Genomic DNA, 72,089 nt, shown 5'->3' on the forward strand with positions numbered 1-72,089 from the left:
ATATGAATATATATTATACTTTGTTCCATACCTACCACCGTTGATGGGGTTCGTGACAATAGCAAAACTGTTTAAACTTAAAATGCATCGTTATTAATTACCACCCTTCTTTGAGCTCAGGTTGTCCATTCAGAAAACCTATGCCACACTGTATTTCTTATTGCTATATTTCTGTTTGTTTTATTGGTTTATCGCTGTGGTAGATGATCAGTCCCAGAAAGGAGGTACATTGAAGTGCAGTACTTTGCGTGCGTATTATTGTGTGCGGCGTCAGTCACTCACCCCACCCACTGATGACACACCCAACACTCGCTCACTCACTCATTCACTCAAGCATACACACTCACTCACGGGCGTCTTTATCACAGGAACCTTTTCCATACAGCCTGAACCCGAGTGACAACAGTATGAAAACCTTTTTTTCTGATGTGTACGCAGTGTTTGGATGAAACAAGATACGCTATAGCTTCTAACTATGCATAGGTTACTGTGAAATGACTAGACAATGATGACGAATAGAAATACATTAAGTTTCGTGCTTGTGCACAAACACAAGACCAGCTGTAAAAAAACGTTCTCTATCTAAACCCATAATGCGCTTCGATTCATACAATATCAGTCGTGGGCCTTTGTATTGTTACAAGTTGCGACATAGTTGTGAAGTCGCTGGCGACACCATGGAGTAAAACTACTAATGTTGAAACTATATTGTTGAACTGTGCATACGGAAGACGGTTGTTATATAAATCTACGACAATCAATGACTGTTAAACATGACATGTGGTGGAAGTAGATTCCTTGAAGCTTAATGCTGGTAATATTGATTGACAGAATGTAAGTGCCCTAAGTGAAGTAAGCTTATATCAACTTGACATGTACTAATCGAATTTTTAAGGATCTCTGTCTCAGTGGTACTGCTTTTCGTATCGTTTTTTGAAAAGAAATGCATTTGTATGGATAACAATTTTTATGCAATGTTAATTCATATGCGCCTTGATCAAGCTGCAGTTGAATGAACCTGCAGTGCAAAACGTCATTAAATGTAATAAACAGGTTGTTAGAAATCCATGCATTAAGCAGTTGTGTTTGTTTCAAACCAACTATTTGAAAGTCAAACAGAAACTATATTTGTTATCGCTTTGTGTTCCATTTGTTTGATCGTGCATGTTATTCGTCTCGGAGGACCACACCAATATGGTTTGGAGTCGTTTCTGCGTCGCTTTCAGTTTGACATTTGGGTTAAGGGTTTTACACCAGTTGTGTATTTTGCATGCAAAATATGGTAGTCGATAGCAGGTACCCAACGTTCAAGAGGGTGATGGTTGCCGTTGTCGCTTTGGACAGACCAACATATATCTAAACTTCCTTGTATAATATGTGAATTGTATCCTGATCCGACTACAAGATGTGCAGTCATTCTTTGTGATTATCTCTAGCGTGCTAGCTTTCAACCATTCTTGAGAGAAAAATTACTAGACATATCGGATAAGCATTGTCAATTTGTTTGGTAATTATAGTGATACTAAATGATCCAACATAATGGATTAAATACCACACCGACAACATGGTCATAGAATCCCTGATCCTATATTACCACGGATAGCTTAAACCCGGGGTAGAGTTCCTTACGGACCCCACCAAAGTTTTGAAACAATACAAAAGTGTAGAAGTAATGAAAAGTACCTTGTAAAATGGGCGGTGGAGTGCGTGGGGAACTCTCTAACGACTTATTGAGGTGCTAGAACGTTTAGTAACATGACTTATCCACGGGTACCCTTTTTTCTGCTGGGTGAACAAAAGCAATTTTGAATATATACTCTTACCTGGTTTTGTGTATTATTACTTTGTTAATATCATGTACCAGAATAAAGGCCAATCATCAAACATTATAAGCAATTTTACTTTCGTTAGATTTGTTCACAAGTTACAGGCAAATGTTCAACAATATGACCAGGAATACCTTCGTTTTAGTTCAAAGATACATGCGACCTTATATTATTGTAAGTGTTCAGATTAAATCAACTATCAATTTTAACCCCTAAACAACTACCCACCGTTGTATGTCAACTTGAAAAGGAATTCTTCTAGTGGCATAACCCTCCTCCTTACTCTGTTGAATCTCAACTATCATACAGATGCTTTTTGCAACACTTGATAATAATAGGAATGGCTTCTATTTGGTTATTGAGTCAAATATGATTGTTGGAAATCTTGGCACACGACATTATTAAAAATAATTTCTAATTGTTACCACATTCATAACATTTTTGTCAGGTCTTGTTTTCCTCCAATCAATTATAAACAATGATATTTTGAGATACTTTAACTCTCTTTTAACAGGGTCACCCATAACGTAAGGTATTTGTCAAGTGTCAGGTGTCACAGGTGTCAAATCTCACTGACAGCTAACGTAGCGCGCGTGACATCTGTGCTTTTCTTAGTGACAAACCCGACGAGCAGAGTTAATGAACGTACTATCGGTTAATCACTTGAATTAGTTTGTTGGTTTTATAGGGTAAGGTGTGAGTGTATTGCGTCACTCAACCTAAGTTTCTTCTTTATGTACGTTCAGGTTGGAGTCCCTGATTTCCGAAACTGCGTTATCGACCGTAGTGGATGGGTCGCCCTGACCTGCACGTGTTTCACGGATGCAATTGACATGGGCAGTCACTGAGTCTGTGTTGAGATGTGACAGGACCACGTCGGATCACCATCACTAACAAACTGATTTGTTTCATCCTAAAGAAATGTATGGGATATTATTATTGACAAAGAAATACAGTTTCCGCGTGAGCTTAGTTCAAATTACTTCACTTTCCAATACGAAGTAGCTTCCAAAGCCACCATCCGTAACGTGAGGCTTGAATTTGCTTTCACTCTGATCATAGATCCAGTCAAAGGGTAGAAAACATATCCGAGCAAAAACACCGCTGCAGACGTTGTCTTTGATGTTCATGACTCCAGAGTGGACGTCCGATGACCCTTACCGGGACCGGAAACCAACAGCATTGAGGCGGTTTGGCACGGTCGTAGTTAACTTGTAACGGGTCAGATGGCGATCTTCCGCTGCTACGGTCTTCCTGGGTTGCCCTGGCCTTGGTTGATCAGGACCCTAGATTTTCGAAGCTCTCTTAGTGTTAAGATGGTACGTAAGTGCCATACATTAACATTAACTTACGAATATCTTAGCTGTAGAGAGCTTTGAAAATATAGACCCTGGAGCTGTATTTGGTTGTTTTTCCCAGATACACCTACTGATGAATGAGTAGTGAGTGAGTGAGTTAGTATTTATCGTCAATTCGTCAATATTTCAGCCTTTTCTTGACGGGAACTATTTATGTATCGAAGATAAATAAATTTGGAACATAAAAACAGTCGTCGATGGACGATGATGAATTTCCCCAGAGTATCAGAGATTCTGTATGGTCCAAGCATGTTGTCCTAAATGGAGTAATCATTAAAGAGCAGATTATACAATATGCAAACTGACAAAAGATCGCCAACAACTGAAGGTAGATGCTACCTTCATGGATTTACACCATCCCCTCAGTCGCTGGCGACAATGGATGAGTCTAGCCACAATAAACAATAACAATTGAAATATACTGCATTTAAAATTCTGACATACGTATACATACTTTCGATGATGTGGAACGTATATACTCTCTTTGGGGGAAATGTATAAGTCTACTGATGACAATGGCAGTTACCGAGCTGACGCCTTGGATGACATGCTAGCTGCATGAATACCCACTATCTGCCATCTCAGTCCCGAACCGTGAAGATTGGGGTTAGAATTGGTCTTCAGTAACCTATGCCTGACCAATAAGCGACGACGACGAACGGGATCAATTGGTCGGGAGGCTCGCTGACTTGAGTTGACAAATGTCATCGTATCCCAATTGCTCGATCGCTGCTCCATGCTGTTTGATAACCGGATCGTCTAGTTCCAGACTTATCACTTTCAATTAACAATATCAGTCAGTGATACAACACTATATGAAAGAACTTTGGATCAAATAATAGCCTTACACGGGGATTTGAGGTTTATAACTTTGATATAAAATGTAAAAGATATATCGCAAAACACACAAACTGTTGATGACATTTTCAATACCTTATATTTAAAAAAGCCAATATGTATGGCTTTACATGACAGTAGTCATTCGGTTGCAAATTCATATCCTAACACAATCACCCTTTAAAAACGTTTGTATTTAAAACAAAATTACCCGACCAGATCACCTTTTTTGACTATCGCAGGGAAACAAATTAACAAGGACACAAAAACTTGACATACTTTCTTTTTGAACGTCAGTATATTCAGCTGGTCTGTCGTAGGAAAGTCTAACTCAACTTAAATGTCTCTATGTATGGTCGCAGTATTCAAGTGTTCCATGTGCGTTCATGCTGAACATTTTGATCGGGCCCATGCACGAACTTGCAACAAAGGTGTGGCGCTTTTCATACAAGTCATTCTCCTAAATATAACTGAAAATATTATTGCCATATGTGTCGATTAAATGTGTCCAACACTCACTGTTTACGTATTAACAATGACGAAAACCAATTCAAACACTACATAGTCAAATGTTTGACATGGCAGCGATCCTACTTTACACATATGTCTATGGGTGTTGATTTCGAAATGTCCACAGTTGTTTTCTTTCATTGTTCCATTTGAATGTAGTCTTCTGAATTTCACGAATACTGATTGACCTACGCGTTGTGCATGATTTTGCGTTAGTCGTGTCGTCAAATCTAAACAAGCTATGTTTAAACCATAACAAGTTTGCTGTTGAGCCGAAAGCTGACTGACTTATTCAATCGCAATTGGGTTAACAATCCAAGGGTGATGTGGTGTATGCATTAGCTCAATTTAGCTGTTATGAAATATTGACTTATACATTTCTCTAACAAGATAACTGCATAATATTACAATACGTGTAATGTTTATCGGTTGTAAAAAGGTTTTGTTTGTATTCATTTGCTGTATCAAAAACGCGAATGGCCAAAACATTCAAACTAATAGATCAAATCGTTGAATTCGTAAAAGTATCCTGCAGTAGCAGTCAGTTGTACTAAACTGCTGTTTGGAGAAATTCTTTTGTGAGCATATACATTAAAAGCTGTAACGAAAAGCAACTAAGTTCCTTTCATATTTATATTAGTTGCAGTTACAATTCTAATGATCACGAATAAAAATCCTAGAAGTAATACTATTGTGTGTTTTTTGCCGAATCACCGACAGATTGGTAGAAAGGTGCGTACAGCCGATTTATATTTCCACCTTAGCTTGCGGGAAACTGCATATATATATATTGTAAATACTCAACAAAGCAGAAAATATACTGCATCGTGATGTTCTATTAGGGCGCACGCCCAGTCACCGTTGGTGGGACATATAAGGCGGCATCATTGATTCAAACAGAACCAATACTAACACTGAAGAAATAATGCCAAGAATAACATCGGTTCAATGCAATAATCGTTTGGAAGATTGCAAGTAGGGACAACGCTATGGCAAGGCACTTTGTCGTTTCCAGACAGACCAACTCTGCTTTTTGGGCGCGGTACAACACTATTCAAAGTTCAACGCAAGGCCAAGATCAGGTCCCGAAGTAATCACCGTGGCTCAAGATCGATACATCAGGGGGCGTCATCCATAAATTCGATCCACAGGGTAGACAAAAACAGCGACACAAATCTCTGGAATGCGCAGAATTTCTTCTGATCAGAATGTTGTAATCATCTGAGGGAGGCAGGACGTTTCGCTAGAATACCTGTCCAACAAAACATGCTGACCACCACGAGCTTCTGCGGTGCTTGTCAGTAGAGGGTGAGGTCGAGGCGCCAGGTGAAAGTTAGTTTTGTTCTCAAGAGTTCGGGGTTTTTTCCTGACAAGTACAGATAGACGCACATGTGTGATTAGGCGTATATGGGAACCTTTCTGTTCCCAAGTGCATTGGGCACATCGATCGTCTTGGTGTTGACAGTGTAACGGTCTAGGCAGAAATCTGTCATGGACGTAGTCCTTTTGCATGTCTCAGGAGCACTGACGCACGAGATGTCGAGACATGATCCTACAACATCACGTCATTTCGTACGAAAGCCTAATGCTACCACTTTTGTAGCACAAATATTTTTTCTCCACAATTCTTGATGCTTCGATTATTTACTCGTTACTTCTAGTATTTTCTCGTTATTTCAATAATTTTCTCGTTACTTCAAGTTTTTCCTCGTTGCTTCGAGTATTTTCTCGTTACTTCAAGTATCTTTCAAAACTTGAAATTTCAAGTATTTACTCGTTGCTTCGAGTATTTTCTCGTAACTTCAATTATTTTTTCGTTGCTTAGATTAATTTACTCGTTGCTTCAAGTTCCTTTCAAAAAACTTGAAATTTCCAGTAGTTTTCGCTCAAGTTCAAAAGCTTGAAATTTCAGTATTTACTCGTTGTCTTCGAGTATTGCTCGTTACTTCGATGAAATTCCATTAACTTCCTCGTTGGGAGTAACTTCTAAAGCTCGGACCAAGAAAAGTCGGGCCGGGCCGGGCCGTCTCTACTACTAAAATGGATTGCACAATATTAAAACGAAAACCTGAACATCTGGGAGACACACTTTCTGCCTTTACAAATGTATAGTTTGATTGAAAATATATATTTAACGATGAAGTAAAAAGAAAACTATGACTACGTACCGAGAGTCCCATAGTAAAGACACCGTCTTCTTGTTATGTGTTTGCCTTCATGTGTCAATGTTAGTTACTTACTTCTTACTTCGAGACCTGACGTGTGACGCCCTGAGCAGGAAGTGACATGGTTTTAACTTCATTTCTGACTATATTTTAAATACTGAGGTTCCCTAATTAACCATTATTACCTCATGCTGAATCAGTACAGGCCATTATGTTAATCCAAAGTGGATATTGGCTACTGTCAGTGGGTAAATGTGACATGTTTATATATGGGTTAACGCTCTTACAGCTATGTTAATTTTTCTAGAGTTACTGCTTGGTGTTTTGAAGCAAACACGTTGCGTAAAAAAAGTGATGCCCTCTAATCTATGTATATCCTCACTCAAAATAAAGTTGCTATATTATATGTATTCGGTCTTGCCTGGGCTCCCAAAGCACCTTAAACCTCACACACATGTATCCAGCATTAATTTATTTATATCTATAGAGATCGAGTATTGTATCTGCCTAAATATCAATTTGTATTGTTACAAAATGCCAGCATGTAAAGATGATTGGTCCGTTAAAATGCTTATTTTCTTCCCTCTCCATTGCTGTTCTCTGACTATTTTATTCAATAGGAATGAGGAACAAGTTATCAACTTAATCATGAACCATCTCCCGACTATTTACAACATGATAAATATACAACAACATACATTTAATATATAGAAGAAATATAGTACAGAAATGGTAGAGACCTATGTACGAGATAGTTATTAAGACTTATGAAGTCAGATTATTTACAGCATTCAAGAGCCCGAAACGCTTGCTATTTGACTCTTATAATGCTGAACTACTTTAAATATTGCATGATTTGAGAGTATATATATTAAGTTCTTGCTGCCATTTAATAGATAAATCTAAATTTAAAAGCATCATCATGTACTTGTAATAATTTTATAAGGTTAAACATTTTCGTTCTGCAATGACGTTATATAGAACACACAAACATTTTCTCGTAAATTCCCACATTCACATTTGGAGATCTGACCTAATGCCAACATAAATAAATCGTAATTCAATTCCTTACATGATATCTTAGAAACGAAATTATGCAGGCAATATTTTGTTTGCGGAAACCTGTGCAAAAACGTGCTGGTGCCATGCCAATAGAGTTTTCTCCCAGAAGCTATGATTTAAAAGTCTCTGGTGATAAACCATAAGTAACATTCGCATTCGCTGAACTGGGATTAGAGTAGAATTCCATAGCCAATAGATCCTGGTTGATGGGATAAAGATTGACATGAAGAACACTGTTAAGCTATGTGATTTGGTCTTACAAAGAATTTTCCGGCGTGGCTTTCTAAGGTCATATATTGTAGAGGAGTCACGAACAGTCTGAAGAAAGTAAATCTATCCGGACAAGAAGGTGCACCAACCACATGTCATTTTATGATATAATGTTAACTTTCTTTGCTTTCCCTGTGACTTACTGATATATCAAACATATGTTCCCTGAAAAGACCTAAGATGCAATGATTTAAGTGGTGTATATTTTGAGTACATATCACTGAAGTGACTAACATCGCCAACAAGACAGGCTGCTTCCAGTTGTAGTTGTTCTACCCAGTCTCACACCTGTCACCGTATTTCAGGAATTATACCCATCCCATCAATCTCGCAGGCATGTATTCAAAATGTGTGTCGAGGGTCCCTGATAAACAAAATATAAAATCTTATTCAAATTGCAAAACTGTTTTTAAGTCTAGTAAAGTCTTTAATGTTAAAAATCACCATGGAGGTTTATCACAGCGTGGCTTAAAACACTGATTTGGTCAATACTTATTCCATTATCGGGTCTGCCGAAAACGTTAGACCTAGAATGTTTATGTTTGTTTTACATGTACTATTCTTTCACCATTCATCAAAGTATAAGTTATGAATATACTCTGTTTCTTTAAAGGGTAAAAATAGTAAGCTTCTGTTTATCTGTGGAATATGTTTGCTAATCCATACCAGCGTTATTTGTCCCCAAAGCAGCTCAACTTCGGTAGGTTGGTGATTTTATAGTAGATATCAAGCGATCTCTATGATCCCCGTAATGGCAGGGGAAAATCAGAATCCTGAGTGAGTCATATGATGTATCGTCAGCAAACTGGCAACCTTGCAGTCAAACACTTTAGTTCATCATGTTTGAGCAATGGTCATTTATTGAAAACGGGTTTATATACAAACCCGTCACAAACAGGAAACAAGAATGGCCCAGTTCAGTCTGATCACCGCGGAACGCCAGCTGTATCCTGAATATACCGGCTTAAGCAAGATAGTATATGCTCCATTCACAAAGACAGATTGCCTACGATTGCTTACATAACTTGAGTAACCACTGGAGCGAGTTAATTCCTTTTTAGTATCCATACATTTCCAATTTACCATTAGTCCATATAGCCCTGTGTCAAATCCACACGATCAAGAGGCTTTGGAAACATCACAAAACACCATGCTCAAAATATGTTGATTATACAATCTCACGGTTATTATTGATGTACAGTTGAGTGGCCTAAAGTGAAAAAGTCAACGATCACGTCACCAAACGCATAGTAAATTATTACCAATTAAAATAATTATACAAATGTTTATAGACTACTCTCTCAAATACTTTTCCCACACAACATATGAGGGATATTGGTCTGTAATTTGAAAAAAATGGAGTGGTCACATTTTTTAAATAATGGCAAAACATGTGCTACTTTCCAATTACTGCGATAAGTAGGGGATTGCAGTGAATAATTCCCAACAAAGAGTCAATCAAAAGTGGCTAGTCTCTGAAATACCCCCCATTTCCCCTTGGGAGATGTTGATTTGTTCTTTAAAACCTTATCTTCTTCTTTCCTGTCCCAACTGACAGCTTCTTTATCTGACACCACTAAGGAGTCGGTGAAGGTAAGATACTTGCAACACAGAAGGTAGCAACATTCTCAAACTGTGTTGCATCACTGACAAATGGTGCACGTTGCACGTTCAGTCCTATTTAGACTTGTACCACACGTTACCTAATCGTTCCTAGGTGAACAATTCCCTAGGATGTCCATATGGTGGGACAGGATACGCATACCTTTTCGAGAACACCCGGTATCTAGTGATTCAGAAACATATGCTCTGTCATTATGTCCACCCATGGATTGTCTGGTCTAGGCTCGATATGTACAGTCATATTGCAGGTATATTGCTGAAAGCGGCGTTAAACAACAAACAAAACCACACACTTGAAACAACCTTTCAGGTTGTTCGCCTGTGTTTCTGGCATACTTTTTAAATGGTAACATTCGATGGGTATCAGTTTGATATTTGCCATGGGACGCTACAGACCAAACAACTATGAGAACAAGGATTCATGTGACTGTGGTCCGATGACTTGTGACATGTTGAGGATGAGGCAAAGGGCCCCGCTTTGAGCAACGTGTTCGTTCAAATTACTTCAATCAGAGACTTCATAAAGAGGTTTTAGGTAGATATAACTAGATATGTGTACAATTCAGGATATATGTGTGATGTTTAAGTTGTTATTGATGGCCCGGGACATGTCAGAGACTTAATACCTTTGATAGAGGCTGGATATGTTGGGAATGGAGAGGGAAACGGGCTTCACTTTAACGGACCAGTTATCTTTACATGTGGCATTTTGTAACATTGAAAATGATATTTAGGTAGATATAATACTAATCTATGGATTTAAACAAAATTGTGTGAGATCTATGCTGATTTTGACGGCCCAGGCCAAACAGAACCGAACAATTGTCACAGTGTGGGGCAAAGATCGTATCATTTACCTGTGGGCATGCTCTAAATACGAAGAACAGTGAACTTCTGAGGTAGTATTTGTAAAAATCTTTCCGGGCCGACAGATATGTATATCGGGATTGACTTAAGTATTTATACGTTTTGAATCATGTTTCGTTTAACGAGTTCTCTTTTAGACATAACCTTGCTTAGTCACTTTCACAGGCCAGTCGTCTTCCTGAGTTTTAAGCGATTTACTCGTAATAAGGTTATTATGACACACGTGTGTTGCTTCTTGCTGCCAATATTGTCATGGGTGTAAGCTGGATTAATTAATTGTAGACATGGTTTTCGATAATCAATGTAGTAGCCAATTATATACTTGGCCCACCTTGACCCGGCTCGGCCCGGCCCGAGTTTAAGCACATCCCCTTCTCGTTGTTTCGAGTAATTTTCTCGTTCCTTTTTCAGAAACATTAAGTAACGAGAAAATACTCGAAGCAACGAGTAAATACCTGAAATTTCAAGTTTTGGAACGAAACTTGAAGTAATGAGAAAATGTTTGATATTTCAAGTTTTTGAAATATATTTGAAGCAACGAGAAATTAATCGAAGCAACGAAAAAATAATCGAAGCAACGAGTAAATACTCGAAATTTCAAGTTTTTGATAGAAACTTGAAGTAAGGAGGAAATACTCGAAGTAACGAGTAAATATTCGAAGCAAGGAGAATTGTAGCAGAAAAAAATATTTATGCTACAAATGTGGCGGCATTAGGCTTTCGTAATTTCGCACATGAACATCAACTGTAGACTGTTCCAGCATCAGGAGTTTCTACAACGTCACAACGCCCATACATTATCTTGGCCCACTGTTTCCGCTAAGCGATGGAATGGATCGTTGTGTGCGCTGAAGGAATCCACTGGTCTGCTGCTGGTCTGAGGTTGTGTCGTCCTTTCCCTTCATCCCTTCCCCACATAAAGGCACTGGTAGGAACGTCTGGGACAGGCTCCGAGAAAACACTTACTTGGCATGATGTGGGTTCACTGGTCTGACAGAAAGTCGTTGCTGTCTTTCATACCTTACCTGCTGCCGTTGTCGCGAAAGGAGACAGATCTGTGCAGCTGGATCCGTTGTGGTGGCGCACAGTGATGGTTTTGGGTTGTGTTTCGTATGACTGCAAGCTGAATCTCTTTATATACAAAGCGCCTTTGAGCAGCTGAGCTTGATAACGGCGCTATACAAATGTTAGCATTATATATATACCCTGGAATACTCAGTGGTCAACGTAATCAATATGAAGTACAGGATATAACCGTTGTGCCACATTTCCCCTTGTCTTCCGATAATCATATTCACCGCATCACCCATTTGCAGACCAACATTACCAGGACCTGCAAGGGGCCTCGATATGTACGCAATTAACCTTTGGGACCATATTGCACAGCAAATACAAATGTACCTCCTGTTCAAATCTGCAGGAATTAACGCCCGCGCCCATCTGAAAAGTCACAGAATTCAGATACTGAGAATTCGACGCTTGATTGCCAGTATGAGGAGACTGGCAGGTGCTATTCGTGCGCGAGGTGGCTACAGTGGGTACTAATGTGGTCGCCAGAGGTAGTTCATATACACACAAGCATCATGATTTGGGAACTGTGAAAGATCATGGTGAAATTTAGCCATGGTGACTTTCTAGCATTGTTGATATTCACGTTTTTGTGTATTCCTCTTATATTGGAAGTTAATCGTTAGCACATTTCAGTTGTAGTTTTGTTGTTGTTTTAGTCAAAGTAAAATATGTTATAATTTTAATCGGAATTCGAATTTTCAGCAACAACGTACTGTATTTTTATGCTCTTTCGCCATTGGTTTATCCACATAATATCTATACAGTAAAGAGCTGTAGCCGAAGTGTTTATATATAAACGAGACAAAAATACACACACACAATAAAGCATTACAGCATAATAGAGACGATCTTTGGGCAGGAATGATGAAACAAACCAATGAGGAAAAGTTGTTCTACTTTGTAACAGAAGTAACCATAGAACGCATCGACATATAATTGCTGAACCACACTCAGACAAGGATTTTTTTTTTTAAACAGAATTTTGACTGTTCTTCCAAAAATATGATATAAGTCATAACATTCACAAGATGTAATGAACACTATATTGATCAGTCAGAAAATTTAAGAGCCCGGGGTCGCTCTAGAAAGTTGTAGAGCCCTATTGTGACGTCATGAAATATATATATATATATATATATATATATATATATATATATATATATATATTATTGTGACGTCACAATATATATATATGTAATAAGTGTTATACCTTTGTAACTGCTACAATCTCCCTGAAGACTAAACAACGACACATGTTGGAGAAAAAGGCATTCTGTTTTTATTTGTCTGATAATTATATATTGTCTTGTTGTCTTGTTGATTAATATGTACACATCTGAAAAGGGTAAAACTATGGGTGAACATAACATAACTGAACCGATTAGAGAATTCAGCTATCAGATCCCTGGTGATCGATCCACACTTGGTTATCAAAACATGTGATTTACCCGTTAAAAGGAATTCCGCGTGTATTTTCGTGTAGTTGACGTCGGAAATAATAGTCAGCCGGACACGCACTCAATCCATCGCCGGACAATCCATCTTTCTGAGACTTGGTTAGATATATCAAATTATATAACTTGAAAGACTTGTGATGCAATGATCAGGAAGAACTAGTGTTTTATCACCACGAATCAATTCAATATCGCCAGTCACATTATATTTTGGGTATGTTGTAGCAGGGACAGTTCATACACTCAAACGCATTGTGAATGTTACGTGTCATTGAAATGTGTGTGCTGGATGTGTGTCCCAATTGTCCATTTACTCAAAAAACTGTTTTTAGTTCCAAACCTCGATTCGGGCAACTGTCACTCCAGTATTGGTTACAGCGTGGCTGTCATTTTGCGTGATGATTGCATTGCGGTTGTGATCTTCTCAATGCATCTTACACATGTCTTCTTTTTTACTGCTTTTAACATAGGATGATTTTTAAAATATGGTGAAATTTCTGTTCTGTTATCTGTTGTTCAGTTGTTAATCCGATAGCAAGTTATTTCAGTTGCAGGTAAAATTTGAAAAATTGAAAATATCTGTAAAATCCCTGCATGATATGGGAACTGTATCCTGAGTGAGTCAGTTATTATTTAACGTCACATCGGCAATATTGCAGCCATATCGTGACGAGAACATGTTTGACATTGAAATGGAACATACGTATATTATAAAAAACCTGTCGACACAAACAGGAAAACAAGAATTAAAACCAGTCTGGATCACCATGAACTGTATCCTGAACCGACTACAAGATATGTAGTAATTCTTCTGTGACTAGACATTTCGGATAGGCGTAGCTAATTTGTTTGGTAATTATAATTATAATACTAATTAGTCCATATATAATACGCCAAATCCACACCGACAGCATGCTCATGGAATCTGATTATTATTATTCCGGATAACCCCAGCTGCCTGTGAGGCGCTAAAGTGTAAATAGTCACATGACTTATCTCACCGGGTACCCATATTTTGCTGGGTGAACGGAAGCAATTTCGAGCAAGCTCACTTACCTAATTTAGTATTATTACTTTTTTAATTATTATATCAGAATAGGGCCTATCAACAACCATTATAATGTATTTTACTTTGGTAAGATTATTTTTAAAATTTGCAGGCAAGTGTTCAACAATATAACCAGAAACTCTATCGTTTAATTTAAATATACATTTGACCTGACACAATAATATTTTAACTGTTCAGATTAAATCCAACCTTTATCGATTTAACCCTAAACAACCACAGTGTTCATGTATGTGAACTTATAAAGGAATTACTTAAGTGGCATCACCCTCCCCTCCTTACTCTGTTGAATTTCAACTGCCACGTAGTTGCATTTTGCATCACTTGACCAGTAGTTAATGTATAGAATACTGTTAATTGTTTAGGCAAACTATGATTGTTGGAAATCTGGGCACACAACGTATTCAAAATGATTTGTAATTGTTACCACATTCATAACGAGGGGCGGTGGGGTAGCCTAGTGGTTAAAGCGTTGGCTCGTCACGCCGAAGACCCGGGTTCGATTCCCCACATGGCCACAATATGTTAAGCCTATTTCTGGTGTCCCCCGCCGTGATATTGCTGGAATATTGCTAAAAGCGGCGTAAAACTAAACTCAGTCAGTCATAACGATTTTGTCAAGTCATATTTTCCTCCAATTATAAACATTGATATTTAGGGGTACTTTAACTGTCATTTAATTGTCAAGTAAGGACACTGATCACGTAAGGAATTTGTCAGGTGTCAGGTTTCATAGGTGTCACATCTCACTGACAGCTTATGTAGCATGTGACATCTGTGTTTATGATTTTCGCGGTTTAGTTATATAACCACGAGCAATAGTATTAATGAACGTACTATCGGTTAATCACTTGAATTAGTTAGTTTGTTTTATACGGCAAACATTTGTATTTAAACAAAATAACCCAAACAGATTTCCATTTGGAATGGGAATACGCAATTTGAAATTAACAAGGACACAAAAACAACAACTCGATATACATTCTTTTGAACGTCAGTTTATTGATCTGGTCTGTCGTAGGAAACTCTGTCCAATTCAACTTGAATGTCAATAGGCATGTCTTTATGCATGGTCGCAATATTCAGGTGTTTCCACGTGCGTTCGTGTACAGTTGGTCGGGCATGAAATTGCAATAAAGTTGGGGCGCTCTCCATACAAGCCATTTCAAATGTAACTGTCGTATAGAAATCGTTTCAAGCATTATATTCAAGTCAGTTTGTGTCACAGGGATACATTATTTGTCTTGACAAAGGAAAGGACATCGAAGAACCTCCGTGAATGTTCACTCTTTGAAGTGTAGCGTCGTTATAACTTTACATATGCTAATGTTATTCAAATGATTCCTAATAGCTCATATTATTGCCACATGTCAATTAAATGTTTCCAGCCCTCACTGTTTACATGTGCTGTGACAACCAATTCAAACACCACAGTCAAATGTTACACATGGCAACGAACCTTACCTTACACATATTTCTATGGGTGTTGATCTCGAAATATCCACAGTTGTTTTCTTTCATTGTTACATTTGAATGTAGTCTTCTGAATTTCACGAATACTGATTGACCTGCGTGTTGTGCATGATTTTGCGAAAGTCGGATCGTCAAATCTAAACAAGTTTATTTTTAAACTATAACATGCTTGCCGTTGAGCCGAAAGATGACTGGGACATTTTAATCACTCATTATTTCAACTATTTGTCGTTTTTCGAGATTTCGTATCAAACCATACAGCACTGAAAATTCTTGCGCACATTTTGCGAATTGCTCTTCTGTGGTGTTGACAAATGCACAATATCCAGTAGTTTAGCATTTTTCTCGTGTCTAGCTGTAATTATTCAATCACGATTGAGTTTGCAATCCAGGGGCGATGTGGTGAATGCAATAGCTGTTGTGGAATATTGAATTATACATTTCTCAAACAATATAACTGCGTAATATTACGATACGTGTAACATTTATTGGTCGTAAGAAGGTTTTGTTTGTATTCATTAGCTGTATCAAAAACGCGGGAGGCCTAAACAGTTCAAACTGGTGAAATTGTTGAAAAGTAATAGAGTAATAAAAACAATTCTTGAATTCGTAGAAGTATATCCGGTAATAGCAGTCAGTTGTTCTAAATTGCTGTTCTTCTGGAGAAATTCTTTTGTAAACATATACATTAAAAGCTGTAACGAAAAAGAACTAGATTTTAGAGTATAATAGGTTTCTTTCATATTCATAATAGTTGCAGTTAAAATTCTTGTGATCAAGCATTCAATCCTAGAAGTAATATTATTGGATATTTTTCACCGAATCACCGTCAGATTGATAGAAATGTGCGTACAGACGATTTATATTTCCAGCTTAGATTGCGGGAAACTGCACATATAAATTGTAAAACAATACTCAACAAAGCAGAAAATACACTGCATCATGATGTTCTGTTAGAGCCACGGGCAACACTCCGTTGGTGGGACATAGAAGGCCACATCAAACAGAACCATTAATATCACTGAAGACGACGCAATCATGCCAAGAATAACATCGGTTCAAAGCAATAATCATTTGGAAGATTGCAAGAAGAGGCAACACTCTGCCACGGCACTTTGTCGTTTTCAGACAGACCAACTCTGCTTTTATTGGCTCGGTACAACACTACTCAAAGTTTAATGCAAGACCAAGGTCACGTCCCGAAATAATCACCGTGGCTCAAGATCAATATCGATACATCCGAGGGCGTCATCCATCAATTCGATTCACAGGATCCACAGGGCACACAAAAACAGCGTCACAAATCTGAGGAATGCGCAGAATTTCTTCTGACCAGAATGTTGTAATCGGCCAAGTGAGGCAGGACATTTCGTTAGAAGACCTGTGCAAACAACCGTGGTGGCCCCACGACAATTTGCGGAGCTTCTGCGGTTGTTGTTAGCATAGGGTGAAGGTCTGTTTTGTTCTCACGTGAGTGTCGTCTTCTCCTGATAAGTGTTGATAAACGCACACTAGTGTTTAGACGTATATGGGAACCTTTTCGCTGCCTAGTGCATGCGACACATCGATCGTCTTGGTGTTGGCTGTGTAATGGTTTAGGCCATACTTTTGCATGTCTGTTCCATGTCTGTGCAGACTGTTCCAGCACCGGGAGTTTCTACAACATCAAGACACCTGCACATTATCTTGGCCCACTTTTTCCGCTGAGCAATGCACTGTGCGCCGGAGGAATCTGCTCCCCTGGTCTGTTGCTGGTCTGAGGTTGCGTTGTCCTTTCATAAAGGCATTGGCAGGAACGTCTGGTGCAGGCTTCGAGAAAACAGTTACTTGGCATGACGTGGGTTCATTGGTCTGACAGAAAGCCGTTGTAGTCTTACATACATTACCTACGGCTGTTGTCGCGTAAGGATACAGATATGTGCAGCTGGATTCTTTGGTGGTGGCACAGTGATGGTTTGAGGTTATGTTCCGTATGACTGAAAGCTGGATCGCATTATATCCCCTGGTATACTTAGTGGTCAACATTATCACTGACAAGTCGCCTGATAATCATATTCACCGCATCACCCATTTGTAGAACAACATACCATGACCTGCAAGGGGCCTCGATATGAACCCAATGAACCTTTGGGACCACATTGCACAGCAAGTAGCAGCTAGTGACCCTCCTGTTCAAAATCTGCAGGAATTAACGCCCCCACTCATCTGAAACGTCGGATACTGACAATTTGATGCTTGATTGCCAGTATGAGGAGGAGACTGGCAGGTGTTATTCGTGCGCGGGGTGGCTACACTGGGTACTAATGTTGTGGCCAGCGGTGCTTCATATCTCCCACGTGACCTCTTTTCGAGCCGTCAATATACACGTGATGATTTCTGGCAGTCATGTTTTAGCATTAAGATATAAACGGAATTGGAATTTTAGAGTTTGTAAGAAGATGTCGGATTTAGAACTGGATCATTTTAAGGGTATCAACGTTATGTATTCTTAGTCTCAAAAGTTACAGAGATAGTGTTTTAGCGATTTCGTTTATAAATGGAACAGGACCTTTTACAAGCTGGTAGTTTAACTGGTAGGGGAAGTAATAAGTTTCGCACGTACTGTACTTTTAAGTTGGATTTTGGCAGTGAATTTTATGTTATTTGTTATATGTCTCGTTCTATAAGAAAACCACTAGCTTTGTTGAGATGTGGGGTAGCGCTGCTTAGAATCGAAACTGGTCGTTACGTTGGTTAACCTTTAACTGAAAGAATTTGCTTTTACTGCAAAGATTTTATTGAAGATGAGTGTCATGATTATTGCATTGTCCTGTGTATACTGATGACCCACTGCAACTTTTTATCTAACTGTACAAGTCTTACGGAATGGCTCAATGTTTTACCGTGATATAGTGTTTATGTACTTATCTGTTTTTGCACTATGTTGAGGCGAGACGTGAATCAATATCTATTTATCTATCTATCTGTTATTCGTGCGCGGGGTGGCTACAATGGGCACTAATGTGGTCGCCAGTGGTGGTTCCTATATACACTAGCATCATGGTTTGATAACTGTGAAACACTAATGGTGAAATTTAGTCTTACAAGTGACTTTTCAGCATTGCTGATATACACGTTTTTGTGTATTCCTCTTATATTAGAAGTTTCTTGTTACAACATTTCAGTTTTAGCTTTGTTTTTCTTTTAGTCAAAGTAAACTATGTAATAGTTCCCGTTTTATTCGCGGAATTCGGATTTTCAGTAACACAAGTACTGTGTTTTGTACTCTTACGCCATTGGTGCAAGGTTAATCCTTATATGTATACAATAAAGAGCTGTGGCTCACCCATAGTTTTACCCTTTTGAGATGTGTACTGCGTCGAGCTCGGATAGTCCTTGAATGAGTGACCGCGTGTGGCAGCTTGACTCCTGAAAGTTTCTTGGACTTCAGTCCTTCTTTGAGTGGCAGTTTAGAAGTTGGGAAGTACAATATAGAACAAACTTTATGGATAACAACTTCTTTTTATTCGTTCGTAACTCTGCTATATAAACATCTCATTATCATTTGTACATCATCGGCTTCCACGCCTTTCCTTTGTCTACTCTCTGGCTTCATCAGCTTTCTGCCTAGCCAATTATGTTAATTATGTTGTTTTCTTTGTTACATTGTTACATCCAGTATCTATACACTTCCCCCTTCTTCATGTTCCATTATGCTTGACAACGGTACAAGAATCTGTATCGAAACGTCGCACTCACGAATAAAAAGAAGTTGTTATCAATAAAGTTTGTTCTATATTGACTTCAGACCTGCCCCACACCGAAGCACATGTGATACATGTGGTCTCACCTTAGGCAAGTAAGTTTGTTCAAAATTGCCTTTCTTCACCCAGCAGAAAATGGGTACCCGGTTGGATAAAGTCATGTGACTATAACCTTATTGCGTCTAACAGGCAGCTTGGGTTATCTGGGGTAATAATAATCAGATTCTGATTAAGCGCCATGGGCAATCACTTGGTGTTTGGAGACTGTATGCTATAGAAGGTGACTTATTATTGCTGTTATTATTATTTTAAGTGGTCAGATTACTTCCAACGTTTACCGTTTTAACCCTAAACAACCACAGTGTTCGTGTAAAACGTAAAAAGAAATTCTTTTAGTAGCATCACCCTTCCCTCCTTACTCAATCTGGGCACACAACGTATTGAGATTATTTTCTAATTAAGAAAAACAGTTCGCTCAACCACCATGTATGTGCAGGATATAACATGACCTGCGGGCATTATTGAAAAGTAAGCCCGCTTCCCGAGGCTTACTTTTCAATAATGCCGATAGGTCATGTTATATCCAACTTATAAACCGACCGAAGATATAATTTCAATATTTGGTATTTACTTTTGAAATCAACTGTGATGAGACTGGCAGCCGACAACTTGCCTTGCACGCGCAATGCACGTGTCCTGCACGTGCGCTGCCCGCACTACCCGTCTTGTGAGGAACACACGGTCCCACTGGTAGGGAACTTGGTCACAGTGAGAGTGGAGTCTTTGTGATTTTTGCGACAGAAACTTTGCGAAATGTCAGAGTCTTTGTGATTTTAGCATCAGCAAGGGAAGGGTAAAGTACGGTAAATGGCCTGTATGCCCACAAAATGAATATTACAAGAGAGTTGAATTCACATTTACTTACATAAGTTTTCCATCAGTAACAAGTAAATGTTATGAAGTTCAGAAAGCGACTGATAATCATGTAAAACCATTAATGGTCACGAAAATAATCCTTTCTTATAAATAATCGGAATATTATGACAAGTGACCCCATAAAGAAGTGTAAAATTAACACAATGGATACCGAATAGTGTTTATCCCCTTTCATCATAAAGCATGTGCTGTTTTATCAGCGCAAAATATCAAACTCCATGCATTGGTCTTATGTCACGGAAACTTTGTGATTACGAAATTGATGTAACGGAAAATTCACTCTTTGGACATGGTATGATTCGTCCAATCTGGACAGTGAATCGGTGATCAAGTCAACACCTGGTGTTTCTACCCCTCACACGGATAACATCTGCCAGTCTCCTCATACCGCCAATCAAGCGTCGAATTCTCTGCATTGGAATCCTGCAGATTTTAACAGGAGGATCTCTAACTCACACTTGGCGTCCCCAAAATATTTGATGGGGTTCATATCGGGACTCCTTGCGGGCCATGGTAATGTTTCAATGGCGGTGATGTTTCAAATATGTTCAAAGACACATCCAAATCCGGTTCGCTGTCCAGATTGGACGAATCATTCCCCGTCTACTGCCCCCTTGCAAGAACAATAGAGTGACGTCACTGGAGGTTTATCAAGTGTAATAATGCACACTTTCGCCCTGAACTATTATAGTTAAAGCACGAGGACGCTTGCGGTAGAGCTAACTGTATTTCTTTTCTAAGATGCCAAATTTAATACTTTCTAAGGATAGTTTCGATTAATTTTTTAATTAATCGAAACTATCCTTAGAAAGTTGTAAACAATACATACACGCCAAAAAAGAATTTCGGAACTTGTGTCGTGAAAAGAAAAATGAATATGAAGAAAGTATTGCGAATGAAATAGTTGATGCTGCCAAAAGAAAGATTGTCGATATTTTTGAAAATCCATTAAAACATATTGTTTTCGTACCGAAAAACGCTGACCAAAACATAACAGCTGACGAATGGTATAACTATTTTAAGGAACTTCTTGATAATGAAACCGTAAATGGAGATGACTATTTTGGCAAACAGTTTGGTTTTTTTTGGGTTTTTTTAAATCTTTATTTCCACATTTTACATAGTACATGAAGAATGCATTCACATAAGTATATTCATACAAATATTCACATACAATATATCAGGTATATTCGATACACACTCACAAATCTCCTTCATACAATGAATAAACGTCTTTGAATATCTATCTCAGTGTTCCAATACTAATAATAGTAATTAAATACATTTATTATGTGTTTTCTGACCTAGTATTTTCTGTAAATAGATTGTGGGAGAGATGACCAGAAGGTATATTTTGGCAAACATGTTGCAGATTACTTTAGCTCTCATAATGCCCATAAAAGTGATGACTGTACTAATGCCGATGAATTACTTTGTAGTAGTATTACTGATAATGAGATTCTTTGTGCAATTAATAGTCTGAATAATGGGAAATCTCCAGGTGAAGATGGTGTTCCCGTAGAAGTATTCAAAGAGGTTAGTACATTACTTTTGCCTTATATAAGCTGTTTGTTTAAAATTTATTGCTTATTTGTGGATTTCCGCAAGGCATTCAATTCTGTGAATAGATCCAAACTTATTTATGTCATGATGCAATCTGGTATACAGGGGAAACTTCAACGTTTATTAAGGAAAATGTACAATAACGTAAAAGCTTCGGTCAGAACTAGTAAATATGAGATGACAGATATATTTGATACGTATTCTGGTGTTCGACAAGGTTGCGTTTTGTCACCAATACTATTCTTGCAATATATAGAAGAACTTGTAAAAGGAATATTAGCTAATGACACATTTTAGCAGACAGGCAATTTCAAGTTCGTGTTGGATCAACCAACCGTGTCTAACCATTATAATCAGGATCAGAGGGTCCCACAAGGCAGTATTTTGTCCGTTACTTTGTTTAGCATAAAAATCAACAGTCTCTCAAAAGTATTAAATGACTCAATAGATGGGTCATTGTTTGTGAATGATTTTCACGTTTGATGTCGTGGTAAAAATATGTATACCATCGAGAGACAATTATTACGTATGTGTTTATATAAAATTCATAAATGGTCACTTTAGAATGGCTTTAACCCCCTTGATGCCACAGGGACATATATGTCCTTCCCCTTCAACCCTCAATTTGAAGTCGAATAAAAATCAAAATATCCCACGCACACAAATACACTTCACAGTTTCGAATTCTGCGGGAAATTTCCTGTTTCTTGATACCATCCAGTATTATTTTAGACAAAGCTCAAGTGCTGAAAATGACCTTTTAAAATAGGCTTCATCGAAAATGGCGACATTTTTGACACAGTATGAAATCGCGATTCACAGCGTTATTTGCTGTATGTTTAGAAATGTGAAAATCGGATAATTCCTGGGAGTATTGAATTTAAAAAATAACCTATTCATGATCACTGATATCACTTTTACATGAAATCGCTAATTATAATTCTGAAACGTTGCCGATGAATCTAGAATCGGTTGGGATGTTTTCGAAAATGCACTTACACGAACACCGTAGAGCGCTTTCCGCCATATTGGATAGTGTTTACAAAATCACGTTTTAGCGTTAAGGCCGGTATTGAGACGCCTATTACATCACGTATATTTCATATTCAGCTTCGAAAAATGCATCACTGAATTCCCCATACATTTTAGAATCAATTTGAAACTGGTCTGTGTCACCAATAATAATTGTCTAGATAAAATGAGACGAAACATATTGGGTGTGAAAACGAACGCTGTGCTTGAAAGACTGCGTTTGTGTGAAATGTAAACAAAGACAAATTCCGATTTTACACTGCGTAGCATTTTCTGAATTTTTTCAACATTCATCCGTCTATTCATTGCTTGCAATGACTCGATACCTTTAGAATATACATGGAAAGAGTATCGTAGCAAGAAATAGGAAATTATAAATAGATACAATGCAATGATTTGATAATTCATAAGAAATTGTCAAAGTTTCCGTGCAGCGTGACGCCATGACTGACGCCAAATCACGCAGAACGACAACGGTAATTATCTGCATTTCTGTCCTTTTCTCTTACGTATAGTGAAAACGATAAAAACATATAACAATACACAGATAGTCAGAATCATTCTGATTACTTACATCTCATATTTATGTACAAACGATCCCTGAATCAGTGGAAGGGTCCTCGCAAAATCCTGTGTACCCTTGTCAGCAAAGCCGCCATTTTGTAAGAAATCGGTCAGCGGTAGTGATGTCATACGTCAACATTGTTCTACATATTAGGCAATTTCTTTGAGGTGAAGGTCGGTCGAACAAGAGTAAACACAATCGCCATATCCTTCCGATTACACTGTCAGTATTATGATGTATATTTTGCGGATAGTTCGGATGCTTTTTCATGAAACTGACTTCAGTATCTACATTTAGCCTTGTTCAATATCATATCATACGTGCATATGGGGTTTACGGTGTTTTATTCTTTGAAAGTTTTTGATTGTTTGAATCATATTTACATAAGAAATTGACATATTTATTGCAATACACCATATTCTAAACCTTTACACAAGTGTTAGAAGATCAAACGTAGCCATAACTGCATCTACTTTAGTTCCTATGATGTACAATATTCAATTTATTTGGACTAATATTGCAATTTCATATGAACAGGTTAATGAACGGTGATATAATTCAACCTTATATGCAAAACTGATAATATTAATGACAATGATTTATATATGGTATGAAATGTATATGCACACATATTTAAAGGAATTGTCTTGTTAATTGCATAATTTTGTGTCGTTTTATAGACAAAAGAATGATGCATATAGATCGGCAAGGTGCGCGTTTGTTGGAAACGTTTTATGATTCTCTATCATTGTTTTCAATAATATATTCAATTCATATTCGATTAAATAATATTGTGATGACAGGATATCAAACTCTAACTACTTATAGGAAAATTGTTGAAAAATATATATACCATCTCGTGTTAATTCGGACAAATCTTATATCCATATTCTAATATATAGTTCCATATATAAAAAGCTATCTTTATGCATCTTTCATTGCATACGTATGAAGAGAAATAGCTTCATAATCATAAACAAACAAAATTCTTATCCCCAACAAAATATTCGGGTGTTGGGAAATATTATTTTTATTTACGTTAAATTGATGCCAAACAGGTGCGCGTGTTGTTCACAATAAGATATGCTGTCAAACTGTCTAATTGTTGATATATTCAGGACACTATTTAAATGGAAAAATCAGTCATTTTATGTTTTGTCTAAAGAGTGTTAAATTCTGACATAGAAGTCTGGACCTTTTATACAATTAATCGAAATTAAGCGAGATATATACTAATCAGCATACCAATGTTGTCTTTTTCTGATGTCGCAAAATGCATAAAACAAGGGATGACGTCAACTAAAATGTTGTATTATTTTCAGCAATTTCGTTACATTTGAAGATATGGCTAGTACTCTGGTAATAACGATGCAAAATTAGTCAAATTACATCTACACAAACAGGAGAATATGGGAATCTAAGAACTAACTTATATATCGGATAGGGCCATTCAAATCGCTATTACGTGCTTTCACATGTAATACGTTGTCATCTTTTCTTATAAATTGTGAAACTACCAAAGCGCATCCGTTCACATTGGGAACTTTCAGTTGGAATAGTGTGGTTCACCATGAATATAAAATAACGAAAATATAGCGTCCGTATCCACAACAAATTCTCTCCCAAGTGATCTGAGTTACATTGACCTAGTGTTACGCATAACGGAGTTATGCCCCCTTATCATTATACGTGTATGACCTCTCTGTCGTCGTTTGACGTCATAGAAGAAAATACATTTTTGACATTTATTGCGAGTCATTTTTAATGTTGAGCGTATAACGTTATGCACAAGCACAGACACCCAATTCATATACGGTTATGTCGTTCAGATATCAGGCTGTATTTTCTTCGCTCACACTTTCCGTAAAGATGCCCCATTAAAAAATTCGTAGCACATTGCTTTTATCGGTGCGCGATAAAAAGCGGAGAAATTTACTGCTTTTTTATCGCATAACAAAAATTTGGACAAAATTTAGCAAGGTCTATTTCTCAAACCGCCAAGGTAGTTGCACTTATATTTATACCAACGGATAGGAAATTTAATATTCTACATTTCTGTGTAATTTTATAGCCTTACGTAGATCCAGGACCACGCGAGAGCAATTCTCGCACAACGTTCACTTTTCAAAGCGTATGAAAATGTGCGCCTGAAAAAAAACTCGGCAGCCAGGGGGTTAAATTTTCCTAAATAACGTCCAAATGTATACATTTCTGTCGGAAATATGAGTCTCATAAAGATCCCGAACTGTACTTGAATGACTCTCCGATTAGCGTTGTAAAGGAAGCCAAGTTTCTGGGACTGATTTCAGACAAACATTTGACCTTTTTACCACATATTAAGTATTTGAAGACTAAATGCCTGAAGGCATTAGAACTATTAAAAGTATATTAGAGAACTACCCTCCCTCATTTGTACAGATCACTCATCCGGTCAAAACTTGATTATGGCTCAATTGTATATGGTGGAGCCTGTAAAAGCAATTTGAAACTACTTGATTCTGTTCATCACCAAGTTCTAAGACTTTGTCTTGGATCTTTCCGAACTTCTCCTATTGATAGTATTGATAGCCTCCTCTAAACCAACGCCGTATCAAATTATCTTGGCAGTATAATACTAAACTATATTCTAATCAGTCGAACCCTGCATATAACTGTGTCTTTCATCACCTCTATGAGGATCTGTACAGCAAAAAATCTGCTCTTGTTCCGCCTCTTGGGCTAAGAATTAAACCTTTCATTTCTGCTGCCGGCATTGAGCTAGAAAATACATCTTCTTCCCGTCTTCTTTCTTCTCCTCCTTGGCAAATGGTCAGGCCTGAAGTTGACCTAACTCTGACAAAGTTTAAGAAATCTGAAACTAATGAATTATAATATAAACAACAATATAATCAATTAAAACATTAATATGATACATACAAATCCTTATTACAGATGGGTCCAAGGATGGTGGCGCGATGGCATGTGTCACTGTCACTGGATCCAGAACATATCTTCTTGACTACCAAATAATAGCTCTATTTTCACAGCAGAAGCTAACGACATATTAACAGCTCTTAAATATATTACTAAACACCGTAAATATAAACAATACATAATCTTTTTGATTCTCTTTCGTGTCATCAGGCTATTAAAAATCTTTCTTGTAAACATCCACTTTTATTAGAAATTCTTGAATTGTATAATGAGCTTGCTACTGGACAATGCGACATCGTCTATTGTTGGTTACCCAGCCACGTTGGCATTTCTGGGAATACAATGGCTGATCTTGCTGCCAAGGCAGCACTCAACAAGTCTGTGACACCACTTCTTCTTCCTTACTCTGATTACAAATCTTGCATTAGAACCTACATCCGTGATCTGATGCAAAAGAAGTGGGACACCCAAGTAGGTATTAACATATTGCCAGAAATAAAACCCTATATTGGTTACACCTACTTGGGTTGTCAGTCCAGACTTCAGGACGTCATCATGCGACGATGTCGCATTGGCCACACACGTTATACTCACAAATACTTGTTAAAAGGTGAAGATCCTCAGTTCTTTATCCCTTGTGATGAGAGAGTCACCGTCAAGCATATCCTGCTTGACTGTGTTGAATTATCCATCATAAGGGATACATTTTTCAATGTGAAAACAGTTCAGGATCTTTTTAACACTGTTAATTTTCATTTGATTTTTTTTTTTTTTTTAATAAATTGATTTAATAGATGATTTTTGAATAATATGTTCTGTAGATAGCTGTATTTGAATGATTTGTAGTTTAGGTTAGTAACTTAGATTGTTAGTGGCTGTACCCTCAAAGGGGGTTAAAGTATCGTAAAATTATTGTCCTGCTGAGAGGGTACGTAAGTCCCGAAACATTTAAAGTCAATCTCAACTTACCAGATTCTTTAAACGTAGTATTTTCATGTGCTTTTAACTCATGGCTAAATTCGACTACAATTCCCTGGAGCTGAAGGGATGGTGTAAATCCAGCTAGGGTCCACGCAGGTAGCAAAAGTCATGTAAGTCCCCATGGTCCCTAATATGGTGATCAACCTTCTCTTGTTGGCGATCTGTAGCCTGTTTTTATCTTGTATTGTCCTAATAGTGTTTTAAGTTTTAACTTTCCCCACTAGTTTGAATTCTAATTGTGATATTCTAGTTGGTTTACTGTACTTCGTCGACAGGGTTTTATAATAATACATATATTCCATTTCAATGTCAGATATGTTCTCGTCACGATATGGCCGCAATATTGCCGATGTGACGTTAAATAAACTCACTCACTCACTCTAATCTTTCAAATAGTTTCATTCCACTCGTATTCAAAAGTTGTTTGCTCTGGAGTAGCGCATTCAAGGCAGTAAAGCTTTTAAAAGGTATGAGGTAGACATGTGGAGGACATTTCCAGATTTAACAAACCAATGACATACATGATTACATACAATTTACTGTTTTGACTTGTTATCACGATGTTGTTCTCAAGACACCAGGTTGCCATTAAACAAGAATAAAGTAATAACTGATAACGTGGTAAAAGTTCACTTTTTTATAACTTCAGCTGATTGTATCCACAGCCGAGACTATCCCATTTTACGCTGATGATGATCACTGAATAATCAGAATAACACACAATCTTATGAGCTATCAACTGTATTACAGTAATAAACAGAGACTAGCTTATTTCATACTTTGACATGGTCGTGACAATATGCATAGGCAGCAAATTACGTCATCTGCGACCTATTAACCCACGATGGTTTATGAACTGAACACTTATGTGTGAATGACCCGTTCAATAGCGGGAAATAAACAAAGAGGGGCAATAAAACCGACGAAAAACTCCTGAATAGCAAACTAACCCTCCCCTGGAACAAATATTCATCAATGCGTGGTTTGTTTTAAGAATAACATAAAATACAATTTACCCACTGAGGATCCCTTCTGATCCATTGATAACATTTGTCTACGAAAATTAATTTAACATTGGATTTTAACCAAGGTATGATATTAAGTGAAAATCCCAAGCTGTACAGAAACGGGCAGTATTAGTGAATAACATGCAAAGATATGATCATTTGTTTACAATATCCAAATTGATATTCTAAAAAGTAAAGTTTGAGTGTTTTTAATGGTGTGTCGAAAAGATGAGTACTTTAGTTTTGGACATATTCACCGTATCGTTCTATAAATTACAATATTCAACAAAAGAATGACTTCAATGCTTTCAGCAAATTCCCTGGCGATTCTACAAGCATTACAATGTTCTCGGCATATAATAAAACAAGAGGTATTAACTGGCTTTCAAACACTGGTGTCAAGAATCAGATTTCAAAAGCATATACACATACACTATTTTTCAAATCGTTAACAGGTGCAGGTAGGATCTTCACACTACAGCCAACCAGCCTTACAATGTAGATCTACGTGTATATTCACACCTTGGTTTGACTGTTGTGAAGACTATTAAAGCATTGATTCAATTCAATGGTATTGTGATGATTGCATTTCACAAACGATAATACTCCTTTCGAACTAGATGATATGGGGACTTACTCTCACAGAAAACTCTCTTCAGAACCACCTGGAAAGAAAGGCTTAGGTTTGACAGACACAAAAAGCATTTGGGGAACCTGTCGCCTGAATTTTAAACTAGAGTTTGTAATATGCAGAAATAAAATGACCTGGCTTCTTACTATATGCACAAACAGGATCAGAACCACTGGAAGTCTTATACATACACTAAACGCCCCAAAAAACCGTTACCCTCCTACCTTTATGAATTACTGAAAAACTATCAAAGATATATTAAAATGCATTAGTTTACAAGAAAGCTGAACAACACAGCTTCATGGAAATCACGAAAAAAATTTATCAAATGCATTCATATTTAGGTGAAATGCATCTTTTTCAGAAGATTTAAATTGTCCTATTTTCGACCATGCCGAAATAAGCCAGTAACAGCGATTTAGATGTCCAAAAGAAAAGTTGAAATACAATTCTGCTTTGTGACAAAGATAAACCATTTAAAGTCACAATTTTCCTAATTATTAAAAGACAAAACAACTGTTGTAGAGTGTGTAAAATTGTAAAAGAGTCATTTCTATGATTACAGTCTAATAAAACATTTACTGCTGATTTCTGTTGGTGAAAACAAGTAAAACGTATCTTTGATATTGTGAAAAAGTGTTCAGGAACGTCTAAAATTATCTTTGTTAACATTTTTGCTGGCAAAATAACACTTTTCTATTATCTGTTTATACATTGCAATATCAATCGCCAAAACGGAGCAATATTCAAGCAGTATTTGCAACCATCAAGTACGAGAAATATGCCACGATTAAAAGCTGAAGCGAGAGAAATAGCTATTGGGATGGTAGCAGATGGGGTCGACATACGATGCTGTTGCCAACGCCCTTGGATGCCACCATATCAGGGTTATAAGACGTATTCAGCGCCACAGAGAGACTGGGGTCACCGTCGACAGACAAGAAGTGGACGTCTGGACGTGTACAACAATAGCGGAAGATAAGTACCTCCGTCACTAAGGAAGGAGCGTAACGTTTCTTTTGGCTTTTTGTCAAAAGAATTTAAGCTTGTTTTAACACCATTGAAACGTGCATGTCCTGAAGTCTTACCCGGCGAAAAGCCTTTTTGTCCAGAAAACGTGGTATTACACAGAAACTGAAAAGAACTCTTGTGAGTCAAACAATAGTCATCTGCCAACATCGCTGCCTCAGTTAAGATGTCTATGTTTGGTTCATCTAAATAAGTCTTGAGATCAGAATGAACACTGCTTGAAATCCTCCATCAAAACTAACTGCCTCAAACCATCAAAATCTGTGCAAACACTACAGAAGCCTCATTGTTCCATTTATGGGCATTGTTAAATTTCTGACGATAAGCTTCGGGCACTGATTCCTAAGCTTTTTGAAGGGTCCTCTTAACAAGATCATAATCTGAAATTTGCTCGATCGATAAGTCCAAATGTGCATCCTGAACGTTGCCCTTCTAAACAGTTTGCAGTAGCATAGTCCTCTCTTGAGGTTTTCAGCAACTTTTTCAAAATGTAGAAAATATTTATCTACTACATTTTCATTGAAAGGGGGTACCAGTCTGGCGTGCCTTGCAATGTCTAATGGGGTTGTGAGGGAGGAAACGGATTTTCGAGGTTTACAGCTCAATTTCTTTGTCATTTTCCATTTTTCTTAATTCTATTTCTTTTCTGAATTCCATTTCTTTCTCCATTTCAAACTTTTTCGATTCCCTTTTTGTTCTTTTCCTTTTTCTATTTCAAGCCTGTTTAGTTTTTCTTGTTTTCTATTTTCTTCTTTTCGAATTTGTAATTGAAGTGCAAGTCTTTTTTTCTGTTTTTTCATTTCCAAAAACTCCCTCATCAATATACTGATGCAACATAACTTTCAAAATCTGAAATTTTCTCATAGGAGGTTTGGCTTCAATTTCGAAATGTGCAGTAATTTGCAATAAATCTGATTTGCGAAAGTCACTGATGGTCTCAGGGGTACCGGACTTAAGAAAATCCTCAAGGTCAAACACCATTTTGATAGTGTCAGAATTACCTCGTTTGCATAATTGCAGTAATTGAAAAGTAAAATCACAAGTCTCTAATGTCAAATGAATTCTATACCGGACGAGAACTCAAATTTTGTTACGGTTTAGAAATTACTGAGATAAAAGGCTTGTGAGTCCCCGTTAAACCAGCAAAATAAAACACAAACAAATATATAATATTCAATAATATATTGAATAAACAAGGTTGAATACTATTGGATCACAAATCTAAAATATTGGGTCACAAAGCTAAAATATTATCTCTCCAAACTATTTATATTCCAAGTAAAACAGATGTACTCATTAAAGGTTGTTGACAGCTGTTAAAAGTTCAATCTAGTCGAGGCCAATTGGGTAATCGGTCTTGAAACGTTGATCTCAGCAGGCAGATGAGCGTAGATCCAAAGTAGCACTCCCTTCATACATCTCAACAACACTCCCTTATATGCTTGTATACAGTTCCAGAGAATTCTAACAACACCCATGCCACACTAAGACCATCTAGAAATTACTCACAGCTTTCACAATCCGCAAGTTGCGATTCAAATCCACACTCAGCGCCTCAAATCCCTGCGACCCACAAAGGTCAACCAATGTGACACAATCAACAAAAACACATTCTTATAACACTAGTAACACTAGAAAATAGTCCCATACATAACATATGTTATAATGCCTAACGATAATTGAAATGCTAACACATCCTGTAAAGTCAGGGTGTTTATAGTCCCAAAATACACACAAAAAAGGGAATAACCCTTTCTTAAATTACATTTGTGACGTCAATCCATTGTCTGCTGGCTCCATTACTTACTCTTCAGCAATGGGGTGATGTGTACCAGTTTCAAATTTAAGGCTTCATTTTGTCAATTTGACATTTAGTTTTAATAACAGAAATATTCCCAATACTTTGAATGCAATTTATTTAGGGTTATATCATCGTAACTCTCCATTCCGTAAACATAATGTGCCTCGGCCCGTTCCGGGGCCTCGGCTGCATTATTTTGAAGGAATGGAGAGTTACTCGGACATCACCCTCTACCAATTTGGCACTATGAAAGTCCTATTAAACCCTTAACTTCTCTTGAGTAGTTTATATAAAATTATCCTTCACTAGTTTATCTTTGTACAGTTTATCTGTGTACAGTCGTTGGGGCATACCATAATCCCAAACAAAGGATTCAGCGGATGCCTTATCTTTTCTCTTCCTTGTGGGTGTTGCCATGGTATATTTAGTATGGTAATTGGTGGTAGCCAAACTGCCGCCATATCCTCGCGATTATTCTAGATATAAAATGTCCATACCATGCACACTAACTCAAGTCTGGGCCGTCTGTATGCTTGCAGAGGAAGCTCCGATATTTGAAGTAGAAATGTTCCTCATATATTTTTCTCATAATGTTCTGTAACTTGCACAGGAAAATATATAGTTCAATATTTTATTGTCACTATGGACTAAAGCCTTTGATTAACAATACACTAGCTGTATTTAGTGTTCACACATTCAAGACCAGTTCCAATAGTAAGTTTAAAATTGCAACATCTAAACTGTTTAGAAACTGTTACTAATTGGCAATTAGTATCATTAGATGGATACTTTTCAACATTTAGAATTGACTGAAAATGTTTAAAAGAAGACATTTCCCAGAGTCATTTACAGACGACCGTAGTGACTTTAGCAAAGTACTAGACAGCCTTTGTTTAAACAGATGGATAAACATATTTACATAGTGACTTTACTAAACGAACCCCAAACCACGGAAAACACAACATTTGTAACCCATGTTGTGCGTCCACTGCTGTCTAGAGTTTTGAGTGAGTGAGTGAGTGAGTTAAGATTTATAGTCACATCGGCAATATTTCAGCCATATCGTGATTAAAACAAGTTTTGAATTCACCATAAATACATGTCAATTGTAAAAACCTGCCAACGAAGGATAGTAAAACCAACCAGAATATCACAGTATCAAGAAATTTAACTAGCATTTCTAGAGTTTTGAGCATATTGTCAATCTTTAACCAAAAGTGGACATCATGTATCATCAAGATCAACTGTAATGGGAATCTGGCGCATTTGCCCAATGCATTAGACAAGACACTGGTCATACTTCGAAAAGACCGATCAAAGAAACAGGCAGTCGGGTTCTCAATACAGGTGTTAACATGTTCTTTAAACATCTATAACTTCCTTTTTCTCGGGTGTCACTACAGTGACAGTGACGTATTTCATATCAGTAAACAAAAGGGTAAACATGAAGACCTCGCCTCCCGCCTTTTATGGCCCGCAGTAGAACGCCTAGATATAAATTGTCATATAAATGAGGACGACAGGTATGATTCTTCACTAATGGCAACTTCTATAATATATTCATGATATTCATCAACTTCTAAAATGACAATCAAACAGATCGTGATATAAGTGGTAATAATCAGATTGACTTACTTTCAAGGATTTAAATTCTAGAATTAAAATCTTAAAAAATGAATTTTTCTCTGGAATCCTGTGATGTTTGTTCAAGCGTGTGGCCTGATTTCTCTTGAAAGTATTTGATGTGATCTAAAATAAATACTGTATTTAAAACATTCAGTCACTTACTCAATGTTGATTAGTTACACTATAATTTTATTAAGAAGACATATATTTATTTATTTACTTGCCTCGGCCTGTGTTTGGAAACCATAACCTAACATTTAGTAACAAGTTCATGAATGCCAAAGAACACAAACATCACAGGACCAAACGAAATAGTATGTTTAATTATATTTCGTGATTATAAGAAGTCCTTGTGCTCAAACTCTACTTCCATTGAGACAGGTATTAATTAGAAAATGTATTCTCTTACAATAGCCCTATTACGTCCTGCAATTAGCAATGGCAGGCAGTGGGCCTGGTAAATATATTATCTAACCCATATATCATAGCTGTGCATATTTGTATTTGTACTAGGAACAAAATTGAACATAGTATTTGGTAAAATGCTAGCCATACTGACAGAAAATGTCATATCATGCTGCTACACAGACTCAAAGAACACCTGGGCATTCACGGGACACTTCTATTTACTTTATACATCCTGCTCATCGGCGACGTTACCAAGGAACATTCTTTGAACTTCCTGAATAACCTCAAACTGAAACACGAGAAGACAGAACTCGGGTCCATTTGCATTCGAATTGCCAAATGCCAGCGCTCATAATATTGTAGTCACTTTTGATTCAGCAATGACTATGGACACTCACCTCTCACTCGTAGGTGTTTTCATTGCATATGACTACAGCCAAGTTACAGCGATTTCAGAAGCTTGATGCATCGCAAAGATTCATAGAACTGAACACACCACTCCTGCTGTCAAAACCGTGCACTTGCTTCCCGCCAAGATCTTTAAGTTCTGTATCATCACCAATTACTTCATCGAGAATGATGAACCCGTGAAGATCCGGGTTACAATTGGTCTTTAGCAACTCAGGCTGCTCGACTAACTATCTTAGAGGCGACTAGGGATAGGGTGGTCAGACTCGCTGACTTGGTTGACACATCTCATTGTATTCAAGTTGCGTAGAATGAATGCTCATGCAGTTGATCACTTGATTGTCTGGTCCAGGCTCGATTATTTTGAGACCGCCGCCAATATTGCTGAGTGCAGCGTTCAATAACAGCCAAACCAAAACTCAACAATGATAACTACCCTTCATACCTTAAAAACTTGATCTCCTTGTAATCATTTGAACCTGCACTTCGATCCTGGTGCAGTACTTAATCGACCCGTGAAGATCAAGGTTAGAATTGGACTTCGGCAACCCATGCTTGTCGTAAGGGGAGACCAACGAGATCGGGTGGTCAAACTCGATCGCCTCCGGATTGCTCATGTTGTTGATCACTGGATTGTCTGGTCCAGACTCCATTATTTACAAACAACCAAAGTATAGCTGGAATATCGTTGAACCGTCCAATCAACCAAACCCTTCTTACCCAGCCTTTGTCTACTTCTACGATGTCTGTGTCTCCTCAGTTTGCAGTCCCCACTTATGCAACTCACTGCCAAATACCATTTCAAGTCTCTCCTTAAAACATCACTTCCGCTCAGCATTTGACCTTGACTTTCAGGATTGTGTGTTTATTTTGTGCATAGATTTAACTTTGAATGTCATTGCGCCAATGAGAACCACGATGGATACTTGGCGCTTAAGAAATCAATTATTATATATTATAGAACATTGTTCTTATCATAGTTGATATCAGTTTTGAAACAGAACAGGAAGAATGTAGATTGAGTAAAGATATACTTATTTAGAGAACTCGTTTCTAGTTGATCACACAGAACTGCACACAGAAAAAATATAGGTGCAGTCAACGATGAGGGCTCCTCGGCTTCAATTCTATCTGTTTGTATCTGAGGGCTAGAATTCATCGTACAAAACGGAGCAGATTTTGACAGGCGAGCGGATATTCCAAATACAGCAGGGGTCGCAGGGGTGATGTACCTTTTAAGAAGTTTCGGAGAAGAAATAGTTCCCTCTTTAAAAGGCTGTATCTCAGTTGTTCGTGGGTCTACGGTCAAAATGTATCGGCCATAAAATGTCCGAGTCCCGTGCTGGGATTCGAACCACGGACGCCTTGTCCACATGACCAAAGAGGTTAACCCCGTCAGCAAGCTGACAAGGTAAGGATGTCATCTGTGGGATGACTCCACGCCCTGCTACATACTCCCCCGTCAACAGAAGGCACGTCTCGAGACGCATAGTTGTGTTCTGAGACTTATTTTGCTCAAATTTGATATGATATTGGGCGCCAATGTAGCGGCCATACAATTGCCGAGTCCCGTGCTGGGATTCGAACCACGGACCTTCTGATCCGAAGTCGGACGCCTTGTCCACATGACCAAAGAGGTTAACCCAGTCCGCAAGCTGACAAGGTAAGGATGTCATCTGTGGGATGCTACAAAAACAATTAGTGTTCTGGAATCACCAAGCCTTCATCTACCATAAGGGCACTTTTTGTGCTGAATTTGCACATTTTGGGAGCAAACTACTCAGAAAACTGCTGAAAAACATGGCCCAAAACTGAAAACAAAAATAACTGCCAAACGGTATGTTTTAGCGACTTGACCCGTTCAGGGAAAATGTGTTGGGAATTCGATTGTGCATATGTACAAGAGATTTGGAAGTGTTGGAACAATTAGTTATTGAGATATTTGCTGTCAAACTTTGAAATTTTGGAATTAATTTTGAATTATCTCCCTTTTGCAATTGGGCCTGGAGCCTAGAAATTTTTAAGGGGAATATCTACACCTCGGTGCACATCTGTGGTTTTTGTAAGCGATTTGGAGCATTGGTTTAGGAGTTGTTTGGTAGAAAAATCGGCGGAATAATAAATAATAATAATAATAATCCGAACGAGGCAAGGAGACCTAATTATCCTCACTTTTAAAATGTTATTGGGGACAACATTTACGCTATTTCTTATTGCGTCAGGTGCAGCTATATTATCATAACACAAAAATGGATTATATTTAAAAGCAGCTTGTTCCTCCAGTTATTCTCGTGTATACATTTCTCACATGCAAGAAGCCGTATGTATTCCTATATAATAATATAATATGAGCTCGGTTCTGTGTGGTCACTAAAATAGAACAAGAGATGATTGAAAGAGTTTAGTCAATATACTCTTCCTGACATAGATATCGGGTAGATATTAAAACTAGGATCCATAGGAATAGGAAAAGGCAAAAGAGAAACTGAAAGGAGTCCTAAATCTATAAAGATTACTCACTTTCAAAAGGCTTCCTGATGACAATTTATAAATCTGTGTAAATATGATCGTGAAATTTGAAGTGTAGTAAATCTTTGATATTTTTTTTCTTATGTCTGCCACACATCCCACCGTGAAAATAAGATATCACGTCATATGCTTATATTTCTTTCTTTGCATGTTTTCAGGATTTAGAGTGATTGACCGGTTAACGTTACACAAGTGGATCATTGATGTCCTCAGTATGATGATGATGTCATGTCATCCTGTAGTTCAGAACCCGCTAAGACGTATACAGGTAATAATATTAGTTTCTACTTAATATTCGGTATCATATAAATACGATTTGGTTTCACAGGTTAAAGATAATGGTTTGAATTAACGTGTTCGTCTTTCCAAATTAGTCAGGCTTTAGCAATAAGGGTACACTGTGTGTCACATAAATAATATCTGGTGCGTAATAACCAATTTGACACTTCTGACCAGGATTTCCATAACTAAACATGTACTGTTTTAAAGATTGCATTTGTAATGCATGTTTTAGTATGCTATGTATTCTTCCAAATATGTTCCCGGTCATTTATACATTTCCAGATGGGTGCCCAAAATGTGAGGCAGCTGGACAATATTACACGTCAGAATACAACAATGTCAACATAATTATTCTTCACACAACGCGAACAATCATTTGTGCTGGAAAGAAATCTGGGCAACTTTTAGAAAAAAAGAAGAAAACTCTTGACAGACTCGGGAAGATAGTCTCAGCTTGGAGGAACAGCGGAGGAGGCCAAGTTCTGATTCATGTAGAGGGTCAACTGTCCGAGGACAGGTGTCTGGAACAGTTTGATGAGTTCATTACCAAGATTCTGTCTGATCTCCTTGATGACGGAGAATTATACGTGGACGCATACAGGCGGGAGTGGCTCTCGGCAATTCATGAGTTTCAAGGCAATACTGACTTCATTCTAGTAAACGTGAAAGAAACGAATGGTGTAGCTACTGTGGATTTTAACACGAAAGCAAAGAATGACATTGAAAACCTGCCAGTAACTTCCGCCAGTTTGGCTAAGTGCATGAGTAATAGGGAGACTTACAAAGATACACAGAAACCCAAAACAAACGGTTTATGTGAAAATATTCAAAATCTCCATGAAAGCAGAAATACTGAGGTCAAAAGTTTCCATGTTGACAAATTAAAAAATCAAAGAGCAAGGGAAGTATCGAAAAGTCCGTCAGATTTAGTGCACTTTATATGGCATGATCTCAAACTTAAAGATAACCTGACCTCTATGTCAAAGGTTGAGGGAGGAGGATCATACTATGTTGGGATAAGTGAATATGCTCTGGAGTTTGAAGGTTATAGAACCAAACTTCTTAATATTGACGGGTTTCCCATCAATTTCCCGGAATCTGAGATCATCAATGCCATTAAATGTAAACTTCAAAGTGACACAATAGCCTTACAAAAAGGGAATTTCTGTAGTGTTCCTGACGATTTGATTGAAGTGAGGTTACATCCAATTCCTTGCAAAAAGGGACGTGTACTTGAGGTAGCTGTGCGTTGGTATGATGGTATCATCTTCAATGACAAGGACGGACCGAGGGCGTATGAAGTAAGGAACAATACTATACATCGCATGGACAAGGAAGCCTGGTTAGAGCGATTTCAAGCCACGCAGACATAGACGTTCACCATGGAAGATCATTTAGAGCTTCCCGGAAGGACGATCGACAGCGACTCCAGTGATGACTCCAGTGTCCCAAGCAGGTACAGCTCAGAGGGAGATATTCCATTACCGACTTTTGATGACCTGTCTGGCCCTGATGATCCCGCACCAGGATTCAAGACTTCTGGTGAGGCTTTATTGTTACTGATGTGATTTGCAATAATTACCTTACTTTTCACTATGTATAATTTAACCATTTGATGTACCTGTTTCAGGTGATATGTACCGGCCAAGTATTGTCTCTGCAACGGAACAAAGAGAGATACAAAGAATACTGTCAGTCGAATCAACACAATCATGTACGTACAAGAAGATGTTTTGTTTCACAGTGTTGTCCAAAATGTTTATAAGTGTGTTTTAGTCTATGTACAGTAAGACACTAATGGGATAATTAGATACATTTCTGTATATCTCTGTATATATATGTGTGTGTGTGCGTGCGTGCGTGCTTGCGTGTGATATTTGCCCTAAATTAAGTTGTCTTATAATTGTATCCCATGTACACTGTCTCCGAGTCAAAAAGACATTGTTTGTGAATATTTATCATTAGTATCTCTTTCAGCAGAATCACAAATAAAAAGCTTTCAAGAAAATTATTACACCTTCCTTTTTTTCAAATTTCAGTTTTCAAGCTATTTTTGTAAAGACATAAGTGGCAAACCCTTAAAGATCTGCGTTAGAATTCAGAAACACACGCTTGTAGTAAGACGTCAACTAACGGCAATAGGTGGTGAGGCTTGCTGACTTGGTTGGTACAGACATTCGCGGTATATCTGGAATATGGAGTTCGGTGTTAAACATCAAACAAACAAACAAAACCAATCCGGTAGTGATCACCAGCGAAATATGAGCATGTGTGACTCCATTAATTATACTACTTTGTTTTGTTTCAGTCTTCGGCATTTTCCCGGCCCATATTGATGCCACACTCAACACATACCATGGCCACATTGTACAGCGACTGAGAGACCTACCAGACAGAGACTGTACAGTCATCATCGCAGGAGGCAGCTTACTGAAGATGATAGATCCATCCTGGGAGGGGCGAGTACCTTCATCTGTCCTGTGTGACGTATGTGTGTTCTCCCCAACACAGCCTGTTATGGTGCTGACGTTCACAGGCAAAGATGGGAACAACAAGACGATCACTAAATACAACACCAACTTAGCGACGTTGATTATTAAACATGTGAAGAAGGATACGAATCTTGATTTCAATCTTATCCACGTCACAGTAGACAACCTTGTAAGTCAGGAAAAACACAGTTTCCTGACAAAGATCAACAAACGTGAGAATTCAACCAAATCCATCTATTTTCCCACCGAACTGCATATGGGCAAGGACAAGTGTACAACTGTAATGACGTCCTTCCTGAAACATCTGTCCAAGGACACTGAGTCCGACAGGCTTTCCCCATCTTTGGAGGATACAGCACATGCGCCAGCCATACCCAAACAAGATGTATGTACACATTTTGTGTTTTTAGGCAAATTAACCAGATGAATTGCAATGATTTTAGGAAAGAAAGTAGCAGTCCTCATATATCGTTTCGATGACATAAGGAAATTAAGATAGAAAGGGGATGTTTATCACTCGAGTGGTTTTGGTATAGCACAAATTCTCATTTTGGACTGAACATAGCACTTGTTCATAAAACAGGATAGACATCACCTTAAAACACGTTTTGCGATATCCTTGTCATACAATACCATAATTAAATTACTTAACGCAAAAAGTCTTGCTCATAGTCGTTATTATGTAATGCGCACATGAATATTTACACGTTACCAGCTCAGTGAACAGTTTCAGACACTTTTCACACAGTGCCACCAATAATATAGTTCCAAGTAAAATCTGTATTTTGATTAAACAGTGGTGTAGCTGCCATAATAGTTAAGTCCATGAAACGCAGTAAAAGGAAGGAATCTACAGGTCAGCAAACGGAATAGGTGTAATTATCAAATGATGGCTTTTTGAGTACTATCCAACATGGAAACCGAACAATCATGATACACGACACATTGTGCTTGTCCTCCGCATCCAGACTTTGTCTTCCTCCTTCTACAGAATTGTTTCTTTTCTATTTAAAGGCAGCGGGTGAATTACAACAACAAATACATACAAGGGAGGCCGGTGATGAGGCCATATATCTACGTCACGAAATGCAAACAACTCTACTGAAATATCTGTCGGCTCAGCAGGAAAAACTGGAGGATGAATCATCCCCACAGTTTCTGAATACAAGCCAAGACAAACCTTCTGGTAAATATTAACTTTTGCCACATCTACATAAATATGTATGGCTCCGTAAAGTTGTGTAGTCCTTTAACATTTGATGTTTTACGTAAACGTCTTCATGTTCTTTCTAAGTGAGTGAGTTAATATCTAACGTCACATCGGCAATATTTCAGCCATATCGTGACGAGAACATGTTGTTTTTATTTCACACCTGAATTATATTGATTTGACAAAAGAGCAGAAACGGTGGCAGTTGCAGTCCGCCTAAACAATTTAAAACAATTATTAGCATTTGTAACAGATCACACATTACCTCATTCCGGGGCACACAGTTTGTCACAATTGGATCTGACTAGGTATTGTGTTATCTCCAATAGAAATTAATTGTGTTGGGATGGAAAATCATGTTATAACAACTAATGCCAAGAGAGTGCTCAGCTCACAAATCAGTTTTAGTTTTGTAAGCATTGTTTTCTCAGCGGCAAAACACAAATTAAGGTAACCTAACAGCTGCGATAAGTATTGTCGCTGAAGCTGAACTAACCAACCTAAACTCTAAACACATGGGTGTAACGTGTCCATTCTGTCATCCCAAATCAAAACACGTGAAAATGATATGTGATTGTCTACGTATACTGGGAATTAAAATCTATGGTGCGGAAATCTTTCATTATCATTTAATTTACTGTTACCATACGTTGGGACTTGCTTCTAATTCTTCTAAACAGGTTTCTGTTGGATGAACATATGTTTTTGTAAATATCTGATTTCTTTGTCGATGTATATACTGTCTTGTCGGTCAGCCTTCCAGTTTAGCTAGTTTCTAAATCGACAAATGTTTGCCTCGAGTTCCACAGAGCTATTCTGTTTAATTGTTCCACCAGCATTCTGTCAATTGTGTATTTCAACGAATGAGCATTCTGTCAATGCAAATACTTCTGCCTTCAATTAAAGTATACATATGTTGAGTGTATTGAAAGTCGCATCGGTGGGCATTAGCTTTTGATTTACTAAGGTTAAGATCATTATGTGGAAATGTTTCTTTTGTCGTTGCATTCTCTCTTTTCTCACTTATAATAGGTATTTGTGTACCTCAAAATAGGTCTTCATACGGAAGCGTAGTAGGGCCACCGTGAAAAAAAACATTGGCCTCACTCTCTCCTACATAGGACATAATATCTTCTACGTAGTACTTAATATCCCCTACGTAAGACATACTTTCTTCTTTATATCTCCTACTATGATAAATATGTATTAATATCTGTGTATATATATATACAACTAATTGATAAGACTCCTGCAGTTATGTGGATATTATTAAGTCGAGCAACCACGTCATGACGTGATAATAATTCCTTCCATGTTTTTAATATTACATTTTATGTCTACTTAGAGGCTAGTAATGGCTAGAAAATATTTACATATCGAATCGGGGTACTGAGTGACGCTTAATGTTGTAATTACGATCGTTGACATACGCATGCCAATCGTAGCAATTGACTTATTGCAGAAAATGTTCCCTTTTTAAGGTTCGGATTATGAAGTATGGGTATTAATTTGAGAAATGTTTATGCAGGACATTAGATAGCAGAAATGTGAGTCAGTGAATAGTCATGACACTAACGCAGTGTTGCTGTGCAGCGTTATTGTGTATGTGTGTTACGTTAGGGTGATGTGAACCTTCTATTGATAAGTGCAGTTATGGCACATTTGCTATGGTTATGTTTGATCTATCATCCATGCATCTATTCATACACAGAGGGAGAGAGAGGGGATGAGGTTATGATATGAAACTCTGGTAATAACACGTTCTCCGCAAGTTGTTGCTTGGCTTCAGATGGGGCTATGTTTGATCGGATAAATCGCTCGTTGTTTGGGATTTGTTTGTTCGTGATCGTTTACAGGTTGACTTGTCTGGGTGGAAAAGTGTTGAGTGCGGCGTAAAACAATTCGAAATTCAAAAAGGCAAAGAATTGTCATTCTAGTTATTTGTAAACCGCTGTAACACAAAAACCATATATTGGCCAAAGAGCAATGTCACCCGCATCACTCGCCTACCGACCGGATACACTTGAAGTCCTCTTGGACCACAAGCACAGGTTACTGGGGTCTAGTTCTTACACAGAATCTCCATGATGTGAAATGCCACAAACTTTACAAGCTGTAATATTTATTCACAAAAAAGATGGTAACGTTGTCTTTTACCTTGGAGGAAGGTTAGGGAGAATATTGTTGACAAACATTTTCTGTGTCGACTTAACTATTACACTCGACCGTCTTCTGAGTCTTGGGAATAAGCATTCATAGATTGCCACCGATAGTCTAACACAGGTCTGTGTACGCAGATTATGACCAATGTGCAACGACCTCTGAAATATCAAACGCTATATGGTACAGTGTGACAAAGTGCAACATATGAACTAACTGGAACGTGTAATAGTAGAGCAAACTGAACGCAAGGCAGTGAGGTACAACAATCGGCCGAACACATGACAGTAATGTGCAACAATAAATTCAACACATGAGTCTAATAGTGAATGAAACAATAGACTCTAATAGTAAATGAAACACGTGATAGTAGACTCTGATAGTAAATGAAACACGTGATAGTAGACTCTAATAGTGAATGAAACACATGGTTGTAGACTCTAATAGCGAATGAAACACATGACTGTATACTCTAACAGTGACTGAAACAGTGAAACAGGGGATTGTTTGCATGTCTGGCTGGGGATTTAAGTCAACCATTTCAAATTAATGCTATTATCTTGTTCACCTCCTACTAAGGAGATATTGCATGTCCGATGTAGGAGATATTAAGTACTCCGTAGGAGATAGTATTACCTACTTAGGAGATATTTAGTACTACGTAGGAGATATTAAATACTAGGTAGGAGATACTATGACCTACGTAGGAGATACTATGTCCTACGTAGGAGATAATGAGACTAAAGATTTTTTCACCGTGGCCCTACTACGCCTCCGTATGGCAACGGATATGACGGTTTTGAAATCTATAATTAACACTTCACACCTGCTGATTGTACCAGTACTTCCAATTGTTATACAAAGTCGAGGAAACCATATTATTAAGACAGACAAAGTATCATAGGGGAAGTAAAACCAAAAGGTTCGAAAAACAATGTTTACCCGGGAAGGATATATATCACAAGGTAATCACACAAATTACAGAATGATATGAATGTCACTCTTGCACATGCTTCAGAATCACTGAATACGTGTGTGGTTTCAAACTTTGATAACATGATTTTAGCCTCACACTGAACATCATTTTGTATTTATTGATGCTTCAATATGCTTCTTTCACAGAACTGCAACATTTGGAAGCTGATGCAAGGACATCGAGCACGTAAGACACGTTTGACTCTTCCATATTGCTATTCAGAAACTAAAAGCCAATAGTTTACAAATGGACATATATACACATACATGAAGGCTACATCTAATGGCAAGGGTGAGGGTGTGAGTGAGTTAAAATCAAAAGTCACATCGGCAGTATTTCAGCCACATCGTGACTAAGAACGTTGTAAATATATAAATGAATAAAATTAAATTTTCATAATACACGTATCTGTCTGCAAAGGACAGTAACAACTATAATATCACAGTTATTAATGTAAAACTAGAACGAAAATCAAAAACAGCTTAACTATGAAAGACAATACAAGATGAAAGTACAGGCTATGGATTGCCAACAACTGAAGGTAGATCCCCACACTAGGGACCATGGGGACTTACAGTTAGTTTGTGAGTGAGTTTGGTTTTACGCCTTTTTTAGCAATATTCCAACAATATCACGGCGGTACAGTGCTAAGGGCAAGGGGAACTAAAAATGGTTATGCACATTTGTACATCACAAATATAGAAGAAATGTTTAAACCATGGGTTATGAGCCACCAGTAACCAACACTTGGTCACCTCACTGGGAAATTACGGTAACTTTGTTTACACAATATCATTGTAAAAAGCACAATCAGTTGTGAACAACAGTACCCCGAGCGCTAATTCCTGTCTTGAACATAATAATTCATAGAACATTACCTCCAGCACTCGGTTGCCGTTTTTCCTGAAGCTTGATGACTTGAATATATTTTTTAAACTGTGTAGTCTATCCACTACACCTTGTGATAGAGCAAACGCTATCGATGGGAGTTCCTCATACATCTTCCTGCGGCTCAAATGTTCATTTTAATGTCCAGTAAATATTGATCTATATATGTAACAGTCTTATGTCAACCTAAGGTTAAAACAAACTAAAATTGTTGGTTTCTTTGGGTTTATTATAGCATATACATTACTGTATATGACAAGAGTAAGACTTCCATTGAATAAACGAAGATGAGCACGCTATTTCTCAGTGTACAGGCAACTATCTACTCTGCGACTGAACAGAATGTAATGGTTGTGTATATATGAAAAGGGAAATCCATAACAAGTTCAGGGACAATATAACCTGTCTGCCCCTTATAAAATATTCATAAAACGCATGTCCCAAGGCACTGGATAAATAAAAGCTGTTTCAACCTCAATTTGGGAAGGGGATCAGAAAAAAACATCAGAAGAGGATTTAAACTTGATTACGTCATCATCATTTACATCGAGGCTTGTAAATGAAATATATCTCATCAAGAAAATGTTACTTGTTGTATGGAACCTTTTAGATAATTCCCAGGTGTTTATTAAGCGGACATAACTCTGTCTGTGCATGTTATTGTATGCCCTGACAAAACGTCGTGGTTTTAGCCTTCTTTGGGTATGGCAGTTGAAATGCTGCTTAGCTAATTAGCTTGTATATTTGCTGATGATCTGTTAACAAGTGTTCCTTTGCAGATTTAGTTGGGCCTAGATGGAATGTTCCAGTTACACTTACCTGCTAAAAATAAGTCTGCGAAATTGTAACAGGTATTCTGTTGTTAACCTATTCTTATTGAAGAACACCATCGTTAACTCACTCATACACCGTTTCAATACATATCTACTATAATCGGTAAAAACAAGAAACAGACCCTTTGTCGCCTTACGCTATAACTTGTGGCATTTTTATTTCTCTCAATCTCCATGAATACCATCCTTTAATAAATTAATAAAAAACCTTGGCAGGTATGTCAATCAGATCTCGAAGTGGTGTCTTTTTCTTCTTTCAGATGTGTGGCATTTCTATTTCTCTCGATTTCCTAGGAAACGATGTAGATTCTGTTTACAGTGATATGTTTGTCCGGACCATATCTGTACAAAAATAATAGGCAATATATTGAACCTGTGCGCATACAAGGTCCAGGGTGTCAGATGGTGCCTTGTGCTACTTGACATGGCAGCAAGTTTGATTTTAACATAGTGTTGTGTTTGTCAGGACCATGTCTCGAAAGAGCAAGACATGTTACATAAAACTGTGCACAAACAAAAAAACATGTTGTCAACTGCCTGTTGCTACTAGGAAATTCAGAATTTGTATTTTTTTAAATTTGATATTGATGTGCACCTGTCATATGTAACGTCACGAATACGTATTCCATGTTACTGCTTTTATAGCTCAATAACTACGCCTGTATGCAGTCAGGCATATTAGAAAGAAATTCTCTCATCAAGCTGGACTTGAAGTAACTGTCAGATGATTTGTTCTTTCAAATATGTGCGGGCTAGGGAATTCGTTATCTTCTGATGAATGTTGTTTAAGTATAAATTTATGTATTTAAATATCTGGAAAGCTATAATTGTTTACCGAGACTGTTGGTGGCTTATTGTCCTCCGAGAAATTATTGTTAGTCCATATCAGACAGGGGATATGATATTTACCACTTTATTAAACGTAGTGTATCTTTTGCTAAGATTGCCAACTACCGCAAACTTAGTCTCTGAAATAATAATTATTTTCACAGCAGCAAATAAACCCATTTGAAATTGAAAATGAGCCCCAATGAGATTAAGAATCCTGAACATGAGGAATTTTTGTCTTGCTATATTTAGGGCTTTAACATTGGCAAGGGGGACAAGACAGTTGGGAAAATAATGTGGTTAAGTGAGTGAGTGAGTTAATATCTAGCGTCACATCGGCTATTTTTCAGCCATATCGTGACGAGAACATATTGGACGCTTATAAACAATATGTATATATTATAACACATGTCGTCAAAGGACAGTGAAACAACTAGATTATCACAGTTAGAATTAAAACTAGCATGTAAAGATAAAACTAATAGCATTATTTAAAAAAATACATAATATAAAAACAGGCTATAGATCACATACAGTACCTAGCTGGATTTACATCATCCCTTCAGCCATTGGTGATTCTAGTCAAAATTAGCCATACATTGAAATAACACATGATCTAAGATTAAATATTCGTGGAATGAAAACACCTTTGAAAGAAATGGGACTTACATACCTTCTCAGGGGGACAAATGTGGTTCAGGGACTGTAAGACAGACTAGCAAAAAGCTTTGCAATCCCACATTGTCACCAGTATAGTGATCCAACTTGCTGACCTGGCCTTTATAAATTTCATAGTTCTGTACTGAGAAACCTTTTTTTATGAATACGTTACATCACTCATACCATTGCACCTTATATTATCCCGTTGTGTCATTTGCACAAAGAAAGATCCTACTGCATGTTGGTTATACGCTAAAGTTTACCCAGAAATCGTACTCAACGTAAATATCTTCAAAGATTTAATGATCAATCAACAAATATCTAATCACAACACAGACGTTGGTTTACATTCTTAAGATAATGCGTAAGGTCGAAATGTATTGCAGTAAATAATATGCCAAAATGCAAACGTCACAGAAGGCACACAAATATCACAATGGAATAGCTTGTATGAGGCACATGATTAGTAATTGAACCTAATAACCAATTATATGGAGTAAGGCAAAAATTGTGCACTGGAGAATAAACTCAGCTGCAAGCCTTATGTCTTTGTAAAAGGTTCCCAAATCGCATGCGGTTTGCATATATATGCATAGATTTTCGATACAAAATGTTTCATAGATATTTGTTATTAATGTTTATGAATTTCAATTTGAAGTAAACTATCACAATAAATAATTACATGACACAAGACTTGACTTATGCAAATTTGAGGACTTGACATGACAATCACGGCGGCACATTATTTTTTCACTGAGACTGTTTGTGACACATTTGACTTAAAAAGTTCAGTCATGAGATATTGGTCATGTTTCAATAAATAAGTTGATATAAAGCACCAGGGTAGCTCTGTAGTATCATATTTTAGTATACACTCAGTGTTCTCATTTGCTCATATAACCTTTCTGTCTTTCAGAAGGGACATTTTCCCGACGTGTTCTGTCTGTCAGCTGCAGTTTACCCTGAAGGACCCCGTCCCCTACCTACTGCCCTGTCTACACGCTGTGTGTGAGACGTGTGTGACATCTGCTGCTGGTGGTGTGATATGCTCTACATGTCAGAGGGACGTCAACCTCACAGACACAAGTCTCCAGAAGGATTCAGTGAGACAGAAAGAAATATTCTACCTGACAGTCAAACATCGCCCCACAGAGCTTCTCTGTACTCATGAAGATGACGGCAACCAGGCTGTGTGTTGGTGTCGAGACTGTGAAAAGTTACTCTGTGAATACTGCCAAAATATGCACAACAGCCTTAAAGTTTTCAGAAACCATGTACTTCAAAACTTCGGCGACATGGTACCGACTGTCTCGAACATTCCACAATTTTGCAACAACCATAAACACGATTCCCTTTATCTCTTCGATAAAAGCTGCCAGATGTTGATCTGTGCGAGATGTAGACTTAACCATCACGCACACCATGATGTTGAGGAGTTGGATGTGGTTGCTGATGCTGTAACAAAACAGCTCCGCCGTTATAAGAATGTTCTATCAACAATACAGGATCGCCAGCAATTATACATACAGAGCGTAAAGCAAGGAAGGGAATCCACTCACAGAACGCACAACACTTGGAAAGAAACGGTTCACCATACTTTCCAGATACTGAGATTACAACTAGATCAAAGTGAGAAGGAATTTCTGATCGATCTTGAGAGTCAAACAAAGGAAGCAAATGCAATACAACATGATCTTCTCACCACTTATGAAGAACATCGGAAGACATGCACAAGGGTATTAGGCTACATCGACAAAGTCCTTCTCTATGGCTCAAAGTTAGGCCTCCTGGCGCTGGAGAGAGACCTGTAAGGGACATGACTCAGACATGCCAAGACACTGCTATACCAGAAACACACATTCCTCCGGCTGTCTGCAACAGCATCGCCTTGTCAAAACTCCGATCCATCTCATCAGGATTTGGCCCCCTCTTGACACGTCAATATGTTAAAGGTATGCTTGCTGGGGAAAAAACAACAACTAGTTGTTTGTATAATTAAGGCATGTGTACAGCTAGTATATGAAGTGGTGTGCATTGTATTAAGATCTCCTTCACGTGCATCTATAACAACGACTTTGTCTCGTTATAATTCATGCAACTTTGTTAATTAATTAATATATCCATCGTTTTGATAAACCGTCTGATTCATGTCTTATTCGAATCTTTATAGACGCGGATACTCAGACTGATGATGACTTCATGGCCGACATGGAAATGAAACACAAAATGGTGAGTATTGTCAATGGTGGTACATCATGAGACTTACCTGTAAAGTTGTCTCAACATTCATGATTTGTTTCCATCAAGGAGCAACCTGAAATGTTTAGTATTTGTTCTATTATTTTTTGTACGAGCTGATGAACGCCTCATACAGAACTGTATGGCAAAATCAGTAAATGGCTACACAAGATCAAAGAGAACACGGTATAATGTCATATAAAAGCACTAAAGGAGTCAATTCCATGGGTCAGATAAGGAGCAGGCACAATAACATATATCAGTGGATTTCCTCCCCGAACGTCGTTGGACACCGGCAGGTCACAAAAAGTGTCAAGTCTTCATATTGCTTTTTCAAGCGTACAGACAGCCTTCTGGACAAATTTACTGAACTCCCGGAACGATCACCCTTTCATGTTTGTAAACCACAAAGCGGGTAACTCTGCAACATACTTGCGGTAAAACTTGGCAATCAAAGTGCTCGATATTTTCGAATCATAATCACGAAAGCCATGCATCTACTACCCCACAACAACGTGTAGATGAATATATTTATTGCAGGTCATTGCAGAACTGAAGACGAAAAATGACTCCGATGAGAAACGCATTAAGAGACTTACAGACGAGTCCAATGCTGAAATCAGAAGCTTGAAATCGGTTGGTTTCTTAACCTGCATGAACACACATCTTCATATATCTTATTGAACAAAATGTGATCTAAACAATATCATTAAATGTAATCTAAATTTGAAGAGTATTTCAGGTAAAATTTCAATTGACCTTTATTCACACTTCAATATGTTCTTTTTTGTTTTGGGCTCAGTTTCTCGTTTTACCGAGGACACAATTCGACCTAACTTTAAACAGCCCTTTGGACAAATTTACTGAACTCCAGAAACGGTCACCCTTTCATGTGTGTCAAGAACAACTCTGCAGCATACTTGCAGTAAAGCGTGTCCGTCAAGTGCTCGATATTTTCGAATCATGATCACGAAAAAACATGTATCTACTACCTCACAACAATGTGCAGTCAAAGATATTTATTGCAGGTCATTGCAGAACTGAAGACGAAAATTGGTTCCGATGAGAAACGCATAAAAAGACTTACAGACGAGTCCAATGCTGAAATCCGAAGCTTGAAATCGGTTGGTTTCTTAACCTGCATATACTCACATCTTCATATTTCTTATTAAAAAATGTGATCTAAGCAATATCATTAAATGTAATCTCAATATGAAGAATATTTTTAGGTAAAAAGCTCAAATAACCATTCTTCACCTGTCAATATTCTTCCTTTTGTTTCGTGTTAAAGTTCTTTTTTTTTGACTGTGCACACAATTCGTCCTAACATTAATCTCTTTCAAGAAGTCAGAAACACAAACTTAGTACAAACATTTACACCGATTTTATTTAAAACAGGAATAGATGGATCAGTAAGAAAGACAACACAGAACACAGAAATATGATTACAGTGATTACATTTACATCATCAGTGAATGGAAGGAACACGGGGTTACATTGAAAACTCAGTATCGGGTATGTCCACCATTGGCAGCAACACAGGCCATGCACTGACTTCTCATTGATTCAATGAGTCTTTGATTATTGTTCTGGAGGATATCATTCCACACCTGACGCAGTGCATCTTAAATATGTCGACGAACAATATGGCGAACTTGGCGAGGTGTCGTTACACGACGTTGACCCCACAGTCAGGGTAGGGTCTATATACCTATATGGCTTTCTAAGGCTGTTTCTAAGCGTGACACGCCCATGTGATTGACCCTAACGTATTCGATCTCTGGTGGTTCCTGTCTGCTGGTATCTGACCTGTAGACTGAGGATGTCTGAATGGTGGCATTGAAACCGTTGTGCAACAACTCGACTTGACGTGCCAACTTGAAGCATGCCCAAGGCACGTTAAAGTTTCTCCGCTGTCAATCTTGGCATCTCTTTTGATAGTTATGTGTTTTTTAAGAGCCTATCTTTTATAGCCATATTCTGCAAGCTTTTCCAAAACAAAAACATACATTTTCCGTGATGTGCACGCAACTGGTTGTGTTTTGGTGATGCCTCCCACAGAAGAGTTAGGGATGGGTTTGATGAGTTATTCTTTATCAGGCTTTGTCTAGAACATCGTATATACCTCACTCGCTGATGCGGACAAAATTACATCCATTTCACTGGGCCCGAGAAGATCCGGGTTCAAATTGATCTTCAGTAACCAATGCTTGTCGAAAGACGCGACTAACGGGATCAGGTGGTCAGGCTCGCTGACTTGGGTGACACATGCCAAAGGTTCCCAGTTGCGTATATCGATGATCATGATGTTGATCACTGGATTGTCTGGTCCTGATTGGACTATTTACAGACCGCTGCCATATAGCTGAAATATTGCTGAGTGCAGCGTAAAACTAAACTCACTCACTCGGGCTTGCTTTGTTGCCTTCAGGCAATTAAACATTTGTAATGTCCACATCCACTTTAAATCGAAATACTTGAATTCTACAATGATCTTGCTACTGGCGATACAACATCGTCCTCTGTTGCTTACACGGTGGCCGATATGGCTGCTAAAGCAGCACCCAAAAAATATGTGACACCACTTTTTAAACCATACTCTTATTACAAAACCGTAATTAGATCTCTTGCCTCCATGATTTAATGCAAAAGAAGTGGGACACTCAAGTAGGTATCAATAAATTACATCAAATAATGGTTACATTTATTTGGGCTATCAGTCCAGATATGAAGAGATAATGCGGCAATGTCGCATTGGCCACACAAGATATGCACACGATAACATATTAAAAGTTAATTATTGTGGAGTTATCTCCCTTAGACCATAGAGCGCACGCTTGTGGCTGTTTGCAGGCCGCGTGTTACATCCGGGGTTTTTGCATGCTAAATGGCAGCCTCCATCTGGGCAGACACGCGCCAGAGTATAAACCGGGATTGCCTGAATTCAGCCTTGTTAAATAATTCCACAATTCTCATTTAATTTTTAGGTTTCTAAAGGAAATTGAGTCATTTATGAATTTTGGTTTTTTTTACTGTAAGCAATTTTAATTTCTTGGAATGAAAACATAAATTTGTTGGTGGCAATACCGTCATATGGGGTTGAAGTAGCGTAAAATGATTGTCCGCTGAGAGTGTATGTGACATGCTTTTAATCACTGTAGCCCGTTTTTATATTTTATTTTATTTCTGTAGTGATACATTTTTGTTATATTATGCTGGTCGTAAACCAAATATGTGTCACTCTAGTGTTATATTATAAATATAATTAGGTTTAATGTATAGATTGTTCTCGTCACAGTATGGCTGAAATATGTCCAATGTTAAGGTAAATATTAACTCACTGACTCACTCGTTTTTGACACAGATGTAAATGTTCCTTAACCCATTTGTGAAGGCACACATGCGAACATGTTCTGGAAAGACTGCCTTTGTAGGACATGTTATCGTATCCTAAGTGTTTACATCGATGCTCATGCTGTTGATCATTGGATTATCTAGTCCAGACTCGATTATTTACAGACCACCACCATGCAGCTGGGCATATTGCTGAGCGCGGCGTAAAACTAACCTCACTCACATCTTGTGAGACAGTTCATGATAAGTAAATAGTTTGCTATGTTTTCAGCGCATTGAAGAGAAAGAACTCATCGAGAAGAGAGCGCCAACAACCATGGACTTCTTGCTAGGTAAGTTAGCATTAGCTCAACCATCCCCAATCACATATCTAAAAATCAATCCGACTACTAAACTGTTGTATCAACAAGCCTTTGTCTCCCATCATAATGGTAAAGACATGCAAACTGCGTCTTTCTCCGAATCTGAAATCACTACCTCGGGACAACTGACATTACATGAAACGTGGAGTACTTATTGATACGACACGATTGGACACAAAAAACATTAATCAATATCTTTATTTGAAAATCACAATATAACCTGTGTTGCGTGGTGTGTCGTTATCACATTTTAAAAACTGAAAACAAGACAAGAAAATTAAACGAAATGTCCGATTGTCCAATCTGTAAGTTATGTTTCTTCAAAGCGGTTAAGTGTAGACGAAGGAAAGCTCAACTGGCTGTGCCACATACTAAATCTTACCGTGTTTCACCTTGACGTAACAGATATATAACCATGACGCCCAATGTCTAACATCCACAGTAATTGAGATGCTCATTTTTATGTCACAGGTGTGGCCAGAGAATGTGTTGTTCATGAGCTGAAACCAGGAGCTATAGACAGATCTATGTTTCTGAAGTGTGAGTACATTCATAATCTCCCACTTATACCCCATATTACCATTTGTCAATTCCAGAATATAAGTGGTTAAGTTCGGTCGGTAGAACCACTGGTCTTCGTCTCTCCTAGTTTTATCCACTCAATCAACTGGACACGTGTAAATCATGTGCTGGGAACACTGAAAACACTGCTTGTGATGCAAGGCTATGAAAAGGATACAATATCCATGCCATACCTCCATTTGTATGAAGAATACTATAATAGAACAATAAGACGGCAACATGAACTCACCAACTGAGGCTGTTGCTGTACCCCCGGTTCAGGGAAAGCGGGCACTTGTTGGACAGACCAAAAACAAGGACAACACGGTTGACCACGCCAACGAAAGCCTGCGATCGTTTGGGGGTGTGGGGGGTGTAGAGGCAGTTAGGGACTTAAATTTGCCTGCTGACCTTAGCACGCGGCTTTCCAACTTATAGTCAAATTTGTTACCATAAAAAGGGTACAGTTTTCATGGTCTGCTCCGAAACGACACCTTGCCCATATGGACGATGTCGCTTGTATAACGCGTTGTGGGTGATAATTACAATGGGAATATGAAACAAAATGGCAACACAATCATTAACCTGTTGTGGAAGAATGCAGATTACTCTTCACTCAAAGGGATCTTGATGTAAGTTCGAGTTGCAGGGTAAGAGTTGGTACTCTTGAATGAAGACCAACGCCGGCTTTGATGTGAGCTGTGATTTGCTCCATAAGTTTGTTTGCTGAAATATATATTATATCTTCACCCTGTAGCTTCTACAGGGTGAAGATATAATAATAAACAATAATAATAATAAACAATAATCAATAAAACAGTCATATCACATACTAGTTTAGGACATTACACACAACAGTTACCGATACTGATAACATTTATATATCTGTCACAATATACTCCAACAAGACGTGTAATAAATAAATGCAGTTTTCAGAGAGAACTATACATATTATACTACGACATGAAATGTATCAGCAGCAACATATCACAATAATAATCATGATAGGAAATACATAACTTTCTACACATATTTGGGGCATACATATACGTGAAATATAAACACATTAAAAGGATAAAATACTCACCTGACACAAAATATGTTTACATATATAAAGTTTATAATATAACTATACTTAGATACTAGATCCTAAATATTGCCGATGTGACGTTAAATATTAACTCACTCACTACTAGATCCTACGTGATGTGTTTATAAAGTAACGTTAAACAGAGAGTAGTTGTAGAGCAAAAGGAGAACTCAAGACGTCCGTCAAAATGTCAAAACTCTTGTTTTAAGGTGCCTTTCTTGTGCGACTGTAGGTGGTAGATTATTTAAAATGCACTCATGTTAGTGAGGTACAATAGACAACATTAAGCTTACCAGTAAGAGATCAAGAAATAGCTTGCCCTCTGAATGAAGAAAAAAAACACACCCTGCTCGCCCACACTAAAACAAGAGAGCTCAGATCCAGCTCAGGGTAAATCAAGCTCGAATCAAATACATATTGCTAAAAGCGGCGTAAAACCAAACTCACTCACTCACTCATATCTCGAGTCTGTTGGTGAAAACTTGCCAGCCAGCTAATTAGTTGGGTGTTGTCACTAATCCTCCAGCTTGCGGACCATATCTAAAAGGGATGAACAGTATTTACACAATCAATCAAGAATAACTGTTAATCCCCCTTAGCTGCTGTGTGAATGAGAAGACCTCAATGAAACGCACGTTTCGTGCCCGGAATTTTTTTCCACAACAAGGCGCGTGTGGCCGTTTTGTGATCAAGTATCCAAGTTGCAAGTATTTTCACAGATAACTCCACACTTTGCCGAGCGATTGAATTGGGTCACGTGACACTCCAGCTGCGACAGGTTTGACAAGCAATCAGGAGGTTCCTCGTTATACCGCGTTTATCCGTATATTCCTTATATGACAACGTATAGGAGCAGACACTCCTCTGTTTTTGCCCCTGGTGTGTTTACCCGTTTCCGAGCATCTACCTGTTTGAGTTACCTAGAATTTCATCTTCCAAAATATCTGATAACATAGCGTTATTATCGTCTGTGGATATATTGCTGTTGTTTCTACCTCTCCAATTCACACTCATTTTCATTCTTGACGAGAAATAACCATTGCTTACTGAATCGCTCATCTTTACTCTACATTGAGGTTAAAATATCATCAGATAATCGAATGGTAATATACATGTGTAGTAGATCAAAGCACCCGCCTCACTGCAGCAAAGTGTGTGTGTTACACTATGTGTAATTAATTAGACTACAGTTATTAAAAAATCACTTCGTATACTTATCACTTTATAAATTTATCATTACAACTTGTGTCATGTTTTATTCACAATCCGACTATGTGTCCTATTTTGTAGGTACACCACTGAAGTATGACATGGACAGATTCAATCTCGACAAAGTCCACATCAACACAGAAGGAGACATGGTCAACAGGAAGTCGGACACCAGACCTGTAGGGGAAGGGAGACTGAAGAAGTACTGTGGAACATGCAGTACTGACCCCCTCCCTCAGGATGGTTGTCCCCAGTACTGGGAGGTGGAGAACAGGGTCAGTCTGGACAAACCACTCTCACAGACCAACCTCATCCTGGAGGTTGGAGTATGTAGGGAGGAGCAGAGGGACGCAGATCATTGTATAGATGGACGTCCTTACTCCTACTGTATGACCGTCAACCACTGTACTACACACGGCGGGATATGCAGGAAGATATGGAAGGAGGGGAAGCATGTGCTGTGTCTGCCTGACACTCTCCCCAACACAGCAGGGGCATCACACACACTACATTACGGTGTTGTCTATGATGACGCCAGGAAGAAGATTGTCTTCATTGATGTGAAGGAGAAGAAAGTCATGTCGACGTTAGACAATGTAGACTGTAGTGAACCACTGTGGCCGATGTTCGGGGTTTATAACTCAGATTGGGTCACTGTCAGCATGAGACTTGTAGTGGGCAGCGACATCTACATGACGGAGGAGAAGGCAATGATTGTCAAGGCGCTTTCGTGATGCCGTGGCGTGAGAGAGATTTTGATGGTGGTGGTGATGATGAACAAAATTAGATATGTAGATATTGATTTTTTAAATATCATATACAGACCAGCAAACGCCCACATATCACTACAAAATTACATCTGTGATAGACGGCTTTCAGAATGAAATAACAGCATGAGAAATCCCCGTGCAACCATGTATTCTACTGATGGGCAAAAGCAATTGTCACTGACAATAGTAATATTCAGCATCATATAGATAGTACCTTCCATCAAAAAGGTAATCTGACCAATAGCTGTTCTGCTGTACCATACATATATTTATCATCCAAAACTTTATTCCCCAGGAAATATTGCTTGTGTGAAAGGGTATATATAGGTTATCACGTGAGTGTGTTTTGGGATGGTTCATATCCTGCATTAAGAATAATCATTGTATTTAGCGAGCCTGGCGAGGTGAATACATAGTGTTTATTCCTAATGCAGGTTATGAACCATCCCAAAACACACGAGTGTGATAACCTATTTATCATACAATGTCATTTTTGCTTTATAATTTAAAAAAATGCGATTTCAAATGCCACAAATCATGAAACAAAACTTCGTGGAATGTCTATGACGTCACAAATATGTGCGGAGAAATACGTTACGTCACAAGCTCGGTGACATAATTTTCTCCTGATCACTCAGCGGTCATCTAGCTCCCAGTAAGCTTTTATGCTAAAGCACGTGGAACTTCAGAAACCTTCAATTAACATTTTGAACAACCAAATACGCTTTAATGTTAGCATGACACTGTGCGCCGTTCTCTCGCTAACACTGACAGTCGGTCGGGGAACTGATGTTGGTATCTTCGTAAGCCTATGAATTTCTATCTTCGCTTTGTAACCGACTCCATCTATGAAAACCAGGCATGAATTTTCTGGGATCAAAGCACTGACAGTACCGTAACCACGGCCGTTAATCCGGACACGACCGCCGACCCTTGACGCCATGTTTGTTTACACTGGGAAAGTAGTCCCTGAAATTTGCATATGACCTCTCTAATTTGCATCGATATCCGTATATGACCCCAACGGATACCGAAAATATCCGTTGGCTTTATCCTGCCGAGAACACTATCCATTGTATGATAAATCGAGATATCGTTTTTACTGAATATTTTGTACAATGCCCTGACGTCATCAATTACATGACTCACAGTGCTATGACATCAAAAACCCGAAGACGTCACAATGCTATGACATCACTGCACTGCAAGTCTATTGGTAAGCTGGTTCCCGGCTTTCTTTGCGCGCTAAATTACCTACATATGTATCTCTTTCATACCTCAGAGATGGTTTTATTCGCTCAGTTTTTTCCAAAGCTTATAATAAAAATCTTTGTCGCATAGGGAAATTAGGGTGTGCATTTAAAAATCGACGATCTGTTCACGCAAATAAAAGAATATTTACGTTTACAGTTATTTCTCGTGAATATTAACATCCAAGACATAAAATAACAGAAAGTAAGAATTGAAAAAGAGGTTTCCAAGAAATAAGAACAATTTAATTTTCAAAGGCCTTTCCAGCGCCTGCATGACAGCGATTTTTTCAAAACATAGAAAATATGTTTTGGACGTCTTCAGATAAAGGACAGCGCAGCCGTCTAAAAATAGCAACCAATGGAAAATGACATAACATTGTAAATGTGGTTTTTTTTCGTAAGCATTCACAGCCATCGTCTCTTTAACCTGTACCGGCTCGTATATTGCGATATGCGAGACGAGGCCCAGCTTAGTCTAATGGCAGTACCATGTTCAGAGATGTACATTTTTCATTGAAAACTAATAATGAGTGATTTTGTATGATAAATAGAATCTCACCCTCGTGTCTTCTGATATGAAATATATCAACACTCGTCGATAAGAGTAAAAATATCCTCGACAAGAATCGGATATTTGTAACTTTATCAACTCATGATGATATATTTAATATTAAAAAAACACTCAGGTGCGACTCTCTATATACCCTGTGGTCATAAGTAAGTTCAAATGCTGATGCACTTTCAAAACATTCACAGAGAGAGATACAAATACGAGGGTCAGACAAAACGTACTCGGCCTCACCTAGAAAATGATACAAATGCAGCTGTTATATTTTTCTAACTATTATCTATGGACCTCAAGCAAATTGGTTTTGCTATGTTATAGCCTCACGATCACCATTTTGTTTGACTTTTTATCTTGGTACTCCCAAATATGCATCACAAACTTAAGGAAACAAAATATGCTAGAAACATTTTGTGTGTTTAAGATAGGTAGAAATCGGCTAGAATCAAACATTGATATTAAAGTGCATAAAAAAACATTTGATTCTACAATCGCTTCTTAAAGTAACTCCCCCATTCATATTTACTAAAACAGCTTGGAGACACTACCTGTCCTCCTTTCAGATGGCGTAATCATAAGGACATAGCTCATTCTAATGTTTTCACTTATTCATACATGATGACGCTAAGGGTTCAAACTAAATACTGAATGGACACACAAGTGTCAGCTCTCAATATAATGTAAACAGTTGCAGTGAACACTGAATATCTGGACACAATGTTTTTGAAAGATTAAAATGGGGGTCTCAAAAACCAGCCCCATCTAAATATAAACCAAGCAATCCACATATTTGACTGTTGATTAAGACGGGATGTCATCCAATACTGAACATATTTTATATGATATTATCTGAGTGCATACCATTATCCAAGAGGGACCAAATGACAGATCGTTTGTTATTTTCTCCAATCTTTATTAGAAATTTTATACCCCAATGTGTTGTGATGACTAACATCTCGTTAATTACATTACCCACCTGTGTGAAAACTTGGATATGGCTTTGCTAATGATTCGTTCAAGATATAAGGGAAACTTTTCAAACATTGGACATCGAGAATATAGTTAGGCCGAGTACGTTTTGACCGACCCTCGTACACTTGACAGTGTCAGAATATTAACTGCGAGGTTCAACTAAATTTCACCTCACCTCATCAATTCTAAATTTTCAAATTCTGTGCCTCGATATAGTCAGCATACTGTGTCTGCACTATAGACACAGCCCAAATCTGCTCATATACAACCGGCAATCAATACTCAATCTCTTCGTTACACCTCACCCATCCTCATTTCTTCTTTGATCCAACTTTCATGTATTGCAAGTGTATTTCAGATAACACACGTAACTGTATCTGCTGTTAATTGCCATTGTTCCTTTGTTGAAGTATTTCTTGTTAACATTGGTAGTTACTGTTATGTTAGATGGTTGCGATTGGTACTAAGACAGCTTTGCTTTGTGTCCGCTAGGACGACCTTTAGCGCTAGGTGTGCTAGAGATGCTATCAGGCCTCGATTTGGGGAATTAGCTATAGGGAGCGAGCCTTGAAACAAGAAAGGAGAGAGCTGTGAGTTCCTTTGGTTTATTCAAGCAAGTGTCCTTGCATGACATTCAAAATACACCAATTCATACATAATAATGACATGCAATAATATAAATAGTAATCAATGATATCCTAATACAGTTTATATCTAAGTCAGGTAATACAAGCAATGTGTGGTACAACAGGGTATGTACGGTAACTGCTTACAGAAACATAATACAAATAATCCAACATTTCCTTCAGTAACTACGGTACTGATAGATAACATATTTATAACCTGACGGATAAATTAATCATCAACAACAATTGCAAAGAATAAGTACTGAGTGGAGCGCCCAACAGTTTAATTACAGCATGTAGTGCCTATAGTTCATTAACTGCTGTGCGGATTTATGACTATTACGTTATGTCGCGCCTAATGGGTTAACTACGGTACCGATTTATGACAATTACGGTATGTAGTGCCTATTGCGTTAACTACGGTAGGAATTTATTATTATTACGGTAGCTTTTCTGTTGCGCTTAATGTATTGACTACGGTAGGAATTTATTATTATTACGGTATGTCGCGCTTAATGCATTAACTACGGTAACGATTCACGACTAGTGTAAGTAAATTTCAGTTATGAAAATACATGCATTGAGCAAGTACAGTAAACGTCTCGAGGTGCTCAGATTTGACGTATACCAATTAACTCCGATATTGACTGTATGCATTCGAACTGTAATGTTAACATTTATATATTCTGTCAATACAATAATTTCAGTAGATACGGTAAGTGATATTAGAGAGATATAAAAGTGTTGTAAATACGGGGACAGAAGGCCTAGTTTTAGTTAGAGTACTACTACTTAAGCTTGTTTTATCATTATTTGGGTGACTACGGCAAGTGTATTTCGGCGGTGGTGTTGCTATTGGCAACGTGCAATTTCGACGAATACGGAGTAAAGCCATGACCTAGAATATATGTAATGCTGTAGTGCTACATTTGTGTGTTTTACAAAACAAGACAGTAACTTAGTTAACTGAATATGTAATAATGTACTAGGATGGCGCTGTTGTCATTGGCTACGCGTATTTCTTAAATTACGGAGCTAAATAGATATGGAACGAAGACTGTATTTGCAAACTACACGGATTTGAAAGTATATTTTCTGCTAATATGAAGAGTAGACAATACCATTTTCTACTGATTATGGTAATGTGATTCGCGTATAAACTGTTCTGTACGGTATACAACTGCACGCGGAACGGAACGTTTAATATATCATTATTCAAATACTTATAGTGTTGGTGAAATATCAAAACACAAATATTGGCTGTTATACCTATCATGTGAGCGCGTATCTGAGGTAAATCTACACGAATATCATTTGATCGGCGGACTATCGTTAAATACATACAACTTCGTCTTTGCTTGAAATGATTGTATAAACTCTCGGAACTATTTTTGTGACTAGGCTACTAGAATCTAGGCTACTGAACGAAAATCTAACCTGCATATACAGATCTAACACGCAAATGAATAAAACAAGACAAAGACTGGGGATCTACACATGTGTGTCGAAACATAAAAAAAGACATATTTGTTTGTACACGAAATACATAAAACTTGAGGAGCCCACGACACAATGTGCATAAAAATATCCCTGGATATATCTAGAGCCAGCATTTACAATGGTAGGTATTTCTAAAAGTGCTTCAATATCGTAGGAATGTTTCAAACCTGACTCTAACATTTTCTAGACAATAATTACAAAGAAATAACAAGTTAGACATAAACAAGAATAAAGTTTAAACGTTTCTTACCTTGAAACAAGAAAGGAGAGAGCTGTGAGTTCCTTCGGTTTATTCAAGCAAGTGTGCCTGAGATGGTAGAACCCAGGATTTTATAACCCACAGCTCTACTCGTTTGTCATTATCAAGTTTCTATAAAGTTGAAGTTTCCATATGCGTTATCTACCCTATGCTGACAAAGTATACTACACGAGGTAGGTGGTAAGAAGATGATTGCCTAACAAGGTTTGATTTTCTTTATGGTGTAGCCACAGTCAGCCTGCGCCAGCTGCTTAACAAAATATCTGTCAGTGCTTGACCATGGCATTTACGACAGGACAAAGAGGATGGCATGATGGTAATCTCGATCTTGTTCAACAAAAGTTGATTTTCGATTACGACTTAGATGGTGGTAGACATGCTCCTGCTGGGATGGGACTACTTATCTGTGCTTGACCAAGGGATGTACCCGAGAAGAAAGGCCGGAGCCGACACAGCTCAATAACTTCATGTTTGATTAATTAGTTTAATGTTGGCGTGGACGCGTTTGCTAATTGCCTACTACTGCGCTTGCCATGCGGGGCTATAAACAAGACAGACTATGCACAGCGACTTGCACCTATACTGATTTCCTATTTATGAATAATCTGTGAAAAATATAAAAATGTATGAAGAAATATATGCACTGTAATAGCGCTGTAGCCTATCAGGACTTAGATGTACTGACCAAACTAGATGGGTTAAAAAAACAAGCGGTTGTACGGACTGGGCCTGAGTCTATGTTAAACTGCTACATGGTATCTAGCCCCACAATACCGGAGTGATGCGAGTCCCGACTAGACATAAGCAGCCACATACTTGCACTTACACGTCGCTATAGTATTGCAATACACTCGGTACACAAAGTCACTTCCACTTCTGAGAAAAACTAATAACACAAAAATATAGAGGCAAAACAAAACAGAAAATACATATATATAAAACGCTTTTTACCATACGAAAACTTGAGTCACATTTGAGTTATATGTTTCTCACTATCATAATCGGATGTACAAGAACACCACCACTGTAATCTTTTGTTGGGTGAAGCAGATATGAGTTTTCACATTGCGTATTTAACCTGTATTTGCACCAGTTTTCCGTTGTTAGGGGTACATATAGTTTTCTAGCGTAGCTGCACGATAATACATACATTAAAACAGAGTGTGTGTTAACGCTTGATACTTTGTTATCTCACATGCGCTTGTACTTTTGTTATTATCTGTGATTGAAATAAAAGTATTAAACAGTCTCCTTTCCGCCATTTGACCCTTCCTTATCAGTTATCATAAGTGGGCATGACATTAACCAAATCCTAGAAACTATACTGACTGACTGAGTTTGGTTTTACGCCGCTTTTTAGCAATATTCCAGCAATATCACGGCGGGGGACACCAGAAATGGGCTTCACTCATTGTACACATGTGGGGATTCGAACCCAGGTCTTCGGCGTGACGAGCCAAGGCTTTAACCACTAGACTACCCCACCGCCCCTTAGAAACTATATATTACAAATCAATGACAGTATGAACAATAATAGTGGATGAGTGAGTTTAGTTTTACGCCGCTGTTATCAACATTCTAGCAATATCACGACGGGGGACACAAGAGATGGGCTTCACACATTGTACTCATGTTCGGTATGACGAGTGAACGCTTTAACCACAAGGCTATCCCATCGTCCCCAGAACAAGAATATGAGCAGTACTAACAATACCTGCAAATCAATATTCACGGATGGATCCAACCGACCCATTGTTGGATGACAGACTAGTTTACTCTTCCTTTCTGGACAGAGGAATCAAAGACAATTTTAACAGTTCCACAATATATCAAACCGTCTCACCAAGACCAAGTAATTTCGTTACACACTCTGTCCTGAGTTCAGTCTATTGGTAGCAGCATCTAGTTTAACTGATATCATAATCTTCCAACTGGCCAGTACGACAACGCCTTTCGCTGGTTCCAAACTCAAGATGGAATTGTTGGCAACACATAATGACTGATGCAGCAAACACCATGACAATATGTATAATCAAACATGTCCTGCTTGACTGTGTTGATTTTTCCATTACAAAGGATAAATATTTCAATGACCCTTTAAATGATATGAATTCTGTGCTATGTTTTTAAAATATAGAACCCCATTCTTAAGTCTTGTTGCACAAACCTATGACCATTTCATACAAAACATACTTTCCTTACGTCTACTTGACTGCAGAATATAGGTAATTTTAATCTCCGTGTGCACGTGAAACAATCGTCACTAACCAAGGGGGAGCTGTAAATCACGCTGTAGTACAATGAAGGGTGCAAAGGTACCGCAAGTTGCTGTGGTCCTCAGTATTGTGACCTTACATTTCTTGCTTGAGATCTATAGCCCTATTAAGTGCTGTATCGTTGTCTAATAGATATTTTCATGTTCTACTACTGTCTAAGTCATTTTGATGTGCATTGCGTGATCTTATAATTTCCTTTTTTAACAAATTGTGAAATATTTCGACACTGTACAACTTGGGAGCTCCTTCACTTCTCCCAGATGATCTGCTCGCCAGTGTTTCTTTCTACGAGGGTGCACATGACAACGCTACTTACTTGAGAGTATGTCATTTGATTTGATGTTTTGTTCACGTTTCCGTCTGTATATAAAACGGTCTGGACCTTGGAACTCGTAATCAGTTCGAATGGTTTCTATGTCCCGTTTCTTCTAATGGACGAACAAAAGAACGCAGTAAAATGATTCTGTGGCATTATCAACTGTGTATAGATGCGCCCTTCTACATGGGTGGACATATGAACCTCATTGACTTTAAATTATGATCCTTGTGTCCGTTCAATTCTATATGGGGTGACATGTGAACATCATTGACCTTTGAGTTATGATCCTTGTGTCCGTTCCCTTCTATAGGGGTGGACATGTGAACCTCATTGACCTTTGAGTTATGATTTTTACATACGTTCCCTCCTATATAGATGGAAATGTGAACCTCATTGACCTTTGAGTTATGATCCTTGTGTCCGTTCCTTTCTACAGGGGGACATGTGAACATCATTGACCTTTGAGTTATGATCCATGTGTCCATTATCTTATATAGGAGTGGAAATATGAACCTCATTGACCTTTGAGGTATGATCCTTGTGTCCGTTCCTTCTATAGGGGTGGACATGGAAAAGTTCGTGGAGTCCCTTGAAAATCCATTAAAAGTTACTTATTTAAGGTAAAATAACTTACCCCAAGTTTTATTATTGCTCGACATCATAATCAATATATATGTTGGGTTTTATAAGATTAAAGAAGTCATTAATGCAAGCTAAAATTAAAATTGCCCTCAACTCGTTTCTTGTTCACAACTGGGTAAATCTAGCATCTAATTATTTCGTTGTCAGTTATCTAGTAGTTAAGTACTAGTAGTAGAATTGACATAGCATACCATTATGTAGTGCATAATTGCTGCATAATCACGTCGATCATGTTAATAGAAAACTTCTCACACCCTCGCAGTAATGCATGTAGTTGATATACCACGATTACTTCTTACTTGGTTTGATGCATGGTGAATATGATTATCAAACTAATGAATGTTTGTCGGATTGTAATAATCTATTATTGGATGAATGAAAATTAACTCAATTGCTTTTCTTAATAGAAACCTTTTGGATAATCTGGAGGAGTAAGATGGACGATCGACGTCGGCAGATTACAGGAAAGGAAGAAAAACACAGGAAAGATGCTAAAGGAAACAAAAGAATCCGATCTGTAAGTTCCTGAAACTGGATTATATAATATCATTTGTACCGGGTTATACACTTCCTGACACCAGTTTAAAACACCCTGAGTCACTTAACTGACATGATGTGCTTCATATTATCACATCGCTATATACCTGTAATAGAATAACTTTCCTTATCACATGTCATTACCCATCACCGTAATGTGCCATTATCAAGAATAAATGTTGGACATAACTTTCTCAGTGCAAGAACTTCATTTTTCCCCCCAGAAACTCCAACAGCGACTGAAGAATCTAGCTGGACAGAGAAAAGAACACAGAAGGTGGCTGCAGTCCTAACCCCAGAATTGACATCGCCAGTGGTGTCTGACGCTCCAGAGGCAAAAATAAAGAACTCGCGACACCATCCAACAAGATGCTTTCCAACCACCTAAAGGTCTTAGGGATAGGATGGAATGTCTAAATGTACATTCAATTATCTCCTGTAGTCACCCTGTTTAGGAAAGAACATCTAAATTTCTTGTTTCTGAGACTAATATTAAAAAGAAATTAATGTCCCTCATATTAAAAAATGCCAACCCCTCCATAATATTTATTTGAACAAACTACTACTCAGACAGTTTCAAAACCATAGGGCCTGTGATGACACCATTCTCCCTCTCTCTCTGTGTGATTTGTGACACTGTTTAATTGTAACATTGAAACATAGACATTATATGTTTATGATGAATAAAGAGAAATCGACTGACTGACTGATTTTGTATTTATTTCTTTCTATGTCCATGTGGTGTTGAGGTAACTGTAGTTGAAATGAGTTTAGTTTATATTTGAATGTATTATGAATAAAATATATGACATAATACATTCAAATATTTATACACTCATTTCAACTACAGTTAATATAGTTGAATAATCATAATTTAATATGGACATATGGTAATCACTGAATACTAATAATTGAAACCAAATGGAGCCATACAAATTCTAATTTACTGAAACGTATGGAACATGGTTAATGTGATTAATAGAAACGAAAATCACAGGGAATCATAATTGAACGAAGTAAATAAATGAAACCATCTGAAAGTAGAGGATAAGGGAAACCCAATGGAACCTCATAGGAATCTGCGTAACGGAAACTCACTGGAGTCACACAGAAATCTGGGTAGCGGAAACGCACTGGAACCCTACAGGAAACTGGGTAGCGGAAACGCACTGGAGCCTTACTGGAATCTGGGATACGGAAACGCACTGGAGCCTTACTGGAAACTGGGTAACGGAAACGCACTGGAGCCATACTGGAAACTGGGTAACGGAAACGCACTGGAGGCATCCTGGAAACTGGGTAACGGAAACGCACTGGAGCCATATTGGAAACTGGGTAATTTGTAAGTTTCCGTTTTCCGGAAACTTGAAGGAAATGTAGAGAAACAGTCCGGAAACCTAATTGAAACTTAAGTTTCCATTTTGTTTCCGTTAGGTTTCCGGTGTCCGGAAACCAAGTTATTTTTGCTGTGTGAGTTATGAGCTTTGTGTCCATCACCTTCTATATGGGTGGACACATGTATATTTGAGTTGGGACCTTTGCATAGGTTCTCATCTACATGGGTGGACACATGAACACTATTGATCTTTGATTTGTGAGCCTTGTGTCTATTAACTTCTGTATGGATGGACATATGAACTTCATTGACCTTTGAGTAATGATCTTTGTGTCCGTTCCTTTCTATATGGGTGGACATGTGAACATCATTGATTTTTTAGTTATGAGATTTGTGTCTGTCACCTTCTATATTGATGGAGCATATGAACATTATTCACTTTTGAATAATAACCTCTGCGTCTCTTCCCTTCTATATGGATGGACATGTGAGCCTCATGGACCTTTGAGTTATGATCTTTATATTCGTTCCCTCCTATAGGGGTGGACATGTCAACATCACTGACCTTTGAGTTATGATATTTACATACGGTCCCTTCTATTTTTGTGGACATGTGAACATCACTGATCTTTGAGTTATGAGCTTTGTGTCCGTTCCCTCCCATAGGGGTGGACATGTGAACATCATTCACCTTTGAGTTATGGTCTTTACATACGTTCCCTCCTACAGCGGTGGACATGTGAACACCATTGACCCTTGAGTTATGATATTTACATACGTCACCTTCTATATGGATGGACATGTGAACATCATTGACCTTTGAGTTATGATATTTACATACGTTCCCTCCTATAGGGGTGGACATGCGGACATCATTGACCTTTGAGTTATGATCTTTACATACGTTCCCTCCTATACGTGTGGACATGTGAACATCATTGACCCTTGAGTTATTATATTTACATACGTTCCCTCCTATATGGATGGACATGTGAACCTCATTGACCTTTGAGTTATGATCTTTACATACGGTCCCTCCTATAGAGGTGGACATGTGAACATCACTGATCTTTGAGTTATGAGCTTTGTGTCCGTTCCCTCCTATAGGGGTGGACATGTGAACATCACTGACCTTTGAGTTATGATCTTTACATACGTTACCTCCTACAGCGGTGGATATCTGAACATCATTGACCCTTGAGTTATGATATTTACATACGTCACATTCTATATGGATGGACATGTGAACATCATTGACCCTTGAGTTATGATATTTACATACGTTCCCTCCTATAGGGGTGGACATGTGAACATCACTGACCTTTGAGTTATGATCTTTACATACGTTACCTCCTACAGCGGTGGATATCTGAACATCATTGACCCTTGAGTTATGATATTTACATACGTCACATTCTATATGGATGGACATGTGAACATCATTGACCTTTGAGTTATGATATTTACATACGATCCCTCCTATAGGGGTGGACATCCGAACATCATTGACCTTTGAGTTATGATCTATACATACGTTCCCTCCTATAGGGGTGGACATGTGAACATCACTGATATTTGACTTATGATATTTACATACGTAACATTCTATATCGATGGACATGTGAACCTCATTGACCTTTGCGTTATGAGCTTTACATTCGTTTCCTCCTATAGGGGCGGACATGTCAACATCACTGACCTTTGAGTTATGATATTTACATACGTTCCCTCCTACAGCGGTGGATATCTGAACATCATTGACCTTTGAGTTATGATATTTACATACGTCACATTCTATATGGATGGACATGTGAACATCATTGACCTTTGAGTTATGATATTTACATACGATCCCTCCTATAGGGGTGGACATGAGAACATCATTGACCTTTGAGTTATGATCTATACATACGTTCCCTCCTATAGGGGTGGACATGTGAACATCACTGATATTTGAGTTATGATATTTACATACGTCACATTCTATATCGATGGACATGTGAACCTCATTGACCTTTGCGTTATGAGCTTTACATTCGTTTCCTCCTATAGGGGTGGACATGTCAACATCACTGACCTTTGAGTTATGATATTTACATACGGTCCCTTCTATATGGATGGACATCTGAACATCATTGACCCTTGAGTTATGATCTTTACATACCTTCCCTCCTATAGCGGTGGACATGTGAACATCATTGACCCTTGAGTTATGATATTTACATAGGTCACCTTCTATATTGGTGGACATGTGAACATCATTGACCTTTGAGTTATGATTTTTACATACGTTCCCTCCTATAGGGGTGGACATGTGAACATCACTGATCTTTGAGTTATGAGCTTTGGGTCCGTTCCCTCCTATAAGGGTGGACTTATGAACATCATCGACCTTTGAGTTATGATATTTACATACGTCACCTTCTACAGGGGTGGACATGTCAACGTCATTGACCTTTGAGTTATGAGCTTTGTTTCCGTTCCCTCCTATAAGGGTGGATATGTGAACATCATTGACCTTTGAGTTATGATCTCTACATACGTTCCCTCCTATATGGGTGGACATGTGAACATCATTGACCTTTGAGTTTTGATCTTTACATACGTTCCCTCCTACACAGGTGGACATGTGAACATCATTGACCTTTGAGTTATGATATTTACATACGTCACCTTCTATATGGATGGACATGTTAACCTCATTGACATTAGAGTTATGATCTTTACATACGTTCCCTCCTCTAGGGGTGGACATGTGCACATCATTGACCCTTGAGTTATGATATTTACATACGTGACCTTCTATAAGGGTGGACATGTGAACATCATTGACCTTTGAGTTATGATTTTTAACTACGTTCCCTCCTATAGGGGTGGACATGCGCTCATCATTGACCTTTGAGTTATGATCTGTACATACGTTCCCTCCTATAGGGGTGGACATGTGAACATCATTGACCCTTGAGTTATGATATTTACATACGTCACCTTCTATATCGATGGACATGTGAACCTCATTGACCTTTGAGTTGTGAGATTTACATTCGTTCCCTCCTATAGGGGTGGACATGTCAACATCACTGACCTTTGAGTTATGATATTTACATACGGTCCCTTCTATATGGATGGACATTTGAACATCATTGACCTTTGAGTTATGATCTTTACATACCTTCCCTCGTATAGGGGTGGACATGTGAACATCATTGACCCTTGAGTTATGATATTTACATAGGTCACCTTCTATATGGATGGACATGTGAACATCATTGACCTTTGAGCTCTGATTTTTACATACGTTCCCTCCTATAGGGGTGGACATGTGAACATCACTGATCTTTGAGTTATGAGCTTTGGGTCCGTTCCCTCCTATAAGGGTGGACTTATGAACATCATCGACCTTTGAGTTATGATATTTACATACGTCACCTTCTATAGGGGTGGACACGTCAACGTCATTGACCTTTGAGTTATGAGCTTTGTTTCCGTTCCCTCCTATAGGGGTATATATGTGAACATCATTGACCTTTGAGTTATGATCTCTACATACGTTCCCTCCTACATGGGTGGACATGTGAACATCATTGACCTTTGAGTTTTGATCTTTACGTACGTTCCCTCCTACAGCAGTGGACATGTGAACATCATTGATCCTTGAGTTATGATATTTACATACGTCACCTTCTATATGGATGGACATGTGAACATCATTGACCTTTGAGTTATGATATTTACATACGATCCCTCCTATAGGGGTGGACATCCGAACATCATTGACCTTTGAGTTATGATCTATACATACGTTCCCTCCTAAAGGGGTGGACATGTGAACATCACTGATATTTGACTTATGATATTTACATACGTCACATTCTATATCGATGGACATGTGAACCTCATTGACCTTTGCGTTATGAGCTTTACATTCGTTTCCTCCTATAGGGGTGGACATGTCAACATCACTGACCTTTGAGTTATGATATTTACATACGGTCCCTTCTATTTGGATGGACATCTGAACATCATTGACCTTTGAGTTATGATCTTTACATACCTTCCCTCCTATAGGGGTGGACATGTGAACATCATTGACCCTTGAGTTATGATATTTACATACGTTCCCTCCTACAGCGGTGGATATCTGAACATCATTGACCTTTGAGTTATGATATTTACATACGTCACATTCTATATGGATGGACATGTGAACATCATTGACCTTTGAGTTATGATATTTACATACGATCCCTCCTATAGGGGTGGACATGAGAACATCATTGACCTTTGAGGTATGATCTATACATACGTTCCCTCCTATAGGGGTGGACATGTGAACATCACTGATATTTGAGTTATGATATTTACATACGTAACATTCTATATCGATGGACATGTGAACCTCATTGACCTTTGCGTTATGAGCTTTACATTCGTTTCCTCCTATAGGGGTGGACATGTCAACATCACTGACCTTTGAGTTATGATATTTACATACGGTCCCTTCTATTTGGATGGACATCTGAACATCATTGACCCTTGAGTTATGATCTTTACATACCTTCCCTCCTATAGCGGTGGACATGTGAACATCATTGACCCTTGAGTTATGATATTTACATAGGTCACCTTCTATATTGGTGGACATGTGAACATCATTGACCTTTGAGTTATGATTTTTAACTACGTTCCCTCCTATAGGGGTGGACATGCGCTCATCATTGACCTTTGAGTTATGATCTGTACATACGTTCCCTCCTATAGGGGTGGACATGTGAACATCATTGACCCTTGAGTTATGATATTTACATACGTCACCTTCTATATCGATGGACATGTGAACCTCATTGACCTTTGAGTTGTGAGATTTAGATTCGTTCCCTCCTATAGGGGTGGACATGTCAACATCACTGACCTTTGAGTTATGATATTTACATACGGTCCCTTCTATATGGATGGACATTTGAACATCATTGACCTTTGAGCTATGATCTTTACATACCTTCCCTCGTATAGGGGTGGACATGCGGACATCATTGACCTTTGAATTATGATATTTACATACGTCACCTTCTATAGGGGTGGACACGTCAACGTCATTGACCTTTAAGTTATGAGCTTTGTTTCCGTTCCCTCCTAT

General features: G+C 38.1%; 2 protein-coding genes across 7 annotated transcripts; both read left to right on the forward strand.

Moving 5' to 3' along the window:
* Positions 1 to 36,886: 36,886 nt before the first annotated feature.
* LOC124275122 lies at positions 36,887 to 48,981 on the forward strand. Of its 2 annotated transcripts, none has more exons than XM_046710604.1 (7): positions 36,887 to 37,022; positions 37,319 to 38,578; positions 38,667 to 38,750; positions 39,345 to 39,913; positions 40,543 to 40,714; positions 44,021 to 44,060; positions 48,000 to 48,981. In XM_046710604.1, exons 2-7 carry the CDS (start codon positions 38,419 to 38,421, stop codon positions 48,892 to 48,894), a joined length of 1,920 nt encoding a protein of 639 aa, XP_046566560.1. In that variant the 5' UTR covers positions 36,887 to 37,022; positions 37,319 to 38,418; the 3' UTR covers positions 48,895 to 48,981. The 2 variants fall into 2 exon arrangements, with proteins under 2 accessions (XP_046566560.1, XP_046566561.1); XM_046710605.1 differs by lacking the exon at positions 48,000 to 48,981 and adding an exon at positions 46,241 to 46,340.
* Positions 48,368 to 56,703, forward strand: LOC124275123. 5 transcript variants are annotated; one of them, XM_046710610.1, is made up of 7 exons: positions 48,368 to 48,471; positions 49,252 to 49,312; positions 49,862 to 49,957; positions 50,350 to 50,445; positions 52,947 to 53,007; positions 53,509 to 53,577; positions 55,979 to 56,703. In XM_046710610.1, the coding sequence occupies exons 2-7, from the start codon at positions 49,283 to 49,285 to the stop codon at positions 56,629 to 56,631; spliced, it is 1,005 nt and encodes a 334-aa protein (XP_046566566.1). In that variant the 5' UTR covers positions 48,368 to 48,471; positions 49,252 to 49,282; the 3' UTR covers positions 56,632 to 56,703. The 5 variants fall into 5 exon arrangements, with proteins under 5 accessions (XP_046566566.1, XP_046566562.1, XP_046566563.1 ...); XM_046710606.1 differs by lacking the exon at positions 48,368 to 48,471 and adding an exon at positions 48,892 to 49,035 and having other exon boundaries at positions 49,254 to 49,312; XM_046710607.1 differs by lacking the exons at positions 48,368 to 48,471; positions 50,350 to 50,445 and adding an exon at positions 48,892 to 49,035 and having other exon boundaries at positions 49,254 to 49,312.
* The last annotated feature ends 15,386 nt before the right edge of the window (positions 56,704 to 72,089 follow it).

This window comes from Haliotis rubra, unplaced genomic scaffold (genome assembly GCF_003918875.1).
Source record: "Haliotis rubra isolate DU_JTF1 unplaced genomic scaffold, ASM391887v1 Scf1989, whole genome shotgun sequence".
In the NCBI taxonomy this organism is placed as follows: domain Eukaryota; kingdom Metazoa; phylum Mollusca; class Gastropoda; order Lepetellida; family Haliotidae; genus Haliotis; species Haliotis rubra.

Coding starts and splice junctions, on each gene's coding strand:
- LOC124275122 (XM_046710604.1), top strand. CDS start 38,419: ATGGAAGATCATTTAGAGCTTCCCGGAAGGACGATCGACAGCGACTCC. Junction 40,715..44,020: donor AAGCCAAGACAAACCTTCTG/GTAAATATTAAC, acceptor CTTCTTTCACAG/AACTGCAACATTTGGAAGCT. Junction 44,061..47,999: donor GATGCAAGGACATCGAGCAC/GTAAGACACGTT, acceptor TCTGTCTTTCAG/AAGGGACATTTTCCCGACGT.
- LOC124275123 (XM_046710606.1), top strand. CDS start 48,900: ATGACTCAGACATGCCAAGACACTGCTATACCAGAAACACACATTCCT. Junction 49,958..50,349: donor AAATCAGAAGCTTGAAATCG/GTTGGTTTCTTA, acceptor TATTTATTGCAG/GTCATTGCAGAACTGAAGAC. Junction 50,446..52,946: donor AAATCCGAAGCTTGAAATCG/GTTGGTTTCTTA, acceptor CTATGTTTTCAG/CGCATTGAAGAGAAAGAACT.